This window comes from Helianthus annuus, chromosome 11 (genome assembly GCF_002127325.2).
Source record: "Helianthus annuus cultivar XRQ/B chromosome 11, HanXRQr2.0-SUNRISE, whole genome shotgun sequence".
NCBI classification, from domain to species: domain Eukaryota; kingdom Viridiplantae; phylum Streptophyta; class Magnoliopsida; order Asterales; family Asteraceae; genus Helianthus; species Helianthus annuus.
The window spans coordinates 24,233,737-24,305,825 of NC_035443.2; the positions used below are offsets into that span (position 1 = coordinate 24,233,737).

At 40.3% G+C, this 72,089-nt stretch overlaps 2 protein-coding genes across 3 annotated transcripts; one reads left to right on the top strand and one right to left on the bottom strand.

Moving 5' to 3' along the window:
- Positions 1-34,223: 34,223 nt before the first annotated feature.
- LOC110887794 lies at positions 34,224-35,743 on the bottom strand. Its single transcript, XM_022135363.1, has 7 exons — positions 35,725-35,743; positions 35,400-35,528; positions 35,218-35,302; positions 34,977-35,115; positions 34,841-34,892; positions 34,681-34,756; positions 34,224-34,575 (listed from the first exon to the last, which is right to left on the bottom strand). The coding sequence occupies exons 1-7, from the start codon at positions 35,741-35,743 to the stop codon at positions 34,224-34,226; spliced, it is 852 nt and encodes a 283-aa protein (XP_021991055.1).
- A 10,254-nt stretch (positions 35,744-45,997) lies between these two features.
- On the top strand, positions 45,998-47,945 carry LOC110889654 (early nodulin-like protein 2). Of its 2 annotated transcripts, XM_035979656.1 has the most exons (4): positions 46,017-46,446; positions 46,539-46,967; positions 47,025-47,057; positions 47,265-47,945. In XM_035979656.1, exons 1-4 carry the CDS (start codon positions 46,281-46,283, stop codon positions 47,819-47,821), a joined length of 1,185 nt encoding a protein of 394 aa, XP_035835549.1. In that variant the 5' UTR covers positions 46,017-46,280; the 3' UTR covers positions 47,822-47,945. The 2 variants fall into 2 exon arrangements, with proteins under 2 accessions (XP_021992912.1, XP_035835549.1); XM_022137220.2 differs by having other exon boundaries at positions 45,998-46,446; positions 46,539-47,057.
- The last annotated feature ends 24,144 nt before the right edge of the window (positions 47,946-72,089 follow it).

Sequence of the window (72,089 nt, forward strand, 5' to 3'; positions counted from 1 at the left end):
GGTTTACGAGAGCTCGTGATGGATGAAGCTCATAAGTCTCGCTACTCGGTACATCCAGGTTCGGATAAAATGTACCACAATCTTAGAACTACATACTGGTGGCCTAGCATAAAAGCCCACATCGCGACTTACGTTGGCAAGTGTTTGACATGTGCAAAAGTCAAAGTGGAGTATCAGAAACCAGCGGGCCTACTTCAGCAACCCAAGATACCGCAATGGAAATGGGAAGAAATTTCCATGGATTTTGTTACAGGCCTACCTAGATCCCAGCGTGGGAATGATACTATATGGGTGATCGTGGATCGACTCACCAAGTCTGCACACTTCCTGGCTATTAAGGAAACGGATAAGTTCTCCACTCTCGCAAACGTTTATCTTAAAGAAGTTGTTTCGAGGCACGGGGTGCCCACCTCCATCTTTTTGGATCGCGATGCACGATTCACGTCAGAGTTATGGCAAGCAATGCACAAGGCTTTTGGCTCTCGGTTAGATATGAGCACAGCTTATCATCCTCAGACGGATGGACAGTCTGAGCGCACGATTCAAACCCTAGAAGACATGCTTCGGGCATGTGTTATCGATTTCGGCAATAGCTGGGAAAAGCATCTCCCTTTGGTGGAGTTCTCATACAATAACAGTTATCACACCAGCATACAAGCCGCTCCATTCGAGGCATTCTACGGGCGTAAATGCCGGTCACCTCTCTGTTGGGCAGAGGTGGGGGATAGTCAGATCACGGGTCCAGAGATTGTAGTGGACGCCACGGAAAAGATTGCGCAGATACGGCAACGTATGGCGGTAGCTCGCGACCGTCAGAAAAGCTACGCGGATAAGCGTAGGAAACCGTTGGAATTTCAGGTCGGGGACCGGGTTTTACTTAAAGTTTCATCCTGGAAGGGTGTGGTTCGCTTTGGCAAGCAAGGCAAACTAAATCCGCGGTACGTCGGACCGTTTGAGATCATTGAGAAGATTGGCAAAGTGGCATACAAGCTAAACTTACCAGCTGAACTCGGTGCAGTTCACAATGTCTTTCACGTGTCGAATCTGAAGAAGTGCCCGTCAGATGAGACCCTCATAGTTCCCTTGAAGGAGCTCACTATCGACGAGCGGTTGCAGTTCGTCGAGGAACCTGTTGAAATCACGGACCAGGATGTTAAGGTCCTCAAGAACACGAGAATCCCTCTTGTTCGCGTTCGTTGGAACTCCCGTCGCTGCCCAGAGTTCACCTGGGAGCGTGAAGATCAAATGCAACTCAAGTATCCCCAGTTATTCGGAACCAATGCAACCACTACTGAGGGTGAAGCTACTACAGCCGAAATTCCAAATCAACGGGGGATGATGTGACACCCCAGGAAAACCAGTGAACGATACAACTTACCTAGCTTCCTCAGTAACCGCATGCTAAATTTCGGGACGAAATTTCTTTCAAGTTGGGGATAATGTGACAACTCGAGTTTCCGACTTTCACTTTCACATTTATTGCACGTTGACTTTGACTGTTTAGTAGTTGACTTGTTTGGCTTGTAACCATACATGTTATGTTTTAATGAAACGTGTTATGATTGTGCATATATGTGATTTATTGTTGTTGTAAAATATAACATGGATTATTATAAAACACTTAGAATGATTCACCATCAAACAACTCGACGAAACAGAGTTGTGATTCGCCATGAACATACTCGACGAAACAGGGTTTTGTTTCGTTGCAAGTCTCTCGACGAAACAGCCTGTTTCGCCGGCCCAGATTCGTTGAGGCCCAGTAACGGCCCAATACGTTACATCGAGTATTTAACTAGTTCCACAGGTTATTTGTTACAACTTTAGCAAACAAGAAAAACCCTAGAGCCCTCCTTTGCATCGTCGGCAGCCCCCCATCATCCGAGAGTTCATCTTTTTCCGTCCGTATTACTCGCTTAGTTCTGGTTAGTTATTGTTAGTGTTTATTAGATTATGAATTGTGAATTGTTGACAAACACCATGCTGAATCTGTGAATGCACGACTGTCATGATTTCTTATTAACTATAGATAGAGATTAGGGTTTGTAAAGATGATCCAATGGTGGATGTGTATGGCCTTAACGATTGATTTATGTTTAACCGTGATGCATGTTGTTGTCAAACTGAATGAGTGGTTGATCAATGAAACTGGTTTACTTATATTGTTAATCCGATACTATGATTTTATGTGAATGGGCCGAATGTTCTTGCCGATCTGATGATTTCGTGTTAGAACTATGTTACCGATGTCCTGAATATTGTATGATTTCTGTATGATTGTTGCGTATCATTACGACGGCTGACTAGGGTTTCTGTGTTGATACTGTAACTGATCAGCATGATTGACGTAATTGATATTTGACGTAACTGATGTTCGACGTAACTGACTTGTTTGGCGAAACAGAACTCTCGGCGAAACAGAATGTGTTTCGCCAAGGGTTATCGACGAAATAGAATTTTGTTTCGTCAAAGGGTAGTTGACGAAACAGAGTATGTTTCGCCAATCTGTGTTTCGCCGACTTGAATACTTTGCACAGTAACCTGACTTAACTCTGTTAGAAATTAACTGGATAGATTAACTGCTGTTAAGTGATATGCATGACTTGTATGATATTGAATACATGTTTAGTACTTCTGTGATTATACCTATACGTGAATAATTTGAATATAAACTGATCATGTACACATGCGTACTCTAGGACTTGATTGATAAACCGTGAGAACATACCTAGCATACCGAGCAAACCAAGGTGAGTTCACACAGCCAAGGCATGGGGTTCCCAGGGTGGGAATGGGTTTTGGATTATTTATTCGTACTTACTCAGATGATAGAATTTAATGATATGGTCCTCAGGGTGAGGAAGGGTAATGATGAGATACGACTAGACTAGTATACTAATTGAACTGATCTTCGCACACACGCCACGGGTTGGCCGCGATATTATGACTATCATTCGCACACATGCCTAGGAAGGCCGCGAACTATACCTACTAAAACTTCGCACACATGCCAGGGTGGCCGCGATACAAATATACATAGTCTAGAATACTTGAGAATTTTCCCTAATCTTCGCATACATGCCTAGAGGGCTGCGATACGAACTAATACGATACATGACTTAATGAACGAACGCAATGCTTACTATACCATTACTATTTGATGCGTGTGTAGTGTAATATAATTTTAGATGTATAATTAAGCCCTTTTTACACTTTTAGCCTAGTTTTAAATTTATAAAACACGATATTTACTAACACTAAACACACATATGGGCAAGTGCACCCATCGTAGACGTAGTATAGTGTTGGTAAGATACCGAGGTCGTCCAAGGACACAAGAGCTTTTAATACCGGTTTATCCTCAACGTCTAACCAAATCAAAAAGTTAGAAAAATGTTTTAAACTAAGAAAAATAAAAACTAACTAAATGCTGAAAAATAAAATAAAATAAAAACAGATAGACAAGATGAATCACTTGGATCCGACACGTGTATTAGTATAACCTTTGATTATTTTCGCACTTTTGCACTTGTTTAAGAGATTATCTTAGTTATTGTAGTAGGCCCCTCTTTTGAAGGCGACGTTACCCTCAACCCAGTAGTTTGAGTCAGCAAGGATACAATCCTAAAGGGTCGGATTATTGAAAGATAATGAATTAAGTTATTAATGCAAATTATGGTAGGCCCCGCTTTTGGCGGTGACGTTACCCTCGGCTAAGTAGTCTGAGTCAGCAGGGATACAGTCCTAAATAGCCGGGTTATAGTATTAATAGTAGTTAGCTTATGAGGGGGTCAAAGAGTTTGGATCCCCGCCATCCAATACCTATGGGCATTGAAGGAGATCCTACTAAATTTGACCCAGGTCCCAAGCAGGACCTCTAAACGCTGAACAAGGGCAAGACCCTTACCAAACCGTTCCCTTAACCCCCGACCAGGTAGCCAACATACCTCCATATAGACCGTGGAGATATGAATGGTGAAAATCTTTTATTTTATATAGACAGTAAAATAACGCCAAGACACCACGGACAAACGATAAGGAAAGATCACCTTCAACATAAGTAACTAGTTATTAAAGTCATTAATACAAAACCAAATAAAAAGTGCAAAAGATTAAAAATAAAAAGTATTATACTAAACACTTGTCTTCACCAAGTGATGTAAGAGACTTAGGCAAACATGGCCTTGATTGTCAAGAACTCTTACGATCAATCTTGGATCCCGAGACGACTCACACACTCTACGATGGACAATGGATGATGGTGGTGGATGATGGTGTTATGGTGGTGGTGAGTGGTGGATGAAGTGTGAGAGAGGTGGTGTGCCAAGGGATGAGAGAGAATGAAACCAAGCTCCTCTATTTATAGGCTGAACAGAACGCTGGACACGGCCCCGTGTCCGCTGGACACGGCCCCGTGCCCGTCTGACATTCTCTCTCTTCATTAATTGTAATTGCGAATTACAATTAATGCGCCTGCTGTACTTTCAACACGCCCCCGTGCCCGCTGGGCACGGCCCCGTGGTGAGCAATGGAAGCTTCTACTGGTTTGTCTTTTCTGCTGCTTCCTGGGCACGCCCCCGTGTTCACTGGACACGGGGCGTGTTCAGACTCTGTTCTCTTCTCTTTGTCTTGGGAGGTGCCGTTGAGGGTCCGGGCAGTTTACTTTTGTTCCTTTTCTTGTATTTATGGTAGAATTAGTGGTCTTTTTGCTTCTTTTGTGATTTTGAGCTCATTTCATCCTGAAAATACAAAAGGAAGACAAAAACACTCTTTTTCCAACATTAGTACTTAAAAAGGGTTAGTTTTATGCCTTAATTGATGTGTTTTATATGTTGCATTTTACACACATCAAATACCCCCACACTTGAACTTTTGCTTGTCCTCAAGCAAAACTCTTTTAATGTGGCTTACACTCCCAAATGGAATAGGTAGAAGAGAAGTTTTTTTTTTTTTTTAACTTGTCCTAGAGTGTCGGGAATCCAAGGTTTGTATAGGTTCTATTTTTATTTTATTTACAATCTTATTCGTCATGGTTTATTTTGAACTTTTCATAAGATAAACTACTTATTTGGGCATAGCATGCCTTATTAAAATTCCATTTATATACAAGTTCACATACCTCACGGGAGATCACTCAATCACTCGGCCGAAGGTGTATATTTAAGTGAATCGCTCGAGAGCGGCACGGATTTACATTCTCCATATGCTTGCCAAGCAATCAATCCTCCTCCTTTTTAACTTTTTACCTTTGTAAATATCAAGAGGTCTTTTGGGGTGAAGGCTTGGGTTTAAAGGTGGGTGGTTGGTTAGTGGTTAGTAAAAAGGGCGAAAATCGTAACAAGTGTCGGTTTTCGTAAAATACCTTATTTTTGGTGACATTTATTTTTGAAGTATTTCTCCAAACAAGCTTTTTGTAGCTTATGTTTGTTTTTGACTTCATTTCTTTTTTTTTTTTTTTTTCGTCACGTAAAGGGTATGTTTATGAAAAACCGAGTTTGTTACTAAAACAAAGGTGAAAAAATGAAAAAGGTTTTTGGTGGGTAAAAAAAATTGTTTTGGGGGTAATGAAATGAAAGGTTTAGGCTCAAAGGGGTTTTCTAGGGGGATTTTTGGGTAGGTAAAAAAAAATGAAAAATAATGGTTTTGAAAGAAAAATAGTTAGTCCTAATGCCTCCATCATTTACTTACTTGGGTTTAAGTTGGTAAGGACCGGGAATGTATCGTCGTGGCAAGTTCTAGATTTGTAAAGACCGAGCGGCTATTCACACAAGAAACGAAAAATGAGCATTTAATCTAAATATGTGTATTTTTATGCTCAATAAAGGCTCAAAACTCACTTTTTGTGGGAATGGGTTTTTAATGTGACCAAGCATATATAATCGAATTTTAGCTAGACTTGTTATACCGTTTCATAATTTTCTTATGTTAGTTCTTTTTATCACGACGCTATCGGTTGTAAGTTTGTAAAAATATAACCCTTTTATAACTTGTTATTCCCAACTTAAACTAAGACAAGTAAATAAAATAAAAAAAAATGAAAAAGTTTTTGAAAAAATTTGGGGTGTTTAGCGGTTCCAATAGAGTTTTGTGTAAGGCTTGTTTTAGGATTTTGCAAAAATTCCAAGGTTTTAGCATCCCCCCCACACTTAAATTACACATTGTCCTCAATGTGTCCAAAAATAAAGTTTTTGGTTGATTAGAATATGTAAAAGTGTGTTTGAAAACAAAGATTTGTGTTACTGGCGCTCTGGACACGGCCCCGTGTTGACCGGGCACGGCCCCGTGGTCAAGTGCCAGTAACAAAAAATATAGAATTGAAACAGAAGCCTGGACACGGGGGCGTGTCCGCTGAACACGGCCCGTGTCCAGTTACCTGAACTGGGTGATTTCCTGCAGGGGGCTCAGCACGGGGCCGTGTTGGTTGGGCACGGCCCGTGTGGAGCCTTCTGTTATGGAGATTTTGTCGGTTTGTTCTGTTCTTCTGCATGGTTCCATTTTTTCTCGTTCCCTTTTTCATCCATCACCACCATGAGTCCATAAATCATAAAAACCATCATAACATTGCTAATAGAGAGATAATACATAAAGATAAAAGTTACATAGATAGTAAGCTTATGGAGTTCTAGCCCTATGTTTTATTTTAATTTTAGCAAAATTTCCAAGAATCTACTGATCTTGGTTAGATAAGGCTTTGTAGAGCTCCACCTTTCGGATGCGTTTCTCCTCATATGTCGGCAAGCCACTCCTCTACCTCCCTTGGAAGGAGGAAGGAAGGCTCGTTTGCATTTGTTTGAGGAGTTTCAACTTCCGCCGGGACTTCTTGTGGGATTTCCATAGGAGGTTCCGCGGGGATGTCTCCCCACCCGGTAGGGTTGTTAATACCGAGTGCTAAGTTCCAGTCTTGTTGTGGAAGGACTGGTTCCATAGGAGGTGCCACCAAAATGTTTAACCTTTGGTGCAAAAGGTTAATCTCTTGGAAGCTGCTTTCCAATCCCATTGTAAGATCGTTGATACGGTCAATGAGGACCTCCTCTACGGACGTCATTTCGTCGAGAGCCTCTCTTAGTGCTATCACGTAGTGCACAAGTGTGGCTTCAACGGAGGGCCTCCTTCCCCTTCGGCTGTTTGAGGAATGAACGGATGATGTTTCGCTGTTTTCACTCGCCATTCTACGAAAAATAAACCAAAAATAGTTTATAAGACTAAACAGCTTCTGGACACGGCCCCGTGCTCACTGAGCACGGCCCCGTGTTCATCTTTCTGCAGAATTTTTGGAGCAAGGAATTTTGGTCTTCTAAGTTATTTTCTGAGTTTATGCAAGCTTTTTGACAGTAAATAACTCTAAACAATGTTACATAACATGTTTTTACCAAGATTCCATGACCAAAATTCCTTGTTTCCTACCATAAAGATTGAAAATTCAAATTTCTCATGGTGGTTTTTTGAAGAAAGATGAAGAAGAAGGAAATGTCTAGAAGAGGAAAGGACAAGATGGGTTGTTGGAAACTTCTTTTAGACTTACCTAGGATTGTTTGAGAGAAGATTCCTTCAAATCTCTGCCCCCAAGTTGGTCCAAATGTGCAGGATTTTTGGCTGCATTTATAGAAAATGACAGCCCGCTGAACACGGCCCCGTGTCCGCTGGACACGGCCCCGTGTGCAGAGAAAATTCTGACACAGTTTGTCCGTACGTCATGATCAGAAAGGAATCTTTTGATGGACACGGGGGCGTGTTGGCCGAGCACGGCCCCGTGTCGGAAAGCTGATTTATGAAGTTTTGTCTTTAAGGAGCTAATTTTTTATCGGGTGGCTCCTGACTTGTTGGAACAACCCCAAAATGCCTAAGATACCTTAATTGTCCTATACTAAGGCGAGAACGCAAGAGGTTGTCGGTGAGGGTAATTCCTATTTTCATTCTAGGTGGACAAGTCCAACCCTTTCCCGGGCTCTCGTTAAAGAAGGTGTATGCCGAATCGCTCAGGTCTATGTATGCACCGAACGAGGTCGATGGGGAGTCCTTCACGGCACAATCGGCACAGGGACGACTATCGTCCACGTCTTGTTTAGGAAGAAAGGTATTTTTGGGAGCAACGAGGTTGTCAGAATGCGGTTCCAACATTTCCTCATGGTCATCATCTTGGGATGGATCTAAGAAATCCTTCCTAAGTTCTTTTGACCAATTTAGAAGTAGTTCTTCTAGTTGAAATAGCTCGTCAAGGAGCATATCTCCTAGAATATCTGGTTGGGCGCATTCGAGGGAGAAATAGTGTTTATTTTTACTTTCGCCCCTCTTAAGGTTACAAGGAATTGGTGGGTCTATATAGTGTGGCCTATAAGTGAGGAAGAAACATTTTAATTCCTCGTGTTCGCCTCCACATATTTGACACCACAAACCATAAGAGTGCCGAAAGTAAAAAGAATTACTATTACTCATGTTTGTATCAGAAGTTACCAACCGCCGGGATCAAACGGTTCTGTTTTCAGCAACTGAATCTTGGGCACGGGGGCGTGTTGAGTGGACACGGCCCCGTGTTCAGCCTACTGTCTGATATAAAACAGGATTGCCAGTTCCAATGATTGGGCACGGGGCGTGTTCAGCGGGCACGGCCCCGTGCTGAGCTCTGCAGAAGCTGAAAAATCTAAAAAAAATCCTAAAAAATTAAAGAAAAATAAAAAGATGATTAGGCCGTTGATTCCTAACTTTCTTAAAATCCTTGTGTCCCCGGCAACGGCGCCAAAAACTTGATGCGTGTGTAGTGTAATATAATTTTAGATGTATAATTAAGCCCTTTTTACACTTTTAGCCAAGTTTTAAATTTATAAAACACGATATTTACTAACACTAAACACACATATGGGCAAGTGCACCCATCGTAGACGTAGTATAGTGTTGGTAAGATACCGAGGTCGTCCAAGGACACAAGAGCTTTTAATACCGGTTTATCCTCAACGTCTAACCAAATCAAAAAGTTAGAAAAATGTTTTAAACTAAGAAAAATAAAAACTAACTAAATGCTGAAAAATAAAATAAAATAAAAACAGATAGACAAGATGAATCACTTGGATCCGACACGTGTATTAGTATAACCTTTGATTATTTTCGCACTTTTGCACTTGTTTAAGAGATTATCTTAGTTATTGTAGTAGGCCCCTCTTTTGAAGGCGACGTTACCCTCAACCCAGTAGTTTGAGTCAGCAAGGATACAATCCTAAAGGGTCGGATTATTGAAAGATAATGAATTAAGTTATTAATGCAAATTATGGTAGGCCCCGCTTTTGGCGGTGACGTTACCCTCGGCTAAGTAGTCTGAGTCAGCAGGGATACAGTCCTAAATAGCCGGGTTATAGTATTAATAGTAGTTAGCTTATGAGGGGGTCAAAGAGTTTGGATCCCCGCCATCCAATACCTATGGGCATTGAAGGAGATCCTACTAAATTTGACCCAGGTCCCAAGCAGGACCTCTAAACGCTGAACAAGGGCAAGACCCTTACCAAACTGTTCCCTTAACCCCCGACCAGGTAGCCAACATACCTCCATATAGACCGTGGAGATATGAATGGTGAAAATCTTTTATTTTATATAGACAGTAAAATAACGCCAAGACACCACGGACAAACGATAAGGAAAGATCACCTTCAACATAAGTAACTAGTTATTAAAGTCATTAATACAAAACCAAATAAAAAGTGCAAAAGATTAAAAATAAAAAGTATTATACTAAACACTTGTCTTCACCAAGTGATGTAAGAGACTTAGGCAAACATGGCCTTGATTGTCAAGAACTCTTACGATCAATCTTGGATCCCGAGACGACTCACACACTCTACGATGGACAATGGATGATGGTGGTGGATGATGGTGTTATGGTGGTGGTGAGTGGTGGATGAAGTGTGAGAGAGGTGGTGTGCCAAGGGATGAGAGAGAATGAAACCAAGCTCCTCTATTTATAGGCTGAACAGAACGCTGGACACGGCCCCGTGTCCGCTGGACACGGCCCCGTGCCCGTCTGACATTCTCTCTCTTCATTAATTGTAATTGCGAATTACAATTAATGCGCCTGCTGTACTTTCAACACGCCCCCGTGCCCGCTGGGCACGGCCCCGTGGTGAGCAATGGAAGCTTCTACTGGTTTGTCTTTTCTGCTGCTTCCTGGGCACGCCCCCGTGTTCACTGGACACGGGGCGTGTTCAGACTCTGTTCTCTTCTCTTTGTCTTGGGAGGTGCCGTTGAGGGTCCGGGCAGTTTACTTTTGTTCCTTTTCTTGTATTTATGGTAGAATTAGTGGTCTTTTTGCTTCTTTTGTGATTTTGAGCTCATTTCATCCTGAAAATACAAAAGGAAGACAAAAACACTCTTTTTCCAACATTAGTACTTAAAAAGGGTTAGTTTTATGCCTTAATTGATGTGTTTTATATGTTGCATTTTACACACATCACTATTCCTGAACTATTAACTGTGAACTCGCTCAACTAGTTGTTGACTTTCTGCTGCATGCCTTGCAGGACCTTAGGTACATATGGAGCTTGCACAAGGAGGAGCAGGTCGTTGTGGGCACGGATCGTGATTGTTTCGTTAAAACACTTTATGACATTTCATACTTTATTATGTAGGGTTTTATTTATACGCTTCCGCTAAACAGTGACAACATACTTATATTTTGAACACCTTTCATATTGATGGTTGAATGACATTTACTTTTACTTATTAATTACATGTTCAATATGATTGGTGGCTTGATCCTGGTCATGTCACGCCTCCAAGCGGTGGTACTCCGTGGGTGGATTTTGGGGGTGTGACAAATGCGGCCCGCGTTAAGTTGAGGTGAGGTCAATGCGACCCGCCTCAACTTAATCATTATTGTTTTTATATGTTATATTTGTACTTTGGGCTCTGTTTTCACATACGGAATGCATATAAAGACATGTTGAGACATTTAAAGATATATTAGGGTGTCGGAACTATTATGAGGGTGTCGGTTTTACCGAGGGTTGTTATATCCTCCCCACCTTGTTTTAGAGCTCGTCCTCGAGATCTACTGGAACAAGTGTGGATATTTCTTTTGCATTTCTGATTCAAGCTCCCATGTGTATTCAGGTCCTCTTTTGGAGTCCCACTTTACTTTGACCAGAACTAATCTCTTATGTTTGAGATTCTTAATTTTCCTATCTTCAATTTGTAGAGGCCTCTCTACAAATTTGAGTTGTTCATTTACTTCTATATCCTTGAGAGGTACTACGAGTGATTCATCAGCTAGACACTTTTTGAGATTAGATACATGAAATACATCATGTATTCCTGCCATTTCCTCTGGCAGTTGTAGCTGATAGGCTACAGGTCCTATTCTTTTAAGAATTTTGAAAGGTCCAATATACCTGGGACTAAGCTTTCCTCTCTTGATGAATCTTACCACTCCTTTTCAAGGAGAGACTTTTAATAATACTTTATCTCCTACTTGAAATTCTAATGGTTTGCGTCTGTTATCAGGTAGCTCTTTTGTCGATCACGCGCTGCTTTCAGTCGTTCCTTGACTTGAATGATTTTGTCAGTTGTTTCTTGTACTATCTCAGGTCCAGATAATTGTTTTTCCCCAATTTCTGCCCAACAGACTGGGGTTCTGCACTTTCGTCCATAAAGTGCTTCGAATGGGGCAGCATTGATACTTGTGTGATAACTGTTATTATAAGAAAATTCTATTAAAGGTAAGTGTTCGTCCCAATTACCTCCGAAATCAATTACACAAGCTCTAAGCATGTCTTCCATTGTTTGAATGGTTCTTTCGCTTTGTCCGTCCGTTTGAGGATGATAAGCTGTGCTTAGATTTAACCTGGTTCCCATTGCTTTTTTGAAACTTGACCAAAAATGAGAGGTAAATCGGCTATCTGTATCAGAAACAATTGATAAAGGAATGCCATGTAAAGAAACGATTTCTTTTACATACAATTTGGCTAATTGTTCCATACTAAAGGTTTCCTTCATTGGTATGAAATGAGCTGATTTGGTTAGTCTATCTACAATCACCCAGATTGTATCATTACCTTTTCTTGTTTTGGGTAATTTGGTAACAAAATCCATTGTTATCAATTCCCATTTCCAGACTGGCATTTCTAATTGTTGTAACAATCCTGAGGGTTTCTGATGTTCAGCTTTAACTTGTGAGCAAGTTAAACATTTAGAAACATAAGCTGCTATGTCTTTTTTCATTCCTATCCACCAGAAATTTTTCCTTAAATCCTGGTACATTTTATCATTTCCTGGATGCATCGTATATTTAGATTTATGGGCTTCTTCTAATATATGGTGACGTAAATTTCCTAATTTAGGTATCCACATTATCTTTTATGGAACCTCCAAATTCCATCTGTTCCTTGTTCTAATTCTTTAATCATTCCTTTTAATTTTTCAGTATCTTCCTTGATTACTGATTCTTGAACTTTCCTAATCTGGTCATTTAAATCTACTTGAAGATTTAATTTAAGAGAACGTACCCTTTTTGGCTTTTCATGATACTTTCGACTTAAAGCATCTGCCACTACATTTGCTTTTCCTGCATGATACTGGATATCACAATCATAATCACTAAGTAATTCCATCCAGCGTCTTTGTCTCATATTCAACTCTTTTTGCCCAAAAACATACCTTAAACTCTTATGATCTGTGAATATGGTAAACTTACTACCATAAAGATAATGTCTCCAAATTTTAAGGGCAAAAATTATAGCTCCTAATTCCAAATCATGGGTTGAATAATTTTCTTCATGACTCTTAAGTTGTCTGGAGGCATAAGCTATAACTTTTTGACGTTGCATTAATACACATCCATATCCTAACTTAGAAGCGTCACAAAAGACTACAAAGTCTTCAGTTCCTTCTGGTAACGCTAGTATGGGTGTATGGGTTAATCTTTGCTTAACTATTCTAAAGGCTTCTTCTTGTTTTGGTCCCCATTCAAACTTAACAGATTTACAGGTTAACTTTGTTAAAGGAATGGCTATTCTAGAGAAATGTCGAATAAAGCCTCTATAATAACCGGCCAATCCTAAGAAACTTCTAACCTCAGTTGGTGACTCTGGGGTTTTCCATTGGGTAATTGCCTCGATCTTTGTTGGATCTACATGAATTCCTTCATGGTTAACTAAATGTCCGAGGAATTGCACCTGTTCTAACCAAAATTCGCACTTTGAAAACTTAGCATAAAGCTTTTCTTTTCTCAATAAACTTAAAAGTAATTGCAAATGCTTTGCATGCTCCTCTTTACTTTTAGAGTAAATTAGAATATCATCTATGAAGACAATTATGAATTTATCCAAATATGGCTTACATATTCTGTTCATCATGTCCATAAATGCGGCTAGGGCATTCGTTAAACCAAATGGCATGACAGTAAATTCATAATGACCATACCTCGTTCTGAATGCGGTTTTAGGAATGTCCTCTTCCTGTACCTTTAATTGATGATACCCTGATCTTAAATCGATTTTAGAGAAAAATCGACCTCCCTGAAGTTGATCGAACAAATCATCGATCCTCGGTAATGGATACCGATTCTTAATCGTGACTTTGTTTAATTCACGGTAGTCAATGCACATACGCATTGATCCGTCCTTCTTTTTAACGAATAAAATCGGCGCTCCCCATGGCGATGAGCTTGGCTGTATGAATCCTTTCTCCAACAATTCATCTAGCTGGTTCTTCAGTTCTTGCATTTCCGCGGGTGCCAAACGGTATGGTGCTTTGGCAATCGGTGTTGTCCCTGGTAACAGGTGAATTATGAATTCAACTTCCCTGTCTGGCGGTAGTCCTGGCAATTCTTCAGGAAAGACATCTGAAAACTGGGACACTACTGGAATGTCTTTTAACTCTTTTCCTTTAGTGTTAGTGATTATAGAAATCATATATACTATAGATCATTTCCTTATATAACTTGCAGTTTTCATCACAGAGATGAATTTAGTGGATCTAGATGGTTTATCTCCTTTAATTGTGATCTTTTCACCTCTTGGTGATTTTACTTGAATTGACTTTTGATCACATAAGATAGGCTATTAACCAATCCATTCCTAACACGACATCAAATCCTACCAGATTCATTGGGTAAAGGTTTGCAATAAATTTTTGATTAAAAATTTCTATTCTTGCTCCTTGCAAGATTTCAGAAATCTTAACGGTTTCTCCATTTGCTGTCTCTACTAGACATTCTTGTGGTAGTTTAGTTAATGATTGATTTAGGAGTTTGCAAAGTGAAGTATTAATAAAACTTTGGTTTGCACCAGAGTCAAATAATACTTTAGCAAATATATCATTAACTGAAAACGTACCAGCAATGACGTCCGGAATTAGTCTAGCTTCGTCTGTAGTTAGAACGAATGCTCTAGCATTTTTAGGATTTTTGTTGTCTGCAGCTGGAGCCAATTTTGGACAGTTTGTCCTGATGTGACCTTCTTCTCCACAATTGAAACACATTCCATTACTGGATTTCTTCTTGCAATTCTCTTCCTTGTGTCCTAGGGCCTTGCAAAAATTACAGTAAGTAGAGCATCTTCCGGAATGCTTCTTTCTGCAGGCTTTGCAGTATGGTGCAGAGGTAGAACCTACATTCCTACGATTGGAATTCCCAGAACGGAATTCTTGAGTAAGCTTTTGGGTTAGGTTTCTCCTCTGATCTTCTTCTCTAGTTCTCACTAGTTCATCAGTCAAGGTATTGGCTAGTTCTACAGTTTCTTCTATGGTTTGGGGTCTAGCTGCCTTGACTACATGTCTAATCTCTCCAATTAATCCCCAGATGTAACGGGAGATTAACACTGGTTCATGTGATGCAAGGGTAGGTACTGTCCTAGCATATTCAAAGAATGTGGTAGTGTAACCCTTACTGTCTACCCCGACCATTCTAAGATTCAGAAATTTATTTGCTATTTGTTCCTTTTCATTAGGAGGGCAGAATTTCCTTTCTACCATATTTTTGAATTCCTCCCATTCCATGTTATAAATTCTATCACTTCCTCTTGACTGGAGGATAGTGTTCCACCATTCTAAGGCTGCGTTTTTAAACAGATTTGAAGCAAACATTATCTTATCTTCTTCAGCACACTTGCTTATTTTCAGAACGGCCTCAGTTTTCTCTATCCAGCGTAGGGCTGCAATGGGTCCTTCATTGCCCGAGAATTCTGTTGGCTTACAGGACCAGAATTCTTTGTAAGAACAACCATATGGCATGGTTCTTCTTCTTTTAGGAATGGGCGCTTGAAGTACGGGTCCATTGTTCACGCTGTTTTCCAGTTCACTTGGTCGTTTACTACTATGCTTACTTTTATTATTCGCTTCTTGAACCGTTTGAATAATAAATGGCATTGCATCTATAATTCCTTGTGCCACTATGTGTTGAACGGCACTATTATCCATTTGGTTTCCATTGTTATTGTTGTCCGGATTCTCATTAACCACGTTAATGTTACTCTGGTTATCGTTATTCAGATTATCCTGATTTTCCTCGTCGGCCATCTGAATTTTAAACAATTACCAAATATTAATATCACAATTAATATTTGAATATAGCCAATCACATGACATGCACTTTTAACCAAAAGCGTCGAGCATTGCGACTTTTACTCTATTTATATAGTATGCATCATTACACACTAGTACTGAAATTTAAATTACAATATCGACTGAAATGTAAAGCTACAATACTAATAGTAGGCATCCGTAGTGTTTTTTTTTTCTAACACATACACACATATATTTTATTATTATTACTACTACTGTTCCTGTCATCACATTCACTGATATGGATTCATCCAAAAATCCATATTACGCTCATCGTATTTCCATACGAGGCGTTCTCCCACCTGTCGCATTCTCTCACTGCTTTCTAAAATTTCCTCCCCAAAAGTCCTAAGTTCTTGGACATTTTCTGCACTCATTGGGGGTGCAGGTTCTAGGACTGGGTTTGGAAACTGGGGTACGGGTTCCTGATACGGAGGCATAGGGGCCTGGTACGAGTATGGATTCTCTAAAATTTCCCTAACATATGCATCACTAATGTTGTAGGGATCTTGAGGATCTAACCCTGGGTAAGCTCCTAAGTTGGGCATTGGCACATTTTCCTGTATTGGGTTCTGTTGTACGTAGTCCCTAACATCGTCCCACCAGGGGTCGTAGTTGTTTGGGTCTAGGGGATCTGGTGCAGGTACCCTAGGTATCTCCTCTGGGTTGTAATCAGGCATTTCTATCTGGTTTTCTACTTCCATGGGTTGGTCAGGATTTTGTGGTTGGGGTGCTAGCATTTGTTCCAGGTTTGGGTCAGTAGCAGTGGTTGCTAAAATATGGATATTAGCGATACCCCTATTGAGCATATCCTGATTATAAGCATCAGTCTCTCTTTTTGCTGCGGCTAACACTCGTTGCTCCTGCAACTTTTTCATTCTTTTCCTACGCTCGTGCGCTCCCCTACTGAACCATCCCCTCTTTTTCTGAGGAAATGGCTCTTCAGACTGAGCCTTAAACACAAAGATTCCTTCTTCTGTGTCAGCAGAATACCCTGAGAGGGCAGGCTGAGAAGAGGAGGTGCCTTCGCTCCTAGGCGAACCAGACAGTTGACGATAGGTGTCAGAAGGTCCTTGGTCGCTCATACTGTAAACTAACAAATAGTCAGATGACACATAGCAAGAAATACAATTATACACGTATTTCCATAATTTATTTCCTAACACTTTGAATTTTGATGTCAGCAGAACACTTCTGTGGCTGAATCAGTGGCATAGCTCTGATACCACCTTCTGTCACAGCCCCCGATCCCTAGTTCCCGGGAACGGCCGGCCGTGAGCCAGTTTCAGTGGTATCACGTTTATTTATTCAATTTGGCAGCGGAAATTTTCATCAGGACCGTAGTTAGGAAATGTTAAATCAGAGTAAACCACCTCGTTTAATAATATTAAACTGTAACACCTCGAAAAATTTCGTCCAATAATGTCTTGACATGTGTCATAAGGTTCCGTTATGTGAAAACATACTTTAGAGGGACTAAAAGTGACAAACAGTGAAAACTATGGAACGTAAGGGTCCAAAGTGTCAACAATGGATAAATAGGCTCTATGATAACCCCACATAATGTTTATAACCTTTAACGGATGGTTCATGGATCATACGACGCGGAAATTGCGCAAAAGTGAAGTATTGTAAACTATAGGGGCCAAAAGTGTCAACATGTTTAATTTATACCTCTGAGTGAACTTTTGGCAGACCCGAAGCTTTGTATAGCTAAAATATACTCACTAGAATATGTGGTAAAAATTTCATGAAGTTTCGTCAACGTATGAGAAAGTCATGGCCAAAACCGTACTTAAGGGACTAAAAGCGTCAACGTCGAATTTCAGGGCTTTTCGGTTGAGCGCAAAGTTATCCGAGGGCATTACCATGTTGGTAAAAGTCCTAAGGTTCTTAAAAACCAAGTTTGGGGGTTTACGGGTCGAGAAAAATAGCCGAAACATCGCGTACAAGTTCAGGGGTCAAAGCTGTCAACAATTGAAAGTTGTTTGGCTGAAACAGGGGTCAGGCGACCCGCCTGGGAAAGCCCAAGCGGGCCGCGTGGGTTGCCCAGCGACAGAAAATCGTATTTGGGTCATTTTGAGTCCGAATTCAAGTGCATTACAGCTCATTTGCACCTCCAATTTAACCAATAACATGCCATGCATGCCTACAACTACAGTGGCCTCGAAATTATGGGTTTAAATCAAGTTTTGATCTCATTTTGGTCATTTGCAATTGAAGAACAAGTGCTCTCAACATTCAAGAACTTCAAGCAAGCTCTCTGGAGGAAATCTGATCATCAAGGCCGACTCCTAGTGTTCACTAAACATCTATAGGACTCTTGTAAGCCTTCAATTCGTTCTTTAATCCGTTTTTGTAGTGATTCTTGCTAAAAGTCAAACTGGGTGTTCATAACCTTTGACTTTCTGATTAAACGGATTTCTTTCAGTCATTTCTCGAATTGAAACTTGTTATAGATTGGTATTTATGTGGGAAACAAACCCTCTAAAGGTTACTAACTGATTCCCACTACATGCATGCTTAATGTCGAGTCAAACCTATTTCTAAAAAGTCAACAGAAACGATTTTTGTGAAAAATGACATGATTAATGATATAGATGACATGCAACCTGATTGATCATTGTAAATAACTTGTAACACATATAAGAATGTGTTTTAATCATCATCAACTCGACAATCTATAGTATAGCCACGAATCGGAACCGAAAGTCTTGTAAAACGATTATTTCGTAGACTATCGATTCGGATTCGTACATGCATGTTCGAGATCTGTATTGGAAAGTACTTTTGACTATTTTTATTTTAGTTAAACTTTATGGAATTTTCTTTGATTGAGTCTATGTTTAGCCTATTCGAATGCATGTTTCCGGTTATGCATAAAGTTGACTATTTTGCCCTTTTTGATTTAAAACGGGATTTTTGGAAAAGTGAAAGGATAGAAATCTTTATTTTTATTATATAAACTTGCACCGAAAGTTTCGGATCAGTTGGTGGTCCAGATTGTGAGTTATGGCCATTAGCGTAAAACTACGTTATAAATTTACATAAACGGTCCTTTTCGCATAGAACCCGTTTCTGGCCACGTTTTGGTACAAAACTTTTTACCAACAGAAGTAATATAATATTCTGGGAATTTTGATGATTTTTAATTAATTTTTGGCTGAACGGATCCTAGATCGCCTAGTCATTTCGGCTTATGTCGGTTTTGACCGTTTTAGCCATAAAATGAGTTTTACACATCCTTTTGACCCGAAACCTTTTTCTACTGATTTTATATGATGAATAAATTATTTTAAGTATTCTGGAAATATAAAAATCTCAGATTTAATTTGAAAACCCGAAAACGCCCTTAAATCGCATATTTAGCGTTTTAAGCGCATAGTGAGCGTTATACTTGTTTTAAACATATAAGACCTAATACCTACTGATGTGTTTAGCATATTTTCATATAAAAACAGTAAGTATAAGTATATAAACTCAGATTTCCAGTTTTGGCATTTTTAGCCCTTGTGAATTTACTAAAATACCCCTACGGTGCATAGTTTGGTTTTAAATGATAAATTTGATATATGGGTCATACCCTACTGATATAATATGTTATATTAAGTATATTTACTGTATGAACCAGACCCGAAACTCAGATTTCTAATTTTATCCTTTGATTATCTTTTAAATGACCAAAATGCCCTTCTAAGGCATAAATTGGGTTTAAAATTATCCCGGGCAATATAGAACATAACTTACTGATATAATATCATATTTTAAGCATATTATCTCAGGGAACTTGCATTTGAATCATTTGACTACCCGTATCGCCCTTTTCGCGTTCGGTTCGGTTTACGTAACTAGTTTGCGTAAATTGACCGAAACGGGCCAAACGATATCATTTTTATTTCAAAATCCAGAATGTATTTAGTATACCCATATTATACAAGTATTCAAACTTGTCGGGTCTAAATCACATTCTATCCGGTCTTTCGCTTAATCGTGCGTAAACCGTATCATTCCTAAAACTAACCGGTCAAAGCTTAGGCTTAATAAAAAGACCCGTTAGGAATCTAATAGGTTAATTATAAACCTTTGTTCCAGATTAGGAGGCCCGGTAAAAGCTACCACCACTTATCGTTTGTGACTTATACTTGCTCAGGTAAATACATTTTGACTTATTTTCCCTATACGGGCTTGGGGTACGGTATTTAAAATACCGCTTGATCGGGCGCACAAGTCCTGCGCCCTATGGGTGTACAGTCTTGAATAGCTTGTGTGATTTCGTTTAAACAGTCTTGTCTTACTTAAAGGCTTTGGGGGGTTATTGACCGTGTCCCGGATATCCTTGGCATTATCTTACGAGATGGCCACGACCAGAGCACGGGGTGTAGGCGTACACCAGTCGTGTATAACTCTTTGATGTGGTGCGTCAATTAAATCTCTAGCCCGGACAGTAGATCCCGGGCCACCAGAGATATAAGTGCATGTAATTCGTTCACAAGTTTATATTATATAATTATCCCAAGTTAATAAAAATATTTATGCCTTGTGCATTTAAATAAATTTTCAATCATTTTCAAAATGAGTCAGTCGATTTGTATTTACCAGTGTAAACTGACGTATTTTTCCCAAAAGATTAAGTGCAGGTACTATACGGAAATAGGCTGGCTGTTTCCTAGAGAGCGTCCACAATAGTCTCGCAAACTCGGACGACATATATCTGTTGAACTATTTTTATCTTATTTTATTTGATCCGCCTGTGGATCCATTTCAACTACTGTGATAATTATTATTGCACTTTATTTAAAGTTGAAATGTTTCTATTCTGCTTCCGCTGTGCATTATTATATTGTGTTGATTGTCTATGACGATGCCAACTACGTCACTGTACCCCACACCGGGCCCACCGGTGACACGTGGAAATCGGGGGTGTGACAGGTTGGTATCAGAGCCAACGCTGAGTGAATTAAACACTATCCTAATGTGTTTAATCTCAGTTACACAATGGCACATTCCTCGATTTTTGAGTCTAGACAAAGAACTTAGGAAATGTTCAACATTTCGTTTAATTTCATTTTATTTATTATTGCATTGTCTTATATAAATATTGTTGTGCAACTTGTTTGATTTTTGACAGGATCACTATGCCGCCAAGAATGAGAGGTCGAGGAGGATTTGCTACTACCCACGACCATGAGGCAGGGCCCTCACATAGGCGAGCACCATCCGCCACGCACAACACAGCCGCCAACGACCTTTGGAGGTCTTTCGCCGAGCCTGCTAGACACTCGGTGTCCGCCAGCACTTCACCGTCATTACCCCACTCGTTTGGGCCCCACTCGGAGAATGGGCCCCATGGTTCGCATGGATCCTACATACCTTTGCAGCAGTCACCGCACCAGTATCCAGCGCCAGCCTACCAGGGTTTATATAACCCTAATGCTTATGTGGAGGAGCCAGTGGGCCACAACCCACTCGGGCCGGAGGACCATTTTCCGGGAGAGCACGAGATGGACGTAGACGAGGATACGGACCCGTCGCTACCACCATCAGGTACGCCTAACCATCCGATTGAGATATCGGATGGGTCGCCATTTAGGGGATCACCCTATAATGGTGGGGACAGCTTTCAGGAGAGGTTTAAGCAGCATGATTGGTACTTCACCCCTAGCCACAACTCTCCGATGCTTCAATCACTCCATGGTACTCTGATGCTCCAATCGCTCCATGGTTCGCCGGTGCACTCGCAGCACCACTCGCAGCAGCAGCAGCTCCAGCAGCAGCCGCCTCTACCGCAGGACCTATCTGAGGCCCTGTGGCGTGACGTGATCACTCCGTCACCACCGCCGCCGCCAGTTTTACCTCCTCCACCTCAGAGGCCGAGGAGGAATGTGCGCATGTCTACGCGCGGAGGGATTCGCATAGGCACCCCTCCACGTGTTAGTAGCAGCCGCTACACGTCTCTACCCGGGGAGTCCGAGACAGGGGAGTCTCAGCATCCCGTATCGGAGGTTACTTCTGTTCCGATCCCGCCTCTGCCGCCGCAGAATTTTGGAGAGTCGATTCCGGCTTATGCTAGTGCCGCTCAGTTCAACCCGTTCGAGCATGTATTCCCTCAGGGTTATGATTACACGGGAGACCCTTATTGGCAAGCTGTGAACTACAGCTCGCTCCCTCCTAGCGGTCCATTGGGAGACACTTGGACTGCTGGGCAGTCTACTTTTGGTTACCCTCCGGGTTACCAGCAGCCACCGCAGCCGCAGCCTTACCAGCCGCCGCAGCCGCAGCACTACCAGCCACCACCACCGGCGCCTATGATGTCGCCGCCGCAGGTTCAGGAGATCCTGCATGGGATTGATAGCATGCGACGGGAGATGCAAAATGATCGCCGTCACAACCGTGGCATGTTCCAGAAGGTATTCGATTTGCTCAAGGGTAAGAGCAAGAAGGATCGTTGAATCCTTCGATTATCATTTCATGTACTCTTGTCCCTGCGTGGACACTTATTCCAGTACTCTACCCCTGCGTGGGTATATCTATCTTATTCTACCCCTGCGTGGGTATGCTATTCTGTTGACCCCTGCGTGGGTTTGCTTTATTTTGTTTTGTTATTGTTGTTACTTGTTTAGCCCCTGCGCGGGCCTGTTATTCATGTTATCCATGTTATTTCCAAGTCCCGTTTAGGGCAAATATGTACTGGTACTTTATTTGAAATTTGAAATGGTTAATTTAAATTTCTCATTTTTATGTATATGCATGGATATAATATTAAAATAATGGAAAATATCAATTTTTATTTGATTTGCCATTTTATAAGAATCTTAGTAAGGTATAACCTAGCCTGAATGCCTTATTAACAGGCCTGGCCCTGATGGTAAAACCTGGTTGAAAAGATTCAACTCCCTGTTAACATCTGAGAACATGTTAACATTCTTGACTAAGCGTGATTCGTAAAATCACACATGTCACCCTTTTTAATAAATTATCTACAGATTTTTATCTGTATACAAGTCTATTAATGACTTGATACCTTCGGGTTATGACTATGTCATATAGTGGCAGTTGTGGTCTATGACTCCCTGCCTAGTAAAGAAATATCTACAGATTCTATCTGTACACAAGTCTATTAATGACTTGATACCTACGGGTTATGACTATGTCATATAGTGGCAGTTGTGGTTTATGACTCCCTGCCTAGTAAAGAATTATCTACAGATTATATCTGTACACAAGTCTATTAATGGCTTGATACCTACGGGTTATAACTATGTTATATGATGACAGTTGTGGTTTATGACTCTCTGTCTAGTAAAGGATTATTTGTTTAATTATACAATTTATAATCCTATAAAAATCTAAATTTATAATTTAGTAATTGTCCATGTGACTAGGCCTATGGTGCCAATATATATATTTTCATTCCTTGATTGCTAATAAGAGCCTGAATGAAATTTATTAAATTAACTGCTAAGGTTTTTGATACCATGGTTAATAAATCGTCTAGAACGATAATACTGTTAGGTTCTAAATAAGACCTTGTCCTTTATTGTAGCTTAAAGCTACGATGGCCAAATCGGAAGAAACCAACAGTCACTCTGGGGAACGCTCAGATAATGCAAAGATTCACGTTACCGGTGCAGAATTGCAAGCACTGATAGATAATGCTGTCGCCAAGGCTATGGATAGGCAGTTCAAAGAATCTAGTGGTACTCAGAGTAGAACCCGCTCAGTGACGCATGTCAAGGCTAAGACTCATTCTGGGGCTCATAGTAAGCCGCCGTCTAAAAAGAGTGAGCCGAAGAAAGCTGAGGATGATAATCATTCCTCCAACCATAGCAGCGTCCCAAAGCAGGAGATTGAACTGAAACAGGACACGTACAGCAGGTCCTGTACGTACAAGTATTTTGTATCCTGCAAGCCCAGAGATTTCACTGGGGAAAAAGGAGCCGTCGACTGCATGACGTGGATTGACGAGATGGACACTGTAGTTGATATCAGCGGGTGTGCTGATAGGGACGTCGTGAAGTACGTGTCCCAGTCATTCAAAGGAGATGCGTTAGCATGGTGGAAGTCACTCCTACAAGCTGCCGGTAAGGCCACACTGTACGGTTTGTCATGGGAACAGTTTGTGGCCCTGATTAAAGAGAACTTCTGTCCGCAGCACGAGGTCGAGCGAATTGAATCGGATTTTGTATCCTTAGTCATGAAGAACCTCGATTGTCAAGCGTATCTTACTACGTTCAACACGCTGACTCGTTTAGTGCCTTACTTGGTGACCCCGGAGCCGCGTAGGATTGCTCGATTCATTGGGGGTCTGGCACCGGAGATTAAAGCCAGCGTCAAAGCTTCAAGACCTACTACATTTAGATCCGTAGCGGATCTATCCCTCTCCCTCACTCAAGACGTGGTTAGATTGAGAGCTATGAAGAGCTCTGAGGAGAACAAACGGAAACGTGAGGATGACACCTCACGAAGATCTGAAAAGCGACATAGAGGGAACAACGACCGCAGGAAAGGGTCGGGGTCTAGGAAAAATGATCATCAGTCGGGTGAGAAACCCAGATGCAAGATCTGCAGGAGGCACCACTTTGGGAGGTGTCGGTTTGAAACAAAATCCCAGTCTTCGGAGAAACGATGTGGAATCTGCAAGTCCACGGATCATAAAGCTGTGGATTGCAAGAAGATGAAGGATGCAACGTGTTTTGGTTGCAACGAGAAAGGGCACATTCGGCCCAACTGCCCAAAGTTTGCGAAGAAGGCTGAGGAAGGGAAGAAGACTAATGCGAGAGTCTTCAGAATGGACGCAAAGGAAGCAGTCCTTGACGATAACGTCATTACTGGTACGTTTCTTGTAAATGATGTTTTTGCTAGAGTCTTGTTTGATTCAGGAGCTGATAAATCGTTTGTAGATAATAAGTTTTGTAAACTGTTAAACCTTCCTGTTAAAACCTTAAGTGTGAAATATGAGGTGGAATTAGCCGATGGAACCTTAGAAACCGCCTCGACTGTTCTAGATGGATGTGTTATATCCATTAGGAATCATTCTTTCCCGTTATCCTTGCTTCCCTTTAAGCTAGCTGGATTCGACATAGTGATAGGCATGGATTGGTTGTCGAGTAACCAAGCCCAGATTCTGTGCAACAGAAAGCAAGTAATAGTTAAGACTCCGTCTGGTGAGTCACTTACTATTCAAGGAGATACCCAGCATGGATTGCCCGAGCAAGTGTCCATGCTCAAGGCATCCAGATGCATGCAAAAGGGATGTGTCATTTATATGGCACAAGTTACCATAGATGAGCCGAAGCCGAAGATTGAAGATATTCCTGTTATCTCGGAATATCCTGAAGTGTTTCCTGAAGAACTACCCGGTTTGCCACCGGATAGGCAAGTAGAGTTTCGGATAGATATCATTCCAGGCACTGCACCTGTAGCAAGAGCACCATACAGATTGGCACCAACGGAGATGAAGGAGTTGAGGACGCAGTTGGATGATCTATTAGCTAAAGGTTTTATTAGACCTAGCTCATCTCCTTGGGGAGCGCCAATCTTGTTCGTTAAAAAGAAGGATGGTTCGATGCGTCTGTGCATCGATTACCGTGAGCTTAACAAGGTCACTATCAAGAATCGGTATCCGTTACCCAGGATCGACGATCTGTTCGGTCAGTTGCAAGGAGCAAGTTATTTCTCCAAGATTGACCTGAGGTCAGGTTATCATCAGTTGAAGGTCAAGGAGGAAGACGTACACAAGACCGCGTTTAGGACTCGTTATGGACATTACGAGTTCCTAGTGATGCCGTTTGGACTCACTAACGCACCAGCCGCGTTCATGGATCTCATGAATCGCGTCTGCAAACCTTATTTAGATAAGTTCGTCATCGTCTTTATTGATGACATTCTTATCTACTCGAAGAGCCAAGCTGACCATGAGAAACACCTTCGTTGTATTCTCAAACTTCTGCATCAAGAGAAACTTTATGCCAAGTTCTCGAAGTGTGAATTTTGGCTTCGAGAAGTCCAGTTCCTTGGACATGTTGTAAGCGAGCGTGGTATCCAAGTTGATCCCGCTAAAGTAGAAGCAGTCATGAACTGGCAGGAGCCGAAGACTCCTACCGAGATTCGCAGTTTCCTCGGATTGGCAGGATATTATAGGAGATTCATCGAGAACTTCTCAAGGATTGCTGCGCCTCTAACCTCATTAACCCGTAAGAAGATTAAGTTTGATTGGGGCCCTAAGCAGCAGGAATCCTTTGACATTCTGAAGCAGAAGTTGAGCAATGCGCCAGTGTTGACATTGCCTGATGGAATAGAGGAATTTGTGGTGTATTGTGACGCATCACATACGGGCATGGGTTGCGTACTCATGCAGAAAGGCAAAGTCATTGCCTACGCTTCTCGCCAACTAAAGGTGCACGAGAAGAACTACACCACCCACGATTTGGAATTGGGTGCGGTTGTATTTGCATTGAAGCTATGGAGACATTACTTGTATGGCACCAAGTGCATAATTTATTCGGATCACAAGAGTCTTCAGCATCTGTTCAATCAGAAGGAATTGAACATGCGTCAAAGGCGATGGATGGAAACTCTCAATGACTATGATTGCGAGATACGATACCATCCAGGCAAGGCAAATGTGGTTGCCGACGCCTTAAGTAGAAAAGAAAGGGTTAAACCGATCAGAATCAATGCCAAGCGCATTGAGATAAGGAATAACTTGAATGAAAGGGTGTTAGCTGCACAGAAGGAAGCTGTGCTGGAAGCTAACTATCCTGCAGAAAAGTTGGGAGTAACTGAGGAGCAGTTATCCCACGACAAAGATGGAATGCTACGTCTAAACGGACGAATATGGGTTCCGGTATATGGAGGACTTCGGGATGTTATCCTCCGGGAAGCCCACAGCTCTAAATATTCAGTTCATCCTGGAGCTGATAAGATGTACCAGGATTTGAAATCAAACTACTGGTGGATTGGTTTGAAAAAGTCTGTGGCCGAGTATGTGGCCAAATGCTTGACTTGTGCGCAAGTCAAGGCCGAGCATCAGAAGCCGTCAGGTTTGCTTCAGCAACCTGAAATTCCCAAGTGGAAATGGGAAATGGTGACAATGGATTTTATCACCAAGTTGCCGAAGACGAAAAAGGGAAATGATACCATATGGGTCATAGTTGACAGACTAACTAAGTCAGCCCATTTTCTACCCATCAAAGAGACGTATAGCTCAGATATGTTATCTCAATTATACGTCGATAAGATAGTAGCGCTACATGGTATACCTATATCTATTATCTCTGATAGAGATACTAGATATACGTCGCATTTTTGGAAGAGTTTCCAACAGTCGTTGGGCACTCGTTTGAATTTTAGTACGGCTTACCATCCTCAGACAGATGGTCAGAGTGAGCGTACTATTCAAACCTTGGAAGACATGCTTCGTGCATGTGCGATCGACTTAGGTGGTAGTTGGGATAAGAACCTACCCCTGATTGAATTCTCCTACAACAATAGCTACCATTCCAGCATAAAGGCTGCGCCTTTTGAGGCCCTATACGGTAGGAAGTGTAGATCGCCCATTTGTTGGGCAGAAGTTGGAGATGTCCAGTTGTCTGGACCAGATATCGTCTTTGAGACGACAGACAAGATCGTTCAGATCCGTGATCGTTTGAAAGCTGCCAGGGATAGGCAGAAAAGTTATGCGGATCCTAAGCGCAAGGATTTTCACTTCGATGTAGGTGAAAAAGTATTGCTCAAAGTATCGCCTTGGAAAGGTGTGATGAGATTTGGAAAGAAAGGCAAGCTGAGCCCGAGATACATAGGACCTTTCGAGATAATCGAACGTGTCGGGGCAGTCGCTTACAAGTTAAACTTGCCTGAAGAGCTTAGTGCCATTCATAATGTGTTTCACATCTGTAATTTGAAGAAGTGTTTCGCTGACGATTCACTGGTTATACCGCATACAGATATACACATAGACGAAAGTCTAAAGTTTGTTGAAAAACCTTTGTCGATTGAGGATCGACAGGTAAAGAAGCTTCGAAGGAAGCATGTGCCTATCGTTAAAGTCAAGTGGGATGCCCGTAGAGGTCCCGAATACACGTGGGAAGTGGAATCCACGATGAAAGAAAAATATCCCCATTTGTTTGAATAAATCTCGGGGTCGAGATTTCTTTTAAGGGGGTGAGGATGTAACACCTCGAAAAATTTCGTCCAATAATGTCTTGACACGTGTCATAAGGTTCCGTTATGTGAAAACATACTTTAGAGGGACTAAAAGTGACAAACAGTGAAAACTATGGAACGTAAGGGTCCAAAGTGTCAACAATGGATAAATAGGCTCTATGATAACCCCACATAATGTTTATAACCTTTAACGGATGGTTCATGGATCATACGACGCGGAAATTGCGCAAAAGTGAAGTATTGTAAACTATAGGGGCCAAAAGTGTCAACATGTTTAATTTATACCTCTGAGTGAACTTTTGGCAGACCCGAAGCTTTGTATAGCTAAAATATACTCACTAGAATATGTGGTAAAAATTTCATGAAGTTTCGTCAACGTATGAGAAAGTTATGGCCAAAACCGTACTTAAGGGACTAAAAGCGTCAACGTCGAATTTCAGGGCTTTTCGGTTGAGCGCAAAGTTATCCGAGGGCATTACCATGTTGGTAAAAGTCCTAAGGTTCTTAAAAACCAAGTTTGGGGGTTTACGGGTCGAGAAAAATAGCCGAAACATCGCGTACAAGTTCAGGGGTCAAAGCTGTCAACAATTGAAAGTTGTTTGGCTGAAACAGGGGTCAGGCGACCCGCCTGGGAAAGCCCAAGCGGGCCGCGTGGGTTGCCCAGCGACAGAAAATCGTATTTGGGTCATTTTGAGTCCGAATTCAAGTGCATTACAGCTCATTTGCACCTCCAATTTAACCAATAACATGCCATGCATGCCTACAACTACAGTGGCCTCGAAATTATGGGTTTAAATCAAGTTTTGATCTCATTTTGGTCATTTGCAATTGAAGAACAAGTGCTCTCAACATTCAAGAACTTCAAGCAAGCTCTCTGGAGGAAATCTGATCATCAAGGCCGACTCCTAGTGTTCACTAAACATCTATAGGACTCTTGTAAGCCTTCAATTCGTTCTTTAATCCGTTTTTGTAGTGATTCTTGCTAAAAGTCAAACTGGGTGTTCATAACCTTTGACTTTCTGATTAAACTGATTTCTTTCAGTCATTTCTCGAATTGAAACTTGTTATAGATTGGTATTTATGTGGGAAACAAACCCTCTAAAGGTTACTAACTGATTCCCACTACATGCATGCTTAATGTCGAGTCAAACCTATTTCTAAAAAGTCAACAGAAACGATTTTTGTGAAAAATGACATGATTAATGATATAGATGACATGCAACCTGATTGATCATTGTAAATAACTTGTAACACATATAAGAATGTGTTTTAATCATCATCAACTCGACAATCTATAGTATAGCCACGAATCGGAACCGAAAGTCTTGTAAAACGATTATTTCGTAGACTATCGATTCGGATTCGTACATGCATGTTCGAGATCTGTATTGGAAAGTACTTTTGACTATTTTTATTTTAGTTAAACTTTATGGAATTTTCTTTGATTGAGTCTATGTTTAGCCTATTCGAATGCATGTTTCCGGTTATGCATAAAGTTGACTATTTTGCCCTTTTTGATTTAAAACGGGATTTTTGGAAAAGTGAAAGGATAGAAATCTTTATTTTTATTATATAAACTTGCACCGAAAGTTTCGGATCAGTTGGTGGTCCAGATTGTGAGTTATGGCCATTAGCGTAAAACTACGTTATAAATTTACATAAACGGTCCTTTTCGCATAGAACCCGTTTCTGGCCACGTTTTGGTACAAAACTTTTTACCAACAGAAGTAATATAATATTCTGGGAATTTTGATGATTTTTAATTAATTTTTGGCTGAAACGGATCCTAGATCGCCTAGTCATTTCGGCTTATGTCGGTTTTGACCGTTTTAGCCATAAAATGAGTTTTACACATCCTTTTGACCCGAAACCTTTTTCTACTGATTTTATATGATGAATAAATTATTTTAAGTATTCTGGAAATATAAAAATCTCAGATTTAATTTGAAAACCCGAAAACGCCCTTAAATCGCATATTTAGCGTTTTAAGCGCATAGTGAGCGTTATACTTGTTTTAAACATATAAGACCTATACCTACTGATGTGTTTAGCATATTTTCATATAAAAACAGTAAGTATAAGTATATAAACTCAGATTTCCAGTTTTGGCATTTTTAGCCCTTGTGAATTTACTAAAATACCCCTACGGTGCATAGTTTGGTTTTAAATGATAAATTTGATATATGGGTCATACCCTACTGATATAATATGTTATATTAAGTATATTTACTGTATGAACCAGACCCGAAACTCAGATTTCTAATTTTATCCTTTGATTATCTTTTAAATGACCAAAATGCCCTTCTAAGGCATAAATTGGGTTTAAAATTATCCCGGGCAATATAGAACATAACTTACTGATATAATATCATATTTTAAGCATATTATCTCAGGGAACTTGCATTTGAATCATTTGACTACCCGTATCGCCCTTTTCGCGTTCGGTTCGGTTTACGTAACTAGTTTGCGTAAATTGACCGAAACGGGCCAAACGATATCATTTTTATTTCAAAATCCAGAATGTATTTAGTATACCCATATTATACAAGTATTCAAACTTGTCGGGTCTAAATCACATTCTATCCGGTCTTTCGCTTAATCGTGCGTAAACCGTATCATTCCTAAAACTAACCGGTCAAAGCTTAGGCTTAATAAAAAGACCCGTTAGGAATCTAATAGGTTAATTATAAACCTTTGTTCCAGATTAGGAGGCCCGGTAAAAGCTACCACCACTTATCGTTTGTGACTTATACTTGCTCAGGTAAATACATTTTGACTTATTTTCCCTATACGGGCTTGGGGTACGGTATTTAAAATACCGCTTGATCGGGCGCACAAGTCCTGCGCCCTATGGGTGTACAGTCTTGAATAGCTTGCGTGATTTCGTTTAAACAGTCTTGTCTTACTTAAAGGCTTTGGGGGGTTATTGACCGTGTCCCGGATATCCTTGGCATTATCTTACGAGATGGCCACGACCAGAGCACGGGGTGTAGGCGTACACCCGTCGTGTATAACTCTTTGATGTGGTGCGTCAATTAAATCTCTAGCCCGGACAGTAGATCCCGGGCCACCAGAGATATAAGTGCATGTAATTCGTTCACAAGTTTATATTATATAATTATCCCAAGTTAATAAAAATATTTATGCCTTGTGCATTTAAATAAATTTTCAATCATTTTCAAAATGAGTCAGTCGATTTGTATTTACCAGTGTAAACTGACGTATTTTTCCCAAAAGATTAAGTGCAGGTACTATACGGAAATAGGCTGGCTGTTTCCTAGAGAGCGTCCACAATAGTCTCGCAAACTCGGACGACATATATCTGTTGAACTATTTTTATCTTATTTTATTTGATCCGCCTGTGGATCCATTTCAACTACTGTGATAATTATTATTGCACTTTATTTAAAGTTGAAATGTTTCTATTCTGCTTCCGCTGTGCATTATTATATTGTGTTGATTGTCTATGACGATGCCAACTACGTCACTGTACCCCACACCGGGCCCACCGGTGACACGTGGAAATCGGGGGTGTGACATAAACATATGGGTAAAACCCAAGTTTCCAGTACACACATTTTATAGGAATAAATCCTATTTATTTAATAAAAACATCCAATTTATTCTTAGGTAACTTTATTGCCACTTTTCCAAGCCTTCAGTGCTGTCCAGCTGGCTTCTATTTGGCTTTCACATTTTGTTACCTGAAACGCGTTTTAAAAACATTTTGTCAGTGGAAATACTGGTGAATGAATCCCAGTTTAATCAAGTTTAAGTAAAAACCAATTTGCAGTACTGAGGGCACATCCGCAATTACATTTGTTTCCAAGACATCACAATTAACATCAGTGGTACAGTCATACTCAACTTATGGGATGTTACCACGCCAGTAACCAATTTTGTATACAAAACCCCAACATACCCACTATAATTGTATTCTTTACAAATACTCAATAACTGCTTTGTATATATTTAATTTAGTGAGGTTTTGTAAAAACAGTAAACAAAAAGGTTTACAAAAAGTGAATCAACTCACAAAAATGAGTATATAAAAAGAAGAATCACTCACATTGCTGTCTTAGGTTATTCTTTAGGGTTTCCTGGTGAATATCTATAAATTACACAAATGCACGTGTGTTAGTATAATAACCCATTTTAACATTAGTAATACCCTCCCCGAGACGGCATTCCAACGACTACGTCGGGCAGAACCACGACAGCCGTTACGGAACCCTAGATCAATCGGGCAGCGTATCTAATACGTCTCCAGGGGTTTTAATACTTACATCGTAGCAGAATCTCGCTAATTAGGGGGTATAATGCCCGGGTATAGTAACACCACTATAGAAAATTTGAAAGAAAGAAAGAAATTGAGCGAGACGGACTGAAGGCTGATGGCCTCTATTTATAGGGTTGTAATCGCGTCTTCACGCGGCCCGCGTTAAGTAAGGCTAACCCTTACGCGGCCCGCGTCAACATGGGTCAACGGCGTAGCTTGGTCCGGTCACCACTAGGCTTGACACGATGTTGACACGTGTCAGCTCCGGGTCGTGCCACAATGCAGGACACTCGCGGCCCGCATGAACTTAGGCTATCTTATACGCGGCCCGCATGAACTTATGATTTCAGCGGAGTCTGGTTGTATTCTAATGCGGCCCGCGTTAAGTTGAGGTGAGGTCAATGCGACCCGCCTCAACTTAATAATTATTGTTTTTATATGTTATATTTGTACTTTGGGCTCGTTTTTCACATACGGAATGCATATAAAGACATGTTGAGACATTTAAAGATATATTAGGGTGTCGGAACTATTATGAGGGTGTCGGTTTTACCGAGGGTTGTTATACGAAACCCCTTAGCCCTTAAATAGGCAGTTCAAGCGAATCAGTTGTAACTGTTGTGTAATTGGATACCGAGGTGCTGCCGGTTTATCCTCTGAGTGTAATCTTTGTTAGATCAATCAGAAAGGTGTTTAAAGTGAATTGCAAGCTGTTTCGAAGTCCGTTTCTTAATTTCCGCCTCTGAAACTGATCAAAACTCCTCTGATCGACTCGTTTGGGTCACAACACGATCCTACAGAACTATTGTCCGATCGAGTGACATCCTGCTGAGAAATTGTCTCGCTGAAGTACCAGTCGAATGAGTTGCCGGCCGTTTGAACGACCGTCCAATCGACCGACCTGAAAGGCAAAGATACTTCAATGTTTTCAAATGCTATAGCAAAAACTTCAAAAGTCAAACCATCATACACAAACACATCCTTCTCAAAGGAAGAAACAATCCACTTGAACAGTCATCCGACCGGATTGTCACTGCACGATCGGCTGTCCGATCCACCAACACTTGTTTCCGTTTTACGCGTCACTTATCGTTATGCTATCCAACTATTCAGGCTAACCTTACTCTCAAGCGCTCCCTTCAATCCATCAACCGCTGTGAGTATACTCGATCCCTTTTTGCTTTATGCACTTTTGGGTGTTACATACGTTACTTATACAAAATCACAATTGAACACACTACGCAATACTTTAAACACTAACCGTTACCGCATGTTATACGTGACCTAATGAATGCTTGTTTGTTATGTTTACACATGGAATGCTGTCTACCTGCCTTAACGACGATAGTACTATAGTTTGTACTCAGCACCCGTTCACGCGGAGGTTGTTAAGGACAATTACTTACATGGATTACAGTGGTGGTCATGTATTGCGAACTGCCTTGGGCAGTCAACCCGCAGTCATTGGTATCGATAGGTTCATGTCGATAACTAACATGCTTTGTTTTCCTCTGTGTACGTGCTGGTTATGCGTAAACTATTTCGAACTCTATATGCTATTATCAAACTTGTATACTCGCCTTTACACTATGTGTATTGACTTTATTTTAACGTATGTGACAGGTGTTTAGGATGCATATCTGCTAGGAAAGCAAGGCTAGAATAAGGTCCTAGAGGCCAACAAATAGTTGTCTATACAATTTGAATCTGAGTTGTCGGAACAGAACTAATTGACTAGAATTTTGTTTGTAATAATTTGTTTACCTTTTGAGGCATGGTATGGGACATGTTATTTTAAATTGATTGGTAATAATTATTGTTATGGAAACTTCTGGACAATCTGTTTTGCTCAGTGCCACAACCCGATGATTCCGCCATCGGTTGTGGTGTGACACTCACCAACGTTGACAACATCAGCATCTTGAGCCATCCGCTTTCCATTGGGACTTGATCCAGAATCCTTTTCAACTTCAACGGCTGAAGAGTCGGCCGTAACAGAGACAACATCCTTGCAACAAATCACAAAACAACTATTGATCTCATTTAATAAAATAATGAAATCTTTTTAAACATACTAAACATACTTTAAAAATAAATACTCACCCTTGAAGTTCGTTCAGTAGACACCTGGGAAGATTCTGAAAGGTTAACGTCTTTAACATCAACTACCTCTTGAGTAACCTAAAGGATCATAATATATGATATCATATAAAAAAGTACAGAATCCAGTGTTTAAAACTCAAAAGAAAAATAAATAGATTGAAAGAGTAATTTTATATGCTACCTCATCAGTATTTTCATCATCATTACCATCTCCACCAACCAACTCAGCAATTATTACTGGATCATCAGTTGTTTTTTGCATAGTATAAACACGATAGTCATTTTTAAGATTGAACTCTGAAACATCAATCTTAAAAGCAACCTTCTTATCAACCAATCGAAATATCTCATGAGGGAATCTAGTATCATTGGCCTTAACCTGCCTCTCTCTTATGTCACTCGCCGCTAATCTAAGAAGCTTCTGAACATCTCTATCAAACATAACAAAAGAAACACTACCACTCTCATCCTGCACTTGCACCTTGAACCTGAATTATACACAACTAACTAAGTAAACTGCAAAACTATATTCAAATATCAGTCTTAGAATGTTACTTATATAAATATAATGCTAAATAATCATCATTGCTTACTTTGTGGTGATCGATGTACATTCAGTATGACATCTGAGACAAACCAAATAAGTCGCAGGCAATCGAAGAATATCATCTGAAACATTTTCAACATTCTACAAGTATTCACTTTTACCCATCACCTTCTTGAAACACTTACGACAGGCAGCATAAAACCAACCATACTCTTCTTGCACAATCTTAATTGTCGCAACCACAACACAAGATATTTCCTGTAAAAACACATGACACTTCTTGTAAAAACACGCAGGTGACAAACCAAACAAATAACCAAACTATATACAAAGATGTGAAACCTTTTCTATCTCGCTAATCTCATCAACATGTTTCTTCACACCTTCAGTTACAAATTCTTTATGTAATGGAAAAACACTCTGAGACGATAGTATCGTTTGAGATGTAGAACCACTCCCTTGTCCAAACTTCTGTATATGCCTTTTGAATATCACAAATGATTAGAATTAGTATACAAATGACATGAAACCAAGTATTTGACTTGAACATCTATATACAATAGAAATTACATTGAGAAATTACCTCCTCCTTAGCTCATCAACTTCATCAATTTCTTCATTCAGAAAAATTCGTGTTGCAAACTTATCACTTTGAACAGTATATTCACCTACATGGAAAACTATATAGATATTTAATGTATACCTGTCTTTATATTGCCAGAAATAAACAGTATAGTTATGATTTGCAGAAAGTAACAAAAATACCTTTCCATTCCTTACACTTTCCATGCTGTATAACAGCCATCACATGCTCATGAGGTGGGATTTTAGAAATGAAGTCCTTAATCTGCAGAGCATAATCATTCCACACAGTACATCGCAAAACCTTACCCCCTACATGAAAAGAATATTCTTATCAAAACAACATTGAATGAATAAAAACAGAAAATCAATCAGGAAAACTATAACATTTATTAAAGTAGCAAATGAGCCATAAATTAACTACCATATTCACTAAGAATAAACTGTAGATCTCATTTATTACCATGATTCAGCATTACATACAAACACTATAAATCTCATTTATTACCATTACCATGATCCCACATTAAATACAAACATTCTTCATCTTATTTATTAACATCATTAAATACATTTAATGATCAGTACATGACTGAACATATAAACAACTTACTCCAAATCTTCAATATCGAAATTCATCTTCTTAGTCTCCTTTGGAGGCCGATCAAAGATTTCAAGATCTCCACAACAAATCACAGATCCAGCAACATCTATATGATCACATTATGCAAGAATATAAGTAAAACTCTCTAATATTATACAAGCAAGACATGATTACAAAAATATACACTACCAACACTAAAAGCGTTTAACGCCTCTCCTTGAAGAATATCTTCATAAGCTCTGAAATTGAAACCATACTCAACACCTTGCCAATCTCTCACAGGAGTAACAGTTGTGCATCTATAAAAGTTGATTTTATAAGGCTGTACTACTACCTTATATAAATCTTTATTCTCACCAACACCAAATTTCGACAGAATCACTACAGCATCTTCTTGAAGCTGTCCATCAAAAACAGGTATTAGATGACTCTTAATACCTGCCTGAATCTTAGCACCCTGAAGAACATTTAAAGAAAGTATCTTCTTAGCATACAACACTACATTCTCTAATAAAACGGAAAAGCAGAGATACGAATTACCTTCTCATCAATGAAGATGAGATCCATCTTGTAACCCTGATTCCATTTTCGAATAATTCTCGCCTTCATGTTCCACATATCCTTCCCAGGATTCAAATCGTTAACAAAACTAAGATTATTACTGTCAACTGATATTGACATGCTTCTAATTCGGAATTCGGATTGTGATTAAATTTCAAATTTCAAAATCAGAGAAGATGAAAGCGTGATGAAATATGAAAAGGGAAATGAGAAAAAAAGCCGTATATAAGAACGATGATTGACAGAAGTTTCTGAGTGACATGCATTAATTGCTAATTACTTATTCCCATGCATATTTGAATTTGAATTTCCCGGTAATTAGCGTTAAACATCTGCTGATCTAAAAGCATTACGGAAGATAACAACAACTGCTGCTGCTAAGTATACGTTTGCCAAAGGAACCAGCTGCTACTTTCTTGTAGATGGGCAGTGGTTTGCCGTTTGGAATGTGGGCCAGACCTTTAACATTTGAAAATACACAAGGCAGTGGTTTGATAGAACATTAAATGTATTTTAAAGTGATTTATATATTAGGCTTTATGATGTAATAATAACATAAGAAAAGCCTTGTTGGACATGATCTTCTGCTGACACATCAGCTTTTCTTATGTCACTCAGATTTCTCCTTTTTATAGAAAGTAATAGATATGTATATATTGTATGTATAGGTGTGTGAGAGAGGGGGAGGCCCGTCTCCAACGTCTGGATGTCGACGTTCAGGACGCCGGGGGGTGGGGACGGCAGCGCCGATCCTGAACGGGGCGGGGACGAAGCCGGCATAGCCTAACAGGTTATTGACGGAAGGTCCGTCACTAATTAAACAAATACTAAGAAGCCTTATACGAAATCTTTTACACAAATATCCATAGGTGATCCGTCAAAAATTACCAATTTTATTTATTTACTTATATTTTGTAGGCCGTTTGGTGATTACCGTTAGATCAACGTTAATATTAAAATTATAATTTTTTTTCTATTGGAGGTTGTTTAACTACTTCAGTATTTTATCGGTGAAAATCCATTTTCTAGTAGTTTCAGTTCTCTCAAAACCACAATTAGATTTAACATAAGTACAAATTTGTTTTATTTTTAACGTTTTAACCTGGTGTGCTTTATTTAAAGGCTAGAGGAGTTATTTTCAAGTGTGCTGGTTTGATAAGCAAAGTGGGTTACAGAGGTAACGGGCCTGATACGTTATCTTTGGTTTGGTTTGGTTTGGTTTGTGGGCCCCACATTTTTGGCAGATAAGTCACGAGTAACATATGTCTTGTCGGAGGCTTCCAAGTGGACGATGGTCGCCGTACGTCATGGGTTAGCTTAGCTACCTTTATTCATATATTTTCGGGTAAATTACGCTTTTCGTCGTTTATTTATGTATTGAATTGTAAGAACATGTGTAGTGGTCAATTAATATAATGCCTCCACCATAGGGCATTATTCGATACATGGCATTCTAGTCAGCGTTGGGGTATTATAGTAAAAGTGGCGTAGTGGGGCATTATGCCAATAACCCTCATTCAATCATTTCACAATTATTTTTTTTAACTTAAATACTTCATTAAATTAAAAAAAAAATACAATACTAGAAATAAAAAAAAAACATCCGATTAAATTAAAAAAAAAACACTAGTTTTCGTCTTCGCTTTCTTCACCCTCGCCAACTTCGTCTTCTTCGTCCTCCGTTTCTTCATCTCCCTCAGGTGGTACATACCGAACCGACCATGCGTGGTGTACCAAATCAACCATTAACTGGGAATGGTACGGTTCGTAACGCAATTCTCGCGCATTACTCACTCTTTCTTCCATTGTCGCCTGTGGATGCTCCTCTTGAACGGCTTCTGGCACATAATTCTGGCATATCGCCTTTCCTTCGTCTTCCAAAATCATGTTGTGCATGATTATACAAACGTACATAGCATCTCTCATTTTTTGTTTGCTCCATGCACGACAAGGATTTCTCAAATATTGCCAGCGTTGTTTAAGAACCCCAAAGCATCTCTCAATGTCTTTTCGTGAAGACTCTTGAACCTTTTTAAAGTATGCACTTTTTTCATCAATAGGATCACTATACGTCTTCACGAAAATCGAATACCTAGGATAAATTCCGTCGCTCAAATAATATCCATGAGGGTAGTAGTTTCCATTTGCGTAAAACGACGCTTTTGGAGCTTTGCCAGAAATCCACTCCTCTAACAACGAAGATTGTTCAAAAACATTGATATCATTGCATGACCCGACCACGCCAAAGTAAGCCGACCAAACCCAAAGGTCCTGTGAAGCAACCGCCTGAAGAATAATAGTGGGTCCTTTTTGGTCACCACGTGTGTGTTGGCCTCGCCATGCAGTCGGGCAGTTATCCCAACGCCAATGCATGCAATCTATGCTCCCGATCATACCAGGCAAACCATGCTCAGCATTATGTACCTCATAGATCTTTTGAAGGTCGTCCCATGTGGGAGTTCTAAGATAACGCGCACCGTACACATCAATTATACCTTTATAAAAAAATATAGACAAACATAAGCTTCAAAAAAAATAATTGTAAACATACTCGTCGTTTTTAAAAAAATAAAAGTAAAAGTAAAGTATAAGAATTGTACCGCGACAAAAATGCTCCAAGCTGTCTCGTGTTGTTTTCTCCGCCATTTTTAGATACTCGTCGTTGATGTCGGTAGTGTTACCATAAGCAAGGATTCGTAACGCCGACGTACACTTTTGGATACCGGTAAATCCAAGTGCCCCTCTCGCATCCGGTTTTTGTTTAAAATAATCGTAGTTGGCTTCCAAGTCGTCGACTATGCGTAGAAACAACCGCTTACTCATTCGGAAACGACGCCTAAAAAATTCGTTCGAAAATGTCGGCGTCTCGTCAAAATAATCTTTCATCAAACGATCGTGTGCCGCGCCTCGGTCTCGTTCAATATAGCCTCTTTTATTTTTTTCTGCTTGGGGCCGACGAGAATGCTTGACATATCTCACCGCTAGTTGACAAGCACTCGTAACCGCCTCTTGCTCAAGCTCCTCATCGGTCGAACTATCGCCATTCGCAAAATACTCGTTGTAGTAAAAATTTACCATGGATGAAGAACTAGGAGAATCCATCAATAAAATGGTTGTATTTTTTTAGAGAGTTTTTGAAAGTTTTGGTTGAAAATGAATGAGTTTTGGTTGTGTTTATATATATATATATATATATATATATATAGTGGAGAGTTCAAATGAGAAGAATCACAAATTAAGAATAAAAAGAATAAAAGAGTACAAAGGTAATTTAAACCAATCATTTAATTAGTCTACCCTTTATTTTTGCTATTTAAATTAATAAACATTAATCATTTAATGAGTATATCCTATAAATTTGTTGTGCACCTTACACAATAAAAACATTCATGCACATGATCCTACATATTCAACGTTTTCAACACCATAATAACAACGTTTCCTACACTAAGAGAAACAATGTTTTGGTGTTGGGTACAAAATGTGTAGGTTCCCAACACTTTTAAATAATTTTACGACGTATAATAATATATGTGTAGGACACAACATTTTAAATAATTTAGTCGCTCCTATAAAATTGGTGTAGGACTCAACACATTAATAATAGTGAAGGAGAAAATTATGGTGGCATTAATGAGATTGGAGTAACCCTTTATAATATTTAATAGTGTTATACATCAAATTGTCTATTCTACCCTTATTAATTAAAACATTAATTGAAAGTGGACAACAATAATATCTTGATTCACAACCATTGATCAAAAAAATATAGGGCTTAGATTAATTTAGTTTTCTTCTTTCAAGAATATTCTTCTCAAATGAACCTTCCCCTATATATATATATATATATATATATATATATATATATATATATATATATATATATATATATATATATATATATATATATATATATATATATATATATAGGTAGAAGATTCTGTAAAAAGTCCAACTTTTGTAAGAAGTGTGAGAAATAATTTGGGAATGACAAGTGTCCCTTATCTTAATTAATTCAAAAGGGTATATTAGTAATTGTCGATTCTTATCAATTAATTGATTTCCAAAGATAACTGCCAAAAATATCAAGCGATATATTAGGGATGTGATTCGAATTCGATTTGTTCTATACATTTAATTGTTTATGGTAAGTTCTTGTTGTAGTGTTATATTCCCCAGTCAATAGTGTTATATTATGTACATGTATCTTTAATCTCCTTTTCATAGTGTTTTATCCCCATCAATATTGTTTATTCTGTATAGTGTCTTACAGTAAACAGATAGTGTTATATCTTTCTATAGTGTTTTATCATGTAATATACTGTTCATTTCATAGTGTTTTATCCTCATCAATAGTGTTTTATTCTGTATAGTGTCTTACAGTAAACAGATAGTGTTATATCTTCCTATAGTGTTTTATCATGTAATATAATGTTCCTTTTCATAGTGTTTTATCCCCCATCAACAGTGTTTTATTTATGTATAGTGTCTTACAGTAAACAGATAGTGTTATATCTTCCTATAGTGTTTTATCATGTAATATACTGTTCTTTATAGTGTTATAAAAAGTTGTTGTGAAGGAAATCGAAGAATTTATTTCAGTACGAGAAATTCGCTGATTTTTAGGAGATTGATGGGGGTTTTGAAACAGTTACCATAAATTCGCTGATTTATAAGAGATTGATGGGGGTTTTGAAACGGTTACCATATTTGAAACGTTGGAAAGTCACTATTGCCCTTTAATTTTACATAAGGTCCTTCTAATTAAAACACAATTTACATTTTATACCCTACTGATCTCAACCATTAGATCAAATATCCAATGGTTTAAAACACTTCTTACCCTTCTCACATTTTAGACACTTTTTACCATATCCCTACCCTATATATATATAGGTAAAGGTTTAAAAAAAATAAAAATAATCAACTAGCCGTTACATAGCCGTTGATGAATTTGATTGGTTGGTCAAACATTTGCAAGCGTTTTAATTAAAACGCCGGTGTCATTTTTTTCGAATAAAACGCCCCATAACGCCTACTGTAATGGTAGGTGGGGCGTTATGAGGCGTTATTTTGAATTTTTTTAAAAAAAAAACGCCCCAGTACGGGCGGTCTAATAGATAGTTTTTAACTTCAATAATTATAGTTACAGTATGCTTCATTATAGTTACAGTCCTTTACATGGAGGTTTAAGCTATGACATGTAAGTATGCTTCATTTGATCCATGATTTTTGCAGCGGAGGGTGTGTGTGCGTGCGAACAGAGACGTGGTGTTTTTTATATTGGTTTTAACTTTTAAGATGGCAAGTGTACGATGTGGGGTGTGGTGGTAGTGGTGGGGGTTGGTGGTGGTGCCAAGTTGAGAAGAAGAACAATGACAAAATTTTAGGGTTTTATTTATATATATACTCTTAAATGGAAGGGGAACATAAAATGACTGAAATACCCTCATGTGCCTTGCATATGACCAGACTTAACTAATAAATTTAACTGGGTTAATGCTAAAGGACGTAGGGTGTAATAAGTTTTACAAATAAAGGATTGTGGCTGTAATTATTAAAGTTAAAGTCTATCAATTGCAATCCAATATAAACATAAAGGACGAAAAGTGTAATTTACCCTATATTTCATTTTTGTTTTTCTATCTATAAACACATGCATATATCTTCATTTGTATATAAACTAGATTTTGCCTCGCCCGCGTTGCGGAGCGCTAAGCCGAATATTTCTCTCTCATAACATGTACGTCTGTGTTTCAGTTACTTGTACATACTACTCATAACACGATCTAAAAAAAATTACACTGAGTCAACCAATTAAAATAAAACATTATCATACTTTTGCTTTAAAAAAAAACGATGGAAAAACTATAATTTTAAATTGGAGGCAAAATTGTAACTTTTCAGGACAAATAAGCGTGTGCCAGGCAGCCGTCTGGCACGAATAAAAATTACATCGAGTCAAACAATTAAAACCAAGCACTACCACAGTTTTGTAAAAAAAAATGGCATGACTGTAATTTAACACTAGGGACAAAATCATAATTTGACTGGGAAAATAAACAAAATTGATGGAAAAAATGTAAATTTAAATTGAGGGCAAAATCGTAATTTGGCTGGGAGAAAATAAAATAAAACTAATGGCAAAAATGTAAATTTAAATGGGACAAAATCGTAATTTTGAACCGAGGGCAAAATTGTAATTTTTAGCTGAGGGCAAAAGCATAATTTTATTTTGAATTTGGGGCAAAAAACGTAATTTTGAACTGATGGCAAGTGAAGGTCCGGTTTCCACACATCTGGAAGAGCCAAGGGGCTGACGGCGGTCGAGTAGTCGACCTTAGACACAACGACCGATATCACGATGGTTGACACATCATTCCTTGCCGTTAAAAAAATGCATGCAATGCAAGCTTACATTTAAATTTATAATTAATAATATACATCATTTAAGTTGTGTCCAATCTTCATAAAAGCATAAAGATAAATTTGACCAATCCGCATGTCACCTTTTAATTTTTAACACATACTTTTATATTTAATTTGCAACCCAAAAGATCATGTGCAAGTCTTATCACATGCTAAAAACTGAAAACAACTCACTTTCATTGCAAGATGAATCGCAAGTTCTATATTTCATTATAATAACTGTTTTTTAAGCTAAGAGGTAAGTTAGTGATTTGGAAATATTAATTAAAATAAAAACGATTATGTCTGACTGTCTGTTTACTACGGTACTACAATCAGGGGCGGATCTACCTTGTAAGAAGGGGTAACCCCTGTTGTCCCTTTATGCTCCGGCGGTAGTGTAAATCTTGGAAAAAATTGACGTTTTCCGATTTCATTACCCCTATAAGGATATTTCTAGATTCGCCACTGACTACAGTTGAACAATCGGTTAGAACCGTATACGTAATTTCTCAATAGTTGAGACAGAAAAATGAAACTTTTACTAGTATCTCTCATCATTTAGTTTTCTTAATCATCATGTAGATGACTTAGAAGTACCATTATTAATCAACAAACTTTATTAAAACGAGTAGAAGTGTATATATAAATGACTTTGGGTTTCTTGGGATATACCCAAAACTAAGGAAACACCAAATCTACTCAAAACTTAAAATACATATAAAACAATCCAAAACCGGCCCAAAACCAATCTAAAGCCCAATCTGTTCATCATATTGGTCCACATTATGACCCATTGACCCAATATTACATATTCCTATAATCCTATTCCTATTAGACAATTATCAAACTTTTTGACTTTACAGTCTGCCATCGCACCCCAACCAAATGCCCTTTATGTGCTGATCTCTACAGAATCCAATGCCATTGCAATATAGATTCTCCACTCTAATCATATCTTACACCACTAAGGCTATCGGTGTGGGATAAAGCCCCTAGGGGCTTTATCAGGACACGTTAGCGCCACGTAGGATCCACGTCAGCCAGGGGCTTTATCACGCCTTCCCTTAACTTGCAGGGTGTGGAATAAAGTCCCCTTAATGCTTATAGCGCCCCCTTATCTTGACCAACTTACTTCGATCAAGCCAAAAACGCTCGTTACCATGCAGGAGCCTCATCAATGGCGCCCCGCCGTAAATCAGACGGTGTGGGGTGGTGGCGCTATAGAATGTGAGGTGGCATGGGTGGCGCCTCCATACCCTTCGGCCTAAGGGTGGAAGGGGTGCTTTCTAAATGAAAAGTGGTAAACTTTTACCGTAACCAATAATATCATATCATGTCAACTTCTCTCTTCACTTCCCATTTTGCACTCAAATACTAGGGGTGCTCAAACACATAGGGAGTGATAAACAATTTCTTAAAAAAAAAAAAAAGATAAATTTGTTATTGGCTGAAAGAGGATAGGACCCACCATTAACCCCCCTCTCTCCCTTTTCACTCCTCTTCTCCACTCGGTGACTACTCACCATAATAAACTTTCACCGAACACCGAATGCACCCAAGGGGTGCCTCCCCGATCAGCAAAGAAGGTTCACCGAAAGGGTCACCAATGATGCCTTTCCACCCTAACCAAATCATATGGTCACAAAACTGTTCCACAAAAGAGAAAAGACATATGGTGGGTCTAATTAATTGCAAAAACCGGTCCATCTTAAACCGAATCCTTTTAAAAGGATTTTGTTTTGGTTTCGACAAAAATAGGCTTATTGATTTGAGACAGGTTATGTCAGAGAAAAAATAATCATTATAGTTAACATAATTGCACATGGCATTATAGCCTAGTGGCATCTTATGGTGGGATAAGGCTTAGGCCATCCGTAGTTATAAAGCCCCTTTGTGGGCGTTATGCGACATGTGTCGTGCTACGTCATACATGGGCTTTATGAGGTGTTATATCACTAGAACCCGTAGTCATAAAACCCCTACCAATTATTACCTAATTATTAATTTTCATTTTTGTTAATTAACTAAAAAACACTAACTATTTTTTGATTGGTCCATTTTTGAAAACAACCCCCCATACCGCCGCTATGGAGATAGCGCTCTCCCATTTTTTGCCCCATAACGCCCTTCGTCGTGGTGTTACCACGTGCCATTGGGCGCTATGGGCCAAAAACCCACCCATATAGCGCCCCACTACAGGGGACCTTAGAAACCATTAGGTTCTGAGTTCGATTCCCATAAGAGAGTGTTCTCAGATTTATTGGATTTTCTCCTGAATTGGTATATAAGTATTATTGCCTAGTGGAGATAGATATGATCATGTGGTTCCACTGATGGCATGATAATTTTCTAATGATCCGTCAGTGATCCAAATTTGCCGTTCAAAAAAAAGTTAACATAATTTGAGTAGGTCAAATGAACCAGGAACGAGTGATTGCCGCGTGTAAATAACACACACTTTTAACCCAGTTAATCTTCATTGAATTTGATATTTATTTAATAAATTACTTTTGTTAAAAAAAAAAAAGTAAACGCGTAACTACGTTAACTTTTTTTCTCAACATTCGGGTCTAAACTTTGTTGAAAATGAAGGTGTTTAAATAAGATTTTCTTTATATCTTAAAATAGAACGAATACTATAGTCTAGTACCGACAAAATCGATTATGATTGGACAACATCAGTATCGGCATCAGTATTATCAATACCTTATCCTCATGGGAGGCTTTGATGGTGTGCGGGGAGGACCTACGCACAAGGCCCGCTATTTCGAGGGGAATGCAATTTAAAAAAAAATCCGATACGTATATGTTATTTTTTCTAAATAGTAAACACATACCACTTCCAATATAGGCCCATTTACAAATCATTTTTTATGTTTTAGAATTTAGCCCACTTGCAATTAGTTTTATTGAACCCAATACTAATTTGATTTTTTTTAAATAATAACAAAACATAACGAAAGGCCATATTTTTTCAACCTCGAACAGGGTATGTGAATTCTCAGAGACGCCTCTGCTTATCCTGATGTAATTTTCGATCGATATAAAACAAATGTTATATATCATTTTATAGATATCATGAATGAATTTATTTTTATAGATTTCCTTTTTCCATTAATTAACCAAAGTCCTACCGGATCTCACAAAAAAATCTAATGTTGTTTTGTACCTCAAATATAATTTCATGGCTACAAATAATAACAGCAAGCCATTACTGTCGGTACATGAAAAAGAAGGTGACACCTCACGTGAATAGTGCTAGTCGGTAGTCGCCCCCCCCCCCCCCCCTCACAAAATTACAATAATACCCTTTATACGTTTGCAATCAGTTATCCTTTCAAAAATCTATATCCAACCGTTAACTTACTGTAGATTTGCCACGTGGCAAACTCCTTCATCACCAGATTTCCGCATATTTCCTCTGCAACCGCATATTTCCTCTGCAATCTTCCATTTATCATCTTCTAGCACCTTCACTCACCCCTTCAATGGCTTCCTCTCTCTACATTTTCCTCACTGTGTTCTTCACTGTGTTTTGTTTTTCACATGCAAATAACTTCAATGTTGGCGGGAAAGATGGGTGGACTCTGCACCCTTCTGAAAGCTACAGTCAATGGTCAAGCAGGTTGAGGTTTGTCATCAACGACAATCTCCGTACGTAATTTTGTGTCTCTTTTTTGTGTTTTTGATATGGGTTTTTGGTTTTGTGAAATGGGTTGGTGAAAAGTTTTGATTTTGAATTGCAGATTTTAAGTATGATGGTGGGACTGATTCTGTATTGGAGGTTAGCAAAGGCGATTATGATGGCTGCAACACGAATAGTCCTATTACTAAGCTTACTGGTGGAGATTCTACCTTTAGTTTGAACCGTCCTGGGCCGTTTTATTTTATCAGTGGTAATAAGTCGAATTGTGTTCAAGGTCAGAAGTTGACGGTGGTTGTTATTACGCCGAAATCGACGAAAACACCGCCTGCTGTTGCTCCAACTCCGCCCGGCTCGCCACCGGGAACATCCACACCAGGTAGTCCTGGTGCTCCTCCGGGCGGAGGTGGAGGTGGCTCAACTTCTCCACCAGGTAGTCCCGGAGCCTCACCTGGTGGAGGAGGGTCATCATCTCCACCAGGTAGCCCTGGAGCATCACCTGGTGGTGGTGGAGGAGGCTCTACTCACCCAGGTAGCCCCGGGTCATCACCTGGTGGTGGTGGGGGAGGAGGAGGCTCTACTCACCCAGGTAGCCCTGGCGCTTCACCTGGTGGAGGTGGAGGTGGAGGTGGCTCAACCCCAGGTAGTCCCGGGGCCTCACCTGGCAGAGGAGGAGGGTCATCATCTCCACCAGGTAGCCCCGTAGCATCACCTGGTGGTGGTGGAGGAGGCTCTACTCACCCAGGTAGCCCCGGGTCATCACCTGGTGGTGGTGGGGGAGGAGGAGGCTCTACTCACCCAGGTAGCCCTGAGGCTTCACCTGGTGGAGGTGGCTCAACCCCAGGTAGTCCCGGGGCATCACCTGGTGGAGGCGGCGGATCTTCTCACCCAGGTAGCCCCGAGGCTTCACCCGGTGGAGGAGGAGGGTTAACCCCAGGTAGTCCCGGGGCATCACCTGGTGGAGGGGGAGGCGCATCTTCTCCACTAGGTAGTCCCGGAGCTTCACCAAGTGGAGGGGGTATCTCTACTTCTCCCGCTGGTAGTCCAACGGGTTCACCAGGTGGTGGAACCTCCTCTCCTGTCGGTAGTCCAGCAGGTTCACCCGGTGGAGGAGCCCTATCTCCATCTGGTAGTCCAGGGGCTTCACCAGGTGGAGGCACCTCTTCTCCTGGTGGAAGTCCAGCAGCTTCACCAGGTGGAGCCGCGTCTACTCCCATGGGTAATCCAGCGGATACTCCGGGCGGAGCTCCGTCTTCTCCAACTGGGAACCCGGCGGATACTAATGGGAATGGAAACCAGAATGGATCGGCAACAAGTTCAGGTGTTTGTGCAATCTTGACTATGCCAATTGCCATGATAATATTTATGCTTGGGTGGGCTTATTAATTTGTTTAGGGAAATTATGTATTAGTTGTAATTTCTCACAAAATTTGTTGTATTTTCGTAGTTGTTTGTGTTAATAAATCGTTGGATTACCTCCATTTCTAATTAAATGCATGTTGTATTTTTACCCGCGATCTCAATACAATCCAACAAATCCCATAAGTGGTATTAAATTCATCCTTTTGACATGATATTCATTGTAAAATGTCAGATCATACCGTTCAAAAAAATATCAGATTTAGTTTCATTTATCTTTTAGTGTCTGTTATTTTCAATTTTTCATTTTGAACAGCAAACTTTTACAATTTTTATTATTAATATTTCTCTTATCATGTTCTGAATTAAAAATATAATATAAAAATGTGGTTGTAATAAAAGTTATTTTTTGTATAAAAATCAAGGCACGAGGATCTTTTAAAAAGGTTATAAAAATCAAGGCACGAGGATCTTTAGAAAAAGGTTTTTCTATGATTTCATAATTCATAAATTCTTATTTAATACAAATAAAAGAAAAATCTTACCCCCATCGATGGTTTGTATTTTAACTTGCATTAGCATATAAGTAGTAAAATTCCACTTGTATGGCGATGGGTATTTAGTCTATCTTGATTCGGTTCATTACGATATTAATATGGTGTCGGTATTCGGCGTATCAACCGAAAGATAAAACTCAAAAGATAACAATCATGATATAACCAAAATAATATCGATACGTGTTTTAGATCGGTCAAAAACTATAAAAACGAATATTAGTAACGTTTTTGATACTGGTACCGATGTTGTTTGGTTGAAATCGACAAGGCATCGATGTTTGTAGATGGTATCAATGGTTTCGTCATGGTACCCATATGATATCAACACCCACTATAGCCTACAATATAAATATATATAATTTATAATGCTGGTACCGAAGTTGTTCGGACGGTATTGGTTCAATTTGTCACAGCAAAGAACAAAAAAATATTCTGATATATTTAACTTGTCCGGTTTTGAACAAAACTTTTATCGAAAAGTAGAGAAAAATAAGTACGTCACAACGGTATCTTCGGAATTTGATAAATGATAACACTAATAAATTAAAATAAAGAAAAGGTAAACAACGTAGGTTTAGGTAGGGCTGTAAACGAACCGAATGTTCAGCGAACAGTTCGTGAACCGTTCGGCGGGAAGTTCGTTTATGTTCGTTCGATTAGCTTAACGAACGAACACGAACAAAAAATTTCGTTCGGTTAGCTTAGCGAACGAACACGAACATAGGTCTCGTTCGTTCGACTGCGTTCGTGAACATTCGGTAATATGTTCAGTTACGTTCGTCCGTGTTCGTTTGATTATATTAAACAAATAATAAATAATAAACATTTTATCTAAACATATTGAAAACTTGAAACCCTATTTTTTTCTAAGTTAGCTAAAATTTGGACATGCTAAGACATTTTTGGGGATAACTATGTCTAAATTAGTTAAAGTTGATTCATCCTTTGGTGGTGTATTAGGCTTCTTGTGTTTTGACTTACCATTTGATGGTTGTATTTAACTACTAATATCCAATGTTTAAGGATAACAATATTTTTATTTTTTTATTTTCAAGTTAAATTTTCGTTTTGCGTTCTTTTTTATTTGCTTGCGTTCATTTGTTTTCGCTTGTGTTCGTTTGTGTTCGAACCAGTGTTCACGAACTGTTCATGAACAACTGAATTTTCTTAACGAACGAACATGAACATAAACTTATGTTCGATATGCGTTCGTGAACAGTTCACGAACATGTTAATTTTCTTAACGAACGAACACGAACATGGCCTTGTTCGTGTTCGTTTGGTTCGTTTACAGCCATAGGTTTAGGTTTACAAAAAAACCTAAATATGAGATGACTTTGATAACATGTATGTTTGTACTTCGATTACTTGTATATTACTACCACTCACATTTCAGTTTGAATTTTTTTTCAAGATGTAGATAAAAATAGACGCTTCGCAATACATACTCGAATTTTTATAAGAAAGCTATCTTAAAATTTAATAATAGAAAAAAAGTTAGTTTAAAGTTAACTAGTATAATTAATAAAATAATAGAAATATTTACAAGCTAGAAAGTTATAATAGTAAATAAATATTCATTTACTATATTTATTGTCCTTCAAGTTTAAAATTTTAATAGATAACTAGCAAGATTTTTCTGCGGGTGCGTCGAGAATTTGTTGATATTAGTTAGGCATGTGATGGTATTGGTATGGTACCGACATTTTGTTTAAAGTCAGGATACGTATAAAAGAATGTGTTTTACATTAAATGCCATAAAAACTAATACTAACACCGGTTTCCGTTATTAACGATTAAAAAACCACAAAATGAATGTTGGTATTAGTTTCGATAATAAATACCAGTACCAGTGTCGGTATAGGTTTGGTTTGTTACGATTAGGGTTGTAAACGAATCGAACGATCGTTAAGGAAATAAATGTGTTCACGAACGGTTCATGAACACTTATCGAACGAGATTTTATGTTCATGTTCGTTCATTAAGGAAATGAGCGTGTTCACGAACGGTTCACGAACACAAACGAACACAAATAAATTTGACGAACGCAACGAAGGATAAAGATAGATGGCCCAAATAGTAGCACTCGAACTTGAATCCCTTATTGTGAAACGGGGGTCGATCGTATTCGCCGATGTAAATAATGAGAAATGAAAGGGAAATGGTGCATAAACAAGGTGAAAGTGGGTTTCCTAGTTTAATTGTTAGGGTAATAAAATAAATAAAAGTTTAATAATATAAAAAGCACACATAAAATACATGTAAGTACAAAGATCTTCAATTAAAACACAAACATACGAACATAAACGAACGAAATCAACGAATGTTCACGAACACCTTACCGAACGTTCACCAACACAATCGAACGAACGAACGACCTCAATCGAACGAACGAGACCTCTGTTCATGTTTGTTCATTTAACTAATCGAACGAAATTTCTTGTTCATGTTCGTTCATTTATTAAACGAACGAACATAAACGAACTTCCCGCCGAACGGTTCCCGAACTGTTTGCTGAACGTTCGGTTCGTTTACAGCCCTAGTTACGATACTATTTTAAATAAAGAGTAAAATGCTATTTTAGTACACGTGGTTTGGGCATTTTGTCACTTTAGTCCAAAGGTTTCATTTATTTTACATGTGGGTCCAAAAAGTTTTCAATATTGTCATTTTAGTCCAACTGACTTAACCCCATCCAATGACTTTTGTTAGCCAGGGGCATTTTTGTCATTTTTTTATATTTTTTTCAATTATTATTATTATTATTATTATTATTATTATTATTATTATTATTATTATTATTATACCTATTTATATGTCAAACACATATCAGATCGTTCAAAACACAAAAACCCATTAAACCCTAACACGATCAGAGGCCGATTGAACTGTGAACGGTCTTTTGAGGAAAGCAATTCCCCCAAAGCATTGATCAAGATCCCATTTCAGTGGCATGTCACTAACAGAGCCTGATTATTTTATATGTACTTGTGAATAACATCACTTATTATATTGCAGGTATGGCATAGTGTGATGTTTTGCTCAACTGAACAGTATGTGTGAGGTATTTAAAAGGCATCAAGTGTTTGGTAAGGACAAACCTATCAATACTTCTTACCTTGAGTACATTAGGGTACACCTTATGAAAAATATTGTGGTGGTGAAAAAGATTATTGCAAAATGTAATGGCACTTTAACACCTGTTGCTACCAAGATATTTGATGAAATCAAGACTGACGCCTCAAAGTACAGTGTCATGTGGACTGGTGGAACAAAGTATCAAGTTAGTCATGGCTTTGATCAAAGGATTATTATTCTTGGAGAAAGAACCTGCACATGCAGGAAACGAGACCTTACTAGTATGCCTTATAAGCATGAAGTGGCTGCAATTTGGAATCAGGCTCTACATGGAGATGGTGAGGCCATACCAGAGAAATGGGTTAATCAAGCATACTGGCTTGACACACGGGAAAAAAGTATATGCACGTACCATTGAACTAATCAATGGTATAGATAAGTGGCCAGCTTCTAGATGCCTCACCACATTGACTCCTCCTAAGTATCATAACCAGATAAGCAGACCTAAGAAAAGGAGGAAGAAATCTGCTGATGAACTAAACCAAACTCAGGATAATAAGACCCCCATTCCAGGTACTGGGAAAATGACAAGAAAGGGGAATACCGTTACTTGTGACATCTGTAGGGGAAATGGCATAACAAGAGAACCTACAAGAAGAGGCCTAAAACAGGTTGAAGGTGATAATCAAGCTGGTGATAGCCAAGCAGGTGGGAGCCAAATAGGTTGAAGGTGTTGCTTAGTTTTTTTTGAACAACCAACGACAACAATTTATTGCCAATAAGAAGGGCCATCTAGACGATGGAAGTCCTAAAATACAAAGAAAGAAACCAACGACACTTTTCCAAGCCTTCAGTGTTGTCCAGCTGGCTTCTATTTGGCTTTCATATTTTGTTACCTGAAACACGTTTAAAAACATTTTGTCAGTGGGAAATACTTGTAAGTGAATCCCAGTTTAATCAAGACATGTAAAACCGTTTTACAGTATTGAGGGCGGTCGCACAATTACATTTGTTTCCATCTACTTTGATTACCACCCACGGTACTGTCAACCCAACTTGTGGTCATGTTACTACTCACAATGTAGTAACAAATTTTGTATACAAAACCCCAACATACCGACGATAATTGTAGAATACAAATACTCAATCACTGTTTAATATAATGTAAAACATCTAAGGTTTTGTAAAAACAGTTTGCAAAAAGGTTCACAAAAAGGAGATTACTCACATTGTTGTCTTAGGTATTCCTTTAGGATTTCCTGGTGATTATCTATTAATTACACAAATGCACACGCGTTAGTATAATAACCCAATATTTACATTAGCAATACCCTCCCCGAGACATAATTCCAACGACTACGTCGGGTAGAACCACGACAGCCGTTACGGAACCTTAAATCAATCGGGCAGCGTATCTAATACGTAACCGGGGGTTATGATACTTACAACGGGGCAGAACTTCGTTATTTAGGGAGTATAATTCCCGATATTATTCTAAATATTCAGAATATTGAGAGAGAGATCGAATGTTTGAGCTAGTTGGGACTGAATGCTCGACCTCTCTATATATAGGGCTGCTCAGAGGGTCTGTCGCACCCCGCGAAGACCATTCCAAGGTCTTACTCGCCCCGTGACATAGGGTTGTAGGGCCTATCTATGCCCAGTCAGCGCTCATAGACTCGACACACAGCCCGACACGTGGCAGCACCGGGTGCAACCTGATCACCTATCTGTCGCGCCCCGCGTAAGAGACCCTAAAGGTGTACGCGGCCCGTGAGTGCCACTAATTTCTTGTTTTTATTTTATTTTTAATTATATATGGTATTTTGGGCTCGGTTTTCGTATACGAGGCGTATTTAAGACATATAGGGACACTTTTAAATATGTTGGGGGTGTCAGAAATAAATTTTGGAGGGTTGTTATATCCTCCCCACCTTGTTTTAGAACTCGTCCTCGAGGTCTACTGGAATAAGTGCGGATATTTCCTTTGCATTTCTAATTCAAGCTCCTAAGTGTACTCTGGTCCTCTCTTAGAATCCCATTTTACTTTGACCAGAACTAATCTTTTGTGTTTGAGATTTTTGACTTTTCTGTCTTCAATCTGTAGAGGGTTCTCTGCAAACTTTAACTGCTCATCTACCTCTATATCCTTAAGAGACACTACTAGTAATTCATCAGCTAAGCATTTCTTAAGATTACATACATGAAATACATCATGTATTCCTGCCATTTCCTCTGGCAGTTGTAGCTGGTAGGCTACAGATCCTATTCTTCTAATAATCTCAAAAGGTCCAACATACCTGGGGCTTAGCTTTCCCCTTTTGATGAATCTAACTATTCCTTTCCAAGAAGAGACTTTCAATAACACCTTGTCTCCTACCTGAAATTCCAATGGCTTTCGTCTGTTATCAGCATAGCTCTTCTGTCCATCACGTGCTGCTTTCAATTGTTCCTTGACTTGAATGATCGCGTCAGTTGTTTCTTATACTATCTCAGGTCCAGATAGTTGCTTGTCTCCAATTTCTGCCCAACAGACTGGAGTTCGGCACTTTCGTCCATAAAGTGCTTCAAATGGTGCAGCATTGATACTTGTGTGATACCTGTTATTGTAAGAGAATTCTATTAACGGTAAGTGATCGTCCCAATTACCTCCGAAATCAATTACACAAGCTCTAAGCATATCTTCCATTGTCTGAATTGTCCTTTCGCTTTGTCCGTCCGTTTGAGGATGATAAGCTGTGCTTAGATTCAACTTGATTCCCATTGCTTTTTGGAAACTTGTCCAAAAATGAGAGGTAAAACGGCTATCTCTATCAGAAACAACTGATAACGGAATTCCATGTAATGAAACTATTTCATTTACATACAACTTAGCTAATTGTTCTATACTGAAAGTTTCCTTCATGGGTGCAAATGAGCTGACTTAGTTAGCCTGTCTATAATCACCCAGATTGTATCATTACCTTTTCATGTCTTGGATAATTTGGTAACAAAATCCATTGTTATCAATTCCCATTTCCATACTGGCATCTCCGACTGCTGCAACAAACCTGAGGGTTTCTGATGTTCAGCTTTAACTTGTGAACAAGTTAAACACTTAGAAACATAAGCTGCTATATCCTTTTTCATTCCTATCCACCAAAAATTCTTTCTTAAATCTTGATACATCTTATCACTTCCAGGATGCATCATATACTTAGACTTATGGGCTTCTTCTAATATACGGTGGCGTAAGTTTCCTAATTTAGGTATCCACATTCTTTTCTTATGGAATTTTCAAATTCCATCTGTTCCTTGATCTAGTTCCTTAATTATTCCTTTCAATTTTTCAGTATCATTCTTGATTACTGATTCTTATGCTTTTCTAATCTGTTCATTTAAATCTACTTGTAGATTTAATTTAAGAGAACATACTCTTTTTGGCTTTTCATGATACTTTCGACTTAAAGCATCCGCTACTACATTTGCCCTTCCTGCATGATACTGGATATTACAATCATAATCACTAAGTATCTCCATCTAGCGTCTTTGCCTCATATTCAACTCTTTTTGCCCGAAAACATACCTTAAACTCTTATGATCGGTGAAAATGGTAAACTTACTACCGTAAAGGTAATGTCTCCAAATCTTAAAAGGCAAAAATTATGGATCCTAATTCTAAATCATGGGTTAAATAATTCTCTTCATGATTCTTAAGTTGTCTAGATGCATAAGCTATAACCTTTTGACGTTGCATCAACACACATCCATAACCTAATTTAGAAGCGTCACAATAGACTACAAAGTCTTCAGTTCCTTCTGGTAACACTAGTAGGGGTGCGTTGGTTAGTCTTTGCTTAAGAATTCTAAAGGCTTCTTCTTATTTTGGTCCCCATTCAAACTTAACAGATTTACAGGTTAGCTTAGTTAAGGGAATGGTATTATAGAAAAATCTCGAATAAATCTCCTATAATAACCGACCAATCCTAGGAAACTTCTAACCTCAGTTGGTGACTCAGGGGTTTTCCATTTAGTAATTGCCTCAATTTTGGTGGGATCCACATGAATTCCTTCATGATTAACTAAATGTCCAAGAAACTGTACCTGTTCTAGCCAAAATTCGCACTTTGAAAACTTTGCGTAAAGCTTTTCTTTTCTCAATAAACTTAGAAGTGCATGCAAATGTGTTGCATGTTCCTCTTTACTCTTAGAGTAAATGAGAATATCATCTATGAAAAAAAATATGAATTTATCCAAATATGGCTTACATATTCGGTTCATCATCTCCATAAATACGGCTGGGGCATTGGTTAGACCAAATGGCATGACAGTAAATTCATAATGGCCATACCTTGCTCTAAATGAGGTCTTAGGACTGTCCTCTTCCTGTACCTTTAATTGATGATATCCTGACCGTAAATCGATTTTTGAGAAAAATCGAGCTCCTTGTAACTGATCGAACAGATCATCGATTCTTGGTAATGGATACCGATTTTTAATCGTGACCTTGTTCAATTCATGGTAATCAATGCACATACGCATTGATCCGTCATTCTTTTTAACGAATAAGATCGGTGCTCCCCATGGCGACGAGCTTGGCTGTATGAATCCTTTTTCCAACAATTCGTCTAACTGTTTCTTCAGTTCTTGCATTTCTACTGGTGCCAAGCGGTAGGGTGCCTTGGCAATTGGGTGCTGTTCCTGGTAGCAAGTGGATTCTGAATTCAACTTCCCTGTCTGGAGGTAGTCCTGGTAACTTTTCTGGAAACACATCTGGAAATTGAGATACTACAGGAATATCTTTCAATTCTTCTCCTTTAATGTTAGTGATTATGGAAATCAAATACACTAATGATCCTTTTCTTATATAACTCGTTGTTTTCATCACAGAGATGAATTTTGTGGATCTAGATGGCTTATCTCCTTTAATTATGATCTTTTCACCCCTTGGTGAATTTACTAGGATCGACTTTTGATCACATAAAATACTGGCTTTATTGGCTATTAACCAATCCATTCCTAGTACAACATCAAATCCTGCCAGACTCATTGGATAAAGGTTTGCAATAAACTTTTGATTTAAAAATTCTATTCTTGCACCCTGCAAGATTTCAGAAATCTTAATGGTTTCCCCATTTGCTGTCTCTACTAAACATTCTTGTGGGAGTTTAATTAATGGTTGATTGAGAAGTTTGCAAAATGAAGTATTAATAAAACTTTGGTTTGCACCAGAGTCAAATAATACTTTAGCAAAAACATCATTAACTAAAAACGTACCGGCTATCACGTCCGGAATCATTTTAGCTTCTTCCGCAGTCAGAACAAATGCCCTAGCATTTTTAGTAGTCTTGTTGTTCATGGCTGGAGCTAGTTTCGGACAGTTTGGTTTGATGTGACCCTTTTCTCCACAGTTGAAGCACATTCCATTATTAGGTTTCTTCCTACAATCTTCTTCCTTGGGTCCTGGTATCTTGCAGAAATTGCAGTAGGTGGAGCATCTTCCTGAATGCTTCTTCTTGCAAGCCATACAATAAGGTGCAGAGGTAGAACCTATATTTTTCCCACGGTTGGAATTACCGTAGAGAAATTCCTGGGTAAGCCTTTGAGCTAGGTTCCTTCTCTGGTCCTCTTCTCGGGTACGTACTAATTCATCAGTCAAGGTGTTTGCTAGTTCTACAGCTTCTTCTATAGTTTGAGGTCTAGCTGCTTTGACTACATGCCTAATTTCACTGATTAATCCCCATATGTAACGAGAGATTAATACTGGTTCAGGTGATGCAAGGGTTGCTACTATTCTAGCATATTCAAAGAATAAAGTAGTGTCACCCTTACTATCTACTCCAGTCATACTAAGGTTTAGGAACTTATTTGCTATTTGTTCCTTTTCATTGGGATGGCAGAATTTCCTTTCTACCATGTTTTTAAATTCCTCCCATTCCATATTATACACCCTGTCACTTCCCCTGGATTGGAGGATAGTGTTCCACCATTCTAAAGCTGAGTTCTAAAACAGATTGGAGGCAAACATTATCTTATCCTCTTCCGCACACTTGCTTATTTTTAAGACTGCCTCAGTCTTTTCTATCCAGCGTAGAGCTGCAACGGCCCCTTCATTGCCCGAGAATTCCATTGGTTTACAAGACCAGAATTCTTTATAAGAACAACCCTAAGACATGGTTCTTCTTCTTTTGGGAATGGGCACTTGAAGTATGGTCTCACCCCCCAACCGATGGCGGAAACATTGGGGCGTGGTACTGAGCGAAAAAGATTGTCCAGAAGTTTCCATAACAACTATAATTACCAATTATTTAAAGCATCACGTCCCATACCATGACATAAAAAGTAATATAATTATTACAGACAAAATCTAGTCAAATTGTTCTGTTCCGACAACTCAAATTTCAAATACAGATAACTTGTTTATTTGTTTCTAGACCTTTCCTAGCCTCGATTTCACAGCAAGCCAAGCATATAAACATCTTAAGCACCTGCCACATACGTTAAAGTAAAAGTCAATACACATAGTGTAAAGGTGAGCATACAAGTGTAATAGATATAATAGAGTTCGAAATCGTTACGCATAACCAGCACGTACACAGTGTAAAATGAAGCACGTTAGTTATCGACATGAACCTATCGATACCAATGACTCTGGGTTGACTGCCCAAGGCAGTTCGTAATACACACTCACCACTGTGAGCCATGTAACAAATTATCCTTAACAACCCCTGAGTGAACAGGTGCTGAGTCCAAACTATAGTACTATCGTTGCTAAAGCAGGTAGACAGCATTCCATGTGTAAACATAACAAACAAGCATTCATTAAGTCACGTATAACATGCGGTAACGGTTAGCGTTTAAAGTATTGCGTAGTGTGTTCTATGTGATTTAGAATAAGTAACGTATGTAACACCCAAAAGTGCGTAAAGCAAAAAGGGATCGAGTATACTCACAACGATGAAGGATTGAAGGGAGCGCTAGAGAGTAAGGTTAGCCCGATCAGAACGATAGCATAAACGATAAGCGGCAGGTAAAATGATGCAAGGTGTCAGAGGATCGGACATCAATCCGATCGGTAGGCAATCCGATCGGGTGGCCGGTCGATCGGATGACAATCCGTTCGGGTGGTCGCCCGATCGGGTGGCCACTCGATTGGATTGTCATCTCGTTTGGGATAGATGTGTTTGTGTATGATGGCTTGTCTTTTGAAGTTTTCGTTGTAGCATTTTGAAAACAGAGAAGTATCTCTACCTTTCATGTCGGTCGATCGGATGGTAGTCCGATTGGACAGCAATCCGATTGGCGAGGCTTCTCAGGTTGAGAACAAGTTCACCGCAGTACGGTCACTCGATCGGATGGCAATCCGTATGCATTGAACATGTTGAAAATTGATTAAGGGTTGAAGTCTAAACATCACATGGTCGGGTGGTAATCCGATCGGGTGGCAATCCGATCAGACGGCAATCCGTTCAATGTTCAAAACCTCAAGTGTTGAAATAAAAGTTAAGTGTCGGACCCAAGGTGCAATTCGATCAGGTGGCAGTCCAGTCGGGTGGCAATCCGATCGGACGACAATCCGTACCAGATGACCTGGTTGTCGTCATCCTTGGTTTTCTTGATTAGTTTGTCGTTTTCTCGAGATTGTATGATAACGTGTCAAACAACAGAAACCTCGTCAATACTTAGTAACCCGATCGGAGAGGAACCACCCTAGTCCGACCAGTTAACTGTTCGAGACGGTGTTTCATGTTTAACCCGAAATCAGTAATCTCTTGGATAGAATCCAGATCTTGAACCAACACATCAACAAGAAGGAGTAGAAGATCAGAACAAGCTCCGATTCTATCGGTTTTGTGTGCATTGAGTGTAAAAGAGTTGAAAGAATGTTGGAAAAACCATCTTTCAATCCTTTTCACCATGAATATGTTCAGATCTATGAAAGATCTTTGTTTATTTATGTCGAAATCGTTCAGATCTAAGTTGTTCTTGGTGGATTGAAGCCAAAAGATGAAGTTCATATGAACACCATGATGACATCATCCTAGAACACTTAAATTTTAGTGATTTCATGGTTAAAAGTTAAGATTCAAAAGATAGAAAAGTGTAGGAGTGCGTGTAGATCAAGAAAGTACAAGATTTAGGTGGAAAACTTAAAGGAATCGCGAGAAATATGAAGAAATAGCGGCTGGAGCGAGTGGCAACTCGATCGGGTGGCAACTCGGTCGGCTGGCCACTCGATTCGAGTGCTTGGCGCGATGAGTTTTGCGATTTCGATTCACGTGTTGAGTGTTGCGATGCGATAGAGTTTCCCATTCAAATTACTTTTAATCCCAACTACTATATCAACATACAATCATCCTAATTTTCTGGCGTTTAGCGTTTGCGATTTGATTGTGATTGAGTTTTGATTGCGTCTTGATTAATTACCACATCATATACATAAACAAACATGCACAAGTAACACATAAAGGCACACACACATAAGAACAATAACCAGAATGCGTAATTCGAGTTGCGAGGGCGATTGCGATAAGCGATAAAGCTATAGAACATGCGATAAATATCGAATAAACCTCGATTAGTGATAGATACTCCACATAATACAACTAACGTAGAAGCATAAAAAGACTATCTACAAGTCAAAGAAGTCAAAACATGAATTGAGCAAGGAGAGACAGATCACAATTAGCAATCTTTTCTTCCTTTGACTTAAATCTTGACTTTGACTTTGACTTTCGAAACACGGGGTGTTACAGCCTCCCCTAGTTGAGGGAATTTCGTCCCGAAATTAGGCCGAAGTCGTAACAAACAACTGCGGGTATTTCGCCTTCATGTCGCTTTCGAGTTCCCAAGTGAACTCTGCGCCTCGTTTGCCTTCCCATCGAACCTTCACAATGGGAATGCGCGAGCGTCTGAGCTGCTTGGTTTGGCGATCCATGATCTCGACAGGCTTCTCCACGGAGTGTAGTGTTTTGTTTACTTGAAGATCTTCGAGAGGTACAATTAAATCATGCTCAGCCAGGCACTTTCAGAGGTTCGAAAAATGGAATGTCGGGTGGACATTGCTAAGTTCCTCCGGTAGTTCGAGTTTGTAGGTGACTTTTCCGATTCTTTCCAGAATCTTAAAAGGTCCAACATATCGAGGCGCTAGTTTCCCTTTCTTGCCGAATCTGACCACACCCTTCCAAGGTGATACTTTAGGAGTACGTAGTCGCCAACGTCAAATTCAAGGGGCTTGCGTCGTCTATCAGCGTAACTTTTCTGACGACTCCGAGCTTTCAGCAGATTGTCTCGAATTTGGAGAACTTTGTGTCGTTTCTTGCAATAGCTCAGGACCGGTTAATTGCGAGTGCCCGATCTCGCGCCATACAATAGGCAATTGACATTTTCTTCCGTATAAGGCCTCAAACGGTGCCATTCGAATGCTGGAATGATAACTGTTACTATACGAGAATTCGACTAACGGCAAGTAAGCATCCCAATTACCACCGAAATCTATGACACACGAATGAAACATGTCTTCAAGAGTACGAATCGTTCTCTCAGTCTGACCGTCGGTTTGGGGATGAAAAGTGGTACTTAGATTAAGCATAGTACCGAGAGCCATTTGAAACGTTTCCCATAGACGCGAGGTAAACCGAGCATCGCGGTCAGAGATGATGTCGCGAGGCGTCCCATGTCGACAAATGATCTCATCGGTGTAGATTCGGGCTAATCTTTCTACCTTGTAGTCTTCTCGTATTGGCAGAAAATGAGCAGATTTGGTCAAACAGTCAACTACAACCCAGATACTATCGTGACTTGATGGCGTACGCGGAAGTTTCGTTATGAAGTCCGTGGCTATATTTTCCCACTTCCACATAGGGATCGGGGGTTGTTCAAGTAAGCCAGAGGGCCTTTGGTGTTCAGCCTTGACTTTCGAGCAAGTCAGGCACTTCCCAACATAGAGAGCGATATCCCTTTTCATGCCCGGCCACCAGTACTTGTAGTGAAGGTCCTGGGACATCTTATCGGCACCGGGATGAATAGAATATTGAGATTTGTGGGCTTCGTCCATCAAAATCTGTCGTAAATCGGTCCGTTTAGGGATCCAGATTCGGTCCAGATAATGGAATATCCCATTCGACTTATTCATAAGATGGGCTCCATCGGGGTAGATCCTTTCCTTCTTCAAAGTGCGTTCGGTAAAACATGCATGCAAGGCTTCGCGAATAAGGGTTTCGAGGTGATGCTGGGCTGGAACATTACGAGCGCTATGCAAATAGCTTCGTCAGCTTAGAGCATCGGCAACGACATTTGCTTTTCCTGAATGATAACGGATCTCGCAGTCGTAATCATTGAGAAGTTCTACCCACCGGCGCTGACGCATATTAAGTTCTTTCTGGTCAAAGATATGTTGTAGGCTCCTATGATCGGTGAAGATTGTACACTTGGTACCATACAGGTAGTGTCGCCAAATATTTAACGCAAAAACAACTGCACCTAGCTCGATGTCGTGGGTTGTATAGTTCTTCTCGTGGATCTTGAGCTGACTAGATGCATAGGCGATAACCTTGTCTCATTGCATGAGAACACAACCAAGGCCAAGGTTCGAGGCATCGCAATAGACGATGAATTCGTCGTTTCCGTCGGGTAAGGTGAGGACGGGAGCATTGCAGAGCATATGCTTGAGGGTTTGGAAAGCAGACTCTTGTTCGGTTCCCCAAACAAAAGGCTTCTCTTTATGCGTGAGAGCGGTAAGTGGCACAACGATTTTTGAGAACCCTTCGATAAATCGTCGATAATAGCCCGCTAGTCCAAGACAAGAACGGACTTCAGACGGGTTCTTAGGTATAACCCAACTCTTAACTGCTTCAATCTTCGCGGGATCAACATGAATACCTTGACTATTGACATTGTGACCAAGGAATTGAACCTCCTCCAACCAAAATTCGCACTTGGAGAACTTGGCATAGAGTCGATTCCCTTGGAGTAGCTCGAGAACCAAACGTAGATGTTACGCGTGTTCGGCTTTTGACTTGGAATAGATCAGGATATCATCGATGAACACGATGACGAAGCGGTCAAGAAATGGTTTCCACACCCGATTCATCAGATCCATGAAAACAGTGGTTAGACCAAAAGGCATAACGACGAACTCATAGTGGCCGTATCGAGTGAGAAAATAGGTTTTGGGTTTATCCTCCTCTTGGATGCGTAGTTGGTGATAGCCTGAGCGTAGATCGATCTTCGAGAAACACGTAGCACCTTGTAGCTGGTCAAACAAATCATCTATTCGAGGCACATCCTGAACGACCCATCCTTCTTTTTGACGAAGAGGACTGGTGCGCCCCATGGAGAGGTGCTCGGGCGAATGGAGCCTTTATCAAGCAGTTCCTGGAGTTGACTCGAGAGTTCACGCATTTCGGACGGAGCGAGTCGATTAGGAGCTCTAGCAATAGGGTTGGCTCCAGGAATGAGGTCGATACGAAAGTCGATATCACGACTTGGCACAAGGCCAGGAAGATCATCAGGAAACACATTAGGAAATTCACGAACCACAGGAACGTCTTTCACTCCTGTCTTTCCTTTCTTTACCTCCTCCGCTACTATAATATTAGCCAAGAAAGCTCTGTATTCCTTGCGGAGATACTTGCTAGCTTGGACACATGACATGAGCTTAAGACCTTTCGAGGGAGTTTCACCATAAACACATAATACATCACCGTTCGCGAGCGAGAATCGAATCATCTTATCGAAGCACACAACTTCCGCATGCCTTTCACGAAGAAAGTCCATGCCTACTATGATGTCAAAACTTCCGAGTTGCAACGGAATAAGGTCGATCGGATAGATGTGATTGTTGAGTTCAAGAGTACAATCACGAAGAACAAAATTGACAGCGACGGTTCTTCCGGTGGCAACTTCGACATCGAACGTCGAGGGGAGATGGGAGCGCTTACGATTAAGGAGCTTCTCGAATTCAAATGACACAAAACAGTTATCGGCTCTAGTATCAAACAAACACGAAGCATAAATACCATTCACGAGAAACGTACCATTAACCACATTGTTGTCGGTCTGGGCTTGGCGCGCATTGATGTTGAAAGTTCGAGCGCGGGCGGCTTGTTGCTGTTGAGGCTGTTGCTGCTGCTGTTGCTGTTGCTGAGATTGCTGCTGCTGGGGCTCTTGTTTCACAAACCTGTTCGGGCACATGTTCGCAAAGTGGTTGGGATCACCACACGCGAAGCAGACTCTGGCGTTGACCGCGGGTGCCTGAGCCGCTTGTTGGCCTTGAGGAGCTGGAAGTAGAGCTTGAGGAGCAGAAGCTTGAGTTGGTGCTTGTCGAGGACCAGTACGGCAATTAGCGGTGAAATGGCCATACGTGTTGCAATGCACGCAAAATCTAGGCGATACCCACTGGGTGATGATAAGTGCATGTCGGGCAAGCAGGGTGAGGAGCAGTGTATGCACGCTTTGCATCCGGTGCACAGGTAATTGGTGCTGGAGCTGATCGGTGCTGAGATTGCTGCTGAGCCGGTACGGCTTAAAGCGGGGCAACAGTGGTAGTGACAGCACAGTTCTTGTTGCTGGAGTTGCTGTTGTTGTTCTTCCTCTTGCGACGAGAGGACTTTGATGATTGAGAAGCGGCGGCGGTTTCAGCGGTTGGTGCGGCGGTAGCTTGGTGCAGGTTCTTAGTGGCTTTATCCCAGTAGCCAGCTTTGACTCGCTTGTCATTGATCTCAGCGACAAGCAGGTGAGTTTCCTCGATTGTTGCTGGATTTGAAGCATGCACAAAATCTACAACACAATCCGGCAGAGCACGGATGTACTTCTTGATCGTCATGTCAGCTGTCTTGACTTGATCAGGACAGATAATACTGAGCTGCTTGAATCGTAGTAAAAGCAGCGTTGTCACCATCCTTCTGCTTCAGATGCCAGAATTCATCCTCCAGCTTTTGGCGCTCATGGGGAGGGCAAAACTCTTCTAGCATGACGTTCTTCAACTCATCCCCTGACATACCATAAGCTACATTGTTTCCGTGTTTGTTCCTCTCGGCCGTCCACCAGTCTAAAGCGCGGGACTGGAAAACGCCAGTAGCATTCAGAGTGCGTAGATTGTCATGACATCCACTCTGACGCAGGGTGACCTCGAATGAGTCGAACCATTAAAACAAGGCTGTAGGGCCATCTTCGCCAGTGAACTCTTTCGGTCCGCAAGCCTTGAACTGTTTGAAGCTAGTAGCTTTAGGAGTCTTGATATTCGTTAAATTAAACACACTTTATTCCCCTATTTTACCCCCATTTTACGCGTTTTTGGCCGTAAAACCGTGAATCGGATACTTAATTTGGTGTATTTGTGTTTACAGGCCTAAAACAGCGTGCCAAACAAGAAGATGATGAAAACGAGGATTTTCCGGGCGAAACGGCAGAGCTGCGAACTTTCTGTGAAGAATTCTGACCTGGGCGAGTTGCACGGTCGTGCAATTGGTGGCACCACCATGCGGATCCGACAACTGAGCTCATCCCGGCATTGCACAGCCAGTGCGATCAGGAGTGCAAGCCCATCTCGGAACCGAACGACCGTGCAGTCTAGTGGCACCCCGTGCGGATTCGATGACTCACCCCAGCTCGGAAATGCATTGCCCGTTCAGATGTTCATGCCAGCCTATTCCCGGCAATGCACGCTCGTGCAGTCTTTGGAACGACCGTGCGGATACGAAGACCGGACCAAGACTTGACTTTTGGGAGCTCATCAGGCGATTCTCAGGCTCCGGTGGCTTTGCTTTTTACCCGGATTCAAGCCATCTTGTGCCGATTAGCTCCGTTATCATCGGATTCTCAATCTTGTGCTTGTTTATGGTTTGATTCTTGAATCTTTCCATGTTTTTGTTTAAGTTTCAAGCATTTAAATTGATGATTATGTATTATTGTAAGCCTAAGGGCAAAAACACTAGAATCCCTTGCTTAATTACAACCATTAGTATGTTAATTATGTTTGTAATGACACTTTGAAGCATTTTCTATGTTAATCCTTGATGATTAGTTTGCAACCTTGTTTATTGATGTTGGTTTCTTGATGATAGTTAATTATCTTGGATGATTAGTATATGGTTAGTTGAGATAATTGAAAGATGAAGCTTAATTAATCATGTATTAGTAGACTTTGAACTTGTTTAACTAGCTTAACTTATTTAATATGTTTGCACCATGATACTAGAAATGGTTAGTGGTTTAATAAGGGGTAATTATTGTTAATCAAGAAAGCTTTCCCTCACGTAAGGACCTTAACGGGTTAAATGGTGTTGTTATGAATTCTTTGCATGAATTGTAAGCTTAGTTAGTAGTTTAGGCCAAAATTGCTATCTTGGTGAATTTATGTGCAAGATTTGTAAAATGAACTCGGTTGTGATTTAATCTAGTTTATGCTTGTCTCGGTGGTTGCATTGTGTTTATTGGTGTCACTTTCCTTGATTAAGTGAGATTAGAAAACTCCTAACGGATGACTAACTTATCTTTAGGGGATTTTCATAGACATTTCTCAATTGCACGTTAAAGAACAATCATAGGTGGTTAAAGTGTGTTTATCGTTTTAGCTTTCCGAATGATTGTCATGTTAGGATTCCCGAAAGGGATACTAATTGTCTTGAAAATAGAAAATTGACCAAATGTTTCAAGTGACAAAACCGACTTAGTTCATATACTTTGGTTGTGTAAAAAGCAAGGTTATATATTGATTTTCTTATTTGGAGTCTATTATGTTTTTATACGTATTTGTTTATGCTTATTTTAGTTTTTAGAAAAATCACTCACTTATCTTCCTACCGGTAGTTTAATGACAAAGGTCTAGTATTATTCCTCCGCCCACATCCTTGGATCGACACTTGGTTCTTACCGATACTTTACTACATATATGACGGGGTACACTTGCCCTTTCGTGTGTGTTTTGTTGTTGAAGTATAAATCATTTTTATAAATTTAAAACCAAATCGTGTGTTATATTCTTTGTAAAAACATGTATATACGCACACATGTCAAGATTTAGATGGAAAGTGGGGGGGGGGGACGAAGACGCCGAATGCAGGAGAGATTAGATGTGAATGCAGGAGGCAATCTAGCAACGAAGACGCCGAATGAAGCTTATGCTATCATCGAGAAGGCTGCATTGAAGTCTAGTTCGCGTCATGAAGGAGAGAGAGGTCAGACATCATCGTCATCATCTCGCCCAGGAGTACACGCTGTAGACGACTACACAGCCATTGCTGCACAAATCTCAGCTCTGTCGACGAAATTTGATAAGTCCCAGATGGCTGCACAGGCTAGTTCAGGATGTGACCAGTGCGGAGTGTCACACGAGCTTGGTGCATGCTTTCAGGGAGTTGTGTATGAGGGCCAGGAAGACGTAGATTTTGTGAGTAATCAGGTGAGGCCACAGAACAACCCGTACAACAATATATACAACCCGGGATGGAGGAATCACCCAAATTTTGGGTGGAGAGCGAACGTGGGTAACCAGAACCCACTTGGATTTGCCCAGCGCGCTCTAGCGCCGCAGCAGGCTCACGGTCAGCAATTCCAGCCTTACAACCAACCCAGTCTCATCCATATTCGTACCAAAATCAGGGCAATGGGAGTAGTTCCCAGTAGCAAGCCCCTCAATCAAGTTCTAAGCTGGAGGAAATGATGGCTCAGCTTCTTTCTAGGTCCACGAGTGCAAACCAGTTGGCTGAAAAACGATACCAACAAAGCGAAGATCGTTTTCTAGCCCATAAGGGAGAAATGAGGAGTCAGAAAGCCTCGAGTCAGAATATCGAGAACCAGGTTGGTCAGCTGGCAAAGATGATGTCGGAGAGACCCCAGGTGGTCTTCCAGGCAACACGGAGCCAAATCCGCGCGGGCACGTAAATGTGGTTATGACCAGGAGTGGCAAGACTACAGGACCCAACATATTGGACTCACCACCGATCACTGAAACGGTCCCGACTGATGCACCGGACGAGGTGCACGCCAGGCTATGCCCAGCAAGTACAGCACAAGTCCAGGAGCCAGTCAAAGAGTACACTCCTCCAATTCCATACCCTGGCCGGCTGAAGAAATAGAAAAATGAAGAACAATACGGTAAGTTCCTTGAATTGTTTAAACAACTGCACATAAACATACCGTTTGTTGAAGCTCTGGCCCAGATGCCAAAGTATGCGAAATTCCTAAAGGACATCCTCTCAAATAAGCAGAAGCTCGAGGATATATCATGTATGGTGATGAATGAAAGTTGTTCTGCTATTCTACAAAACCGTCTGCCCACGAAAATGGGAGATCCGGGCAGTTTCACGCTCACTTGTTTGATTGGAAACATGTCTGTTAGCCATGCATTCGTTGATTTTGGAGCGAGTATCAACCTTATTCCTTATAAGGTTTTTACTAAACTGGATCTGGGTGAGCCTTCACCCACTATAATGAGCATTCAATTGGCAGACCGTTCAATCAAGTATCCGTGTGGATTTGTTGAAAACATGCTTGTTAAAATCGATAAATTAGTTTTCCCCGTGGATTTTGTTATTCTCGACATGGACGAAGATTCAAAAGTGCCATTGATACTTGGGCGCCCGTTCCTCAACACTGCGAGGACGATTGTTGATGTGGCGGCTGGCCAAATCACGCTCCGAGTAAATGACGAGCACGTGACACTTGATATTAAAAGATCAATGCAACATCTGCAAAGTCATGATGGCATGCTTTATTATGTCGACATCATCGATGCATGTGTGTGCTCTCATTTCCAAGGCACTATTGAAGAGATTGATACGGACACACGTCTGTCGTGTGGGGACCTGACTGGCATTACGCAGGAGGGCCACGATTTCGAGCAGCCAGTCTTTCAAATTGGTAACGATGGTCCCCAGAGTCCGGAGCGGTTTCTAGAAATTGGCCATGTAGATGACGAGGAATCAAAGCCTTCGATTGAAGATCCACCGTCTTTGGAGTTGAAAGAACGCCCACCACATCTCGAGTATGCATTTCTGGATGAGGAGTGTCGCTTACCTGTCATTATTTCAGCATCATTGGTGAAAGAGGGGAAGAAACAGCTTCTCGAGGTTCTTAAACTTCATAAGAAAGCAATAGCATGGAAGATTATAAATATCAAAGGCATCAATCCTTCTTTTTGTACTCACAAGATTCTGATGGAAGACGAGTACAAGCCCTGTGCACAGCCTCGGAGGCGGTTGAATCCAAATATGCAAGATGTGGTCAAGAAAGAAGTGATTAAGTTGTTGGATGCTGGGTTGGTTTATCCTATATCTGACTCTGTGTGGGTGAGTCCAGTGCAGGTAGTACCCAAGAAAGGTGGTATTACTGTAGTCCCAAATGATAGGAATGAGCTGATTCCTACCCGTACCGTCACTGGGTGGCGAGTTTGCATCGATTATCGCAAACTCAACGATGCTACTCGCAAGGATCACTTCCCGCTTCCATTCATCGACCAGATGTTGGAACGTCTATCGGGGAAGTCGTATTACTGTTTCCTGGATGGGTTTTCTGGATACTTTCAAATTCCCATCGCTCCTGAGGATCAGGAGAAGACTACCTTTACCTGCCCTTTTGGCACATTCGCCTACAGGTGTATGCCGTTTGGGTTGTGCAATGCACCGACGACCTTCCATAGATGCATGGTTGCGATTTTTCATGACATGATCGAGGATTCTATGGAGGTGTTCATGGATGACTTTTCGGTATTTGGAGATTCCTTTGATCATTGTTTGGAAAATTTGAAGAGGATGTTGAAGAGGTACGAAGAAACGAATCTTGTCCTGAACTGGGAGAAGTGCCACTTCATGGTAAGAGAAGGCATAGTTCTAGGACATAAGATTTCGCGTGCTGGTATGGAGGTCGATCCAGCTAAAGTTGACATAATTTCAAGACTTCCACCGCCTACCTCTGTGAGAGCGATTCGTAGCTTTCTTGGTCATGCAGGGTTTTACAGGCGATTCATCAAGGATTTTTCAAAAATCGCTAGGCCCATGACCCGTCTGTTGGAGAAAGACGCTCCGTTCATCTTTGGAGATGATTGCTTGAGGGCTTTTGACCTTCTCAAGCAAAAGTTGATTGAGGCCCCTACTTTGGTCGCGCCTTACTGGAGTCTGCCATTTGAAATTATGTGCGACGCGAGCGATTTCGCTATAGGGGCTGTTCTTGGACAGAAGAAAGAAAAGCACTTTCACCCGATCTATTATGCAAGCAAGACTCTTCACGACGCTCATGAAAATTATACCACGACGAAAAAAGAGCTCTTGGCGGTTGTTTTCGCATTTGACAAATTTAGATCATATTTGGTGCTTTCAAAAACAATTGTGTATACTGATCACGCAGCCATCAGATATCTTTTCAGCAAACAGGATGCTAAACTGCGTCTCATCAGATGGATACTATTGCTGCAGGAGTTTGATATCGAAATTCAAGACAAAAAGGGTGCGTCGAATGTAGCGGCTAACCATCTATCTCGGTTGGAGCATGGAGACATCAAGGACATGCGTTGGGATTCAATCAATGACAATTTCCCACACGAGTCGTTGATGAGCGATGAGATATGCGATGAGTCACCTTGGTTCGCCGACTTTGCGAACTATCTTGCTTGCGGGATTCTGATTAAGGGATTGACTCACCAACAAAAGAGAAAATTCTTTTCGGACGTCAAGCACTACATTTGGGATGACCCTTTCTTGTTTAGGGTTGGTGTTGATCAGGTGATTAGAAGATGCGTTTCGGGAAAGGAGGCGACTGACATTCTGTGCACTGTCACAAAGGACCTACAGGAGGTCACCATGGTGCCAATTTCAGCGCTAAGAAGGTGCTTGATTCTGGGTTTTATTGGCCGACAATATTTCGTGATGCGCAGAAGTGGGTCAGTGCGTGCGATGCCTGCCAGAGGGCAGCAAACATATCGGCACGTGACGAAATGCCTCAGAACTGGATACAGGTATGTGAAGTCTTTGATATCTGGGGGATAGACTTCATGGGACCATTTCCCCCCTCACGAGGAAACAAATATATCCTGGTAGTGGTTGATTATGTATCGAAGTGGGCTGAGGCACAAGCCTTACCCACCAATGATGCCAGGGTAGTCGTGAGATTTTTAAAGAGTTTGTTTGCCTGGTTTGGTGCACCAAAGGCGCTTATCAGTGACAGAGGGACCGACTTTTGCAATACTCAGCTGGAGAGAGCTTTGTCCCGTTATGGTGTGCATCACCGTTTATCCACGCCCTATCATCCACAGACAAGTGGGCAAGTGGAGGTCACGAACCGAGGGTTGAAAAGGATCCTTGAGCGGTCGGTAGGTGCAAACCGCAAGGATTGGTCAGACAAACTGGATGAAGCGCTTTGGGCTTTCCGTACGGCATACAAGACACCTATTGGGACTACTCCCTTTAGGCTTGTTTACGGAAAGGCTTGTCATTTACCTGTGGAGTTGGAGCACAAAGCGATGTGGGCTCTAAAAACTGCAAATCTGGACCTAAAAACCGGAGGTGAAGCCGGTTTCCTTCAGATTCACGAGTTAGAGGAGCTACGACAACACGCTTATGAGAACTCCGTGTTATACAAGGAACGCACCAAGAGATTGCATGACAAACGCTTGAAGGACCATAAACAATTCCAAGCGGGAGATCTTGTCTTACTCTACAACTCGAGGTTGCGTTTATTTCCGGGAAAATTACATTCGCGTTGGATGGGTCCGTACACGGTAAAAGAGGTATTTCCATATGGGACTGTCGCAATTGAGAACGCGGACGGCATCATTTTCAAGGTAAATGGTCATCGCTTGAAGCTTTACGTTGCCGGGCCGATCGAGTCGGCGGTGGAGGTTATCGAACTCCACACCCGGCATACAGCTTAAGTGTGGGGAGGAGAGTCTACGCTACTGACTCGAGGATCAAAAATGTTGCAAGAGCGTCTTTGGCGCTTTAGGGGTAAAATTGTCAATATTTTTGTTTTTGCCGCTTTTATGTGTTTTTGGCGTGTTTTGTAGATTTCGTAGGTTTGTACAGTTTTTAAACGTGCCGAGCGAAGGATCTATGGTGGAATATTGTTAAAACAGTTTGCGGATGGTAAAAATGGTGGAAAACGGCCGAAAAAGCTGCTGGAAATGGTTTCTGCAGAAAACAGGCACATCTGCAGATTTGGCACGACCGTGCCACAGACCGCACGCCCGTGCGGTTGTGAGCCAGCACCTCGAGTCGCACCCCCAGTGCATTGCCGAGGTCAGCATGCCAGGATCGGTCATCATCGGCGACGTACGACCGTGCGTCAGTCGCACGACCGTGCGACAGGCCAAGGGCAGTTTGGTCATTTGTGCAGTAAAAAAGCCCTCATCTGCAGTTTATTCTCACAAGTCGTGAAACCCTAACTGCACCAGCCATTCCAGACCAAGTTTTCCCCAAAATCGCACCATTTTTCGCACAGTTTCTCAGATCCTTTCGCACGGTATGTTTTGTCTCTTCGATTTTCAGTCTCATCCTTGTTCTAGGCTTAGATTCTCCGATTTCTTCAAGGCTTTTTAGGGTTCCCTTCATAAATACAATCAAAACCCTAACCCTTGTAAGATTGATGCGTTCCGTGAACATCCGGTCGATTTTCTAACCCCTGTTTGCCAAAAATTTGATAATTTTCAGAAAAATCTGGCTGTTCTGGTTCGGGGGTTCGAAATCTAC

What these genes read in the sequence shown, in the direction of transcription:
- LOC110889654 (XM_022137220.2), top strand. Translation starts at nt 46,281, where the DNA reads ATGGCTTCCTCTCTCTACATTTTCCTCACTGTGTTCTTCACTGTGTTT. An exon ending in TGTCATCAACGACAATCTCC is followed by an intron (nt 46,447 to 46,538) that starts GTACGTAATTTT and finishes TTTGAATTGCAG; the next exon opens with ATTTTAAGTATGATGGTGGG. An exon ending in TTCACCTGGTGGAGGTGGAG is followed by an intron (nt 47,058 to 47,264) that starts GTGGAGGTGGCT and finishes CACCTGGTGGAG; the next exon opens with GTGGCTCAACCCCAGGTAGT.
- LOC110887794 (XM_022135363.1), bottom strand. An exon ending in GTTGATGAGCTAAGGAGGAG is followed by an intron (nt 35,116 to 35,217) that starts GTAATTTCTCAA and finishes GATATTCAAAAG; the next exon opens with GCATATACAGAAGTTTGGAC. An exon ending in TGTACATCGATCACCACAAA is followed by an intron (nt 34,576 to 34,680) that starts GTAAGCAATGAT and finishes TGTATAATTCAG; the next exon opens with GTTCAAGGTGCAAGTGCAGG.